Source organism: Saccopteryx bilineata, chromosome 4 (assembly GCF_036850765.1).
Source record: "Saccopteryx bilineata isolate mSacBil1 chromosome 4, mSacBil1_pri_phased_curated, whole genome shotgun sequence".
In the NCBI taxonomy this organism is placed as follows: Eukaryota; Metazoa; Chordata; class Mammalia; order Chiroptera; family Emballonuridae; genus Saccopteryx; species Saccopteryx bilineata.
In genome coordinates this window covers 287471697-287540688 of record NC_089493.1, presented here as the reverse complement: position 1 = coordinate 287540688, position 68992 = coordinate 287471697, and the positions used below count along the sequence as shown (strand labels likewise).

Sequence of the window (68992 nt, the reverse complement as noted above, 5' to 3'; positions counted from 1 at the left end):
TATGTGGCGTTCATGGCTCTCTCAGCCAAAAAGGTTCCTGACCCCTGATATATAGGTTTGCTCGCTTATAGTTTGCACTGGATGTGGGGGACAAGCTGTAAGCAGGCAGGGTTGTTATACCCTAAGGCTTAGTTTTAAGACTAAACCTTTCCCACTCTAAGTGATTTTGTATCAGAGACTTCCTTGTTTGTATATTGCATTAAAGGTTTTGATTTCTACACTATAAAATGGGGCAGAGGAGCCCATGCTGGAGGAGAGCAGAGAAAGGCCATGTGGAAGAGAGGAGAAGCAGCCAAGATGGCAGAGTGCTGAAGGAGAAGCCCATTTGTGCAGACAGAAGGAGATGGGAACAGGGGTGAATAAGGCTGATGACGTAGAGACCTTTGATTCTAGGACATTCAGATAAGTCAGTGGCTTTGGGAGCCCTGAATGGAAAGAAAAGTGTTTTCCCACTGTGAGTATTTCTTGCTGGGTGCAAGCTAGGATTAAAGCTAATGATCCACCAGTTCTTGGCTCCGTTTTTTCATTATAGTCTAATCAAATGTGAAACTGCATGGGCCAGGCGACTGTGATGGTGGCTGTGGCTACTAGCTTTGCATTTGACAGGATGCATTTGACAGTCTGTGGCAGGATTCAATACAGATCAGTATGGAGCCACCACCACCTTTGAGCAGTGGAGTAGAGGACTGGCTGCTGTTATGGTTCCCCATGGCTGTCCTTTTGGGGACTGTAGGCTGGCTGACTTTTACATCCATGCGTGAGGAAACCAAGAGCTCTGTGGAAGAGACTGCCCAGGACCTGCAAACTGAGCAGTGGAAGGAGCTGGAGCAAACGTGGGAGAAAGAGATGCTGACCCTGGAGCTGGAGCAATTACCAAAAGAGGCCGACAGTTTTGTGAGATTCGCTTGGAAATGGAGCAGCGGCTGGAGAAGGAATCACAGGTTCGTGAGTTGCATATTGTCCTGGACATTGTGGACAGCCAGCAGCAACAGGAGGCTGGGGCTAAGGCTGGGGCTGGGGCTACAAGGTCTGCGGAGCAGAAGGCGGCAGCAGCCCAAGGTTCAAGCCTGGCAGCAGGAGCTGGTGTTTTCAGTTCCTCTTTGGAGGATGAAGGGAATCGGGTTGGAGTTGCAATCTGCAGTCTCCAGAAGATGAGAGCCCAGCAGCAAGGAGTACCTGCTATGCCCCTGGTAGGTCTGCAATTTTGGGACATAGGGGTGAATGCCATCATGCTCTCCAGTGTAGAGATGGAAATGCTGATTGTCATTGCCACATGCTTCTCTTTGGGACAGTGTAAGGCCTTCCAGGATGGCAGGGATGAGGGGGTGGCTGAGGCCCCATGTGCATGGACTGATTCCTGGACTATGACCTGAGTGAGCAGTGGCTCCTTTGTTGGATGGACTTACAAATTTTGGACAATCTGAAATACCCTGATGGGGGGGAGGGGTGGACGGCTTTGCTGGAAGCACTCCCCTGCCCCAGGAAGCTTTTCCCATGGCTAGAAAGTAGTCTGAGGACATTTTGTGCTTTTGGCAAAGTGCTCAAGAGACTGGTGAAATGTACCTTTGTAATTATTGAAACTGTATGATTTGTGCTGTTGTCATTTGTGTAATGTGCCTAATTTCCTTGTGCAGGTATACCTGTGCTTTAGATTGTGAAGCGAGCAAAATGGGGGGGAATGTTGGTCAAATAAGTTTGTAAATATGATATATAGGTTTGCTTGCTTATAGTTTTCATTGGGTGTGGGGGACAGGCTGTAAGCAGGCAGGGTTGTTATACCCTAAGGCTTAGTTTTAAGACTAAGGCCACCCTAAGTGACTTTGTATCAGAGACTTCTTTGTTTGTATATTGGATTGAAGATTTTCATTTCTACACTATAAAATGGGAAAGACCAGGAGCTTGCTCTCTCTCAGTTCCTGAGATTAGCATTAGAGGAGAGAGCAAAGAAAGGAGAGCAGGGAAAGGCCATGTGGAGGAGAGGAGAAGTAGCCAAAATGGCTGAGTGCTGAAGGAGAAGCCCGTTAGTGCAGAGTTTGTGCAGACAGAAGGAGATGGGGAACAGGGGTGAATAAGGCTGGTGAGGTAGAGACCTTTGATTCTAGGAAACTCAGATAAGTCAGTGGCTTTGGGAGCCCTGAATGGAAAGAAAAGTGTTTTCTCACTGTGTGTATTTCTTGCCCGCTGGGTGCAAGCTAGGATTAAAGCTAATGGTCCACCAGTTCTTGGATCCGTTATTTCATTACTGTCTGTCTGAATCAAATGCGAACCTGCAAGGGCCAGGTGGCTGTGATGGTGGCCGTGGCTAATGGTCATACAACCTCCATACTGGAGATGTCTGTGCAGCAACAGAGAGAGAAACGGAAGCCAAAGTAGCAAGTTGCAGAATATGAACTGGCGTCTTCACCTTTTTTTTTAATTAGAGCATATTACACCAAAGCATGGTCATGTGTTGTAAGGTACAAAAAAGCTGCAAAATTAATATTGATATTCTAAGAGGAAAAGGTCAGGCTTTCCTATCCTTTTTTTGGAAAATGGAGGAAAAAGAATATAGAAGTCTCCTGACTTACAAGGACGACTAGGGTCATTTGGTTTTAAGTTCTCTGAAAGGATCAAGGTTATCTGAGGAACTCCCTTTTGCTTTCAATAAGAGGCAAAATTTACATACCACCCTACACTGATCTTGGCTCTCCCTCCCTTCCTGGAATCTTAGATTAACATCTACCCCTAGGCAAAGGAGGAGAGATAGATACTGAAAGGATTTGTGAATCTTTGATTGTATTACCTTAAAAGTTTTAACGTTTTTTATAAATCCCCTAGACCAGTGGTCCCCAACCTTTTCTGGGCCACGGACCGGTTTAATGTCAAAAAATATTTTCACGGGCCAGCCTTTAGGGTGGGACGGATAAATGTATCACGTGACTGAGACAAGCGTCAAGAGTGAGTCTTAGACGAATGTAACAGAAGGAATCTGGTCATTTTTTTATTTTTATTTTTTGCTTATTATCTTTTTGGTCCTCTTAATAGCCTTCTGAGGTAAATGCTATTACTGTATACTCATTTTTTTAAAGACTATTCATTTTAGAGAGGAGAGAGAGAGAGAAAGAGAAAGAGAAGGGGGGAGGAGCAGGGAGCATCAACTCCATATGTGCCTTGACCTAGCAAACACAGGGATTCAAACCAGTGACCTCAATGTTCCAGGTCAATGCTTTATCCACTGCGCCACCACAGGTCAGGCGGAATCTGGTCATTTTTAACAAATAAAACATCGTTCAGACTTAAATATAAATAAAACGGAAATAATGTAAGTTATTTATTCTTTCTCTGCGGACCGGTACCAAATGGCCCATGGACCGGTACCGGTCCGCAGCCCGGGGGTTGGGGACCACTGCCCTAGACCAATGTTAATCTTGTTAATGTAACGTAAAACTTGTTAATGTTAATCTTGTTAATGATTGTGTCATGCTGTCATGCCTCTCCAACCTGTATGTAGTCAAAGGGTATATAACCAGCCTCTGAAATATACTTGAGGCGCACGATTTGGGTCTGCTATGCCCTGTGTCAGCCATGTGCGGCCTGCATATTTAACAAATCTCCTCCTTCAATAAAACTCTTCAAAATTCATCTGAACTGGCCTGACCTGTGGTGGCGCAGTGGATAAAGCGTCGACCTGGAAATGCTGAGGTCGCTGGTTCGAAACCCTGGGCTTGCCTGGTCAAGGCACATATGGGAGTTGATGCTTTCCAGCTCCTCCCCACCTTCTCTCTCTGTCTCTCCTCTCTCTCTCTCTGTCTCTCCCTCTCCTTTCTAAAAAAAAAAAAAAAAATTCATCTGAACTGGGTGTCTCTATGTAAACCCGCTGAAGTGAGGTACGGTACTTTTCAGAATCTGGGGTACAGTACTTTACAACACACGTAGTCCTTGAGTAACTCAGTACAGGGAGGGGAGAAAAACACGGTGAATGCTAGAGCCCAGTGGAGCAGCAGGTGGAGCACATCCTTTCTCAGGCAGCCTCAGTTAAGGGGTGAGAGGAGATGGGGAGGCGGTGGTCTGAAGAGGGCAGCTGAGCAGGCAACAGGAGCAGGGCAGCGAGTGGCAGCTGAAAGAGGAAGGTAGGAGGGCTCTCAGTTCTTGAGACAGTTCTTGTGGGGTCTCAGTGGTAGCCAGTGTGCAGAGCCCAGGCCAGGCTGCTCCCCAATCCTGGCAAAGGGCAGGGTACCCCCTCTGTGGGTTGCCTCTGGCCGCTCTTCCCAGTGTTGTAAAGTACTGTACTGTGGGTTACATAGAGACACCAAGTCCAAATGAATTTTTGAGGAGTTTATTAATTAGACAGCTAGCTACATGGGGCACAATCCGAAATCATGTAGAAAGTCCCTACCATTCTGTGGCTGATTTTTTTTTTTTTTACAGGGACAGAGAGAAAGTCAAAGAAAGGGATAGATAGGGACAGACAGGAACGGAAAGAGATGAGAAGCATCAATCATCAGTTTTTCATTGCGACACCTTAGTTATTCATTGATTGCTTTCTCATATGTGCCCTGACCACGGTACTTCAGCAGACCAAGTAATCCCTTGCTTGAGCCAGCGACCTTGGGTCCAAGCTGGTGAGCATTTTGCTCAAGCCAGATGAGCCCGCGCTCAAGCTGGTGACCTTGGGGTCTCGAACCTGGGTCCTCTCCATCTCAGTCCAACATTCCATCCACTGCACCACTGCCTGGTTAAGCTCTGTGGCTGATTTTATAGACCAAATCACATACCGGTTGGGGCGAGTAAAGAGGGGCTTGTGATCCCTTTGTCTAGAGCAGTGGTAGTCAACCTGGCCTCTCTACTGCCCACTAGTGGGCGTTCCAGTTTTCATGATGGGTGGTAGCGGAGCAACCAAAGTATAAATAAAAAGATAAATTTAACTGCCTGACCAGGTGGTGGCGCAGTGAATAGAGCATCGGACTGGGATGCCAAGGACCCAGGTTTGAGACCCTGAGGTCACCAGCTTGAGCGCGGGCTCATCTGGTTTGAACAAAAGCTCACCAGCTTGGACCCAAGGTCGCTGGCTTGAGCAAGGGGTTACTCAGTCTGCTGGCGCGTGGTCAAGGCACATATGAGAAGGCAATCAATGAACAACTAAGGTGTCGCAATGCGCAATGAAAAAAAACTAATGATTGATGCTTCTCATCTCTCTCCCTTCCTGTCTTCTGTCCCTGTCTGTCCCTCTCTCTGACTCTCTCTCTGTCTTTGTAAAAAAAAAAAAAAAAAAAAGGATAACAGAATTAAAAAAAAAAGATAGATTTAACTATAGTAAGTTGTTTTGTAATTCATTTTTAGAGAGGAGAGAGAGAGAGACCGAGAGAGAGGAGAGAGAAGGGGGGAGGAGCTGGAAGCATCAACTCCCATATGTGCCTTGACCAGGCAAGCCCAGGGTTTTGAACCCGCGACCTCAGCATTTCCAGGTTGACGCTTTATCCACTGCGCCACCACAGGTCAGGCCTATAGTAAGTTGTTTTATAAAGATTTATTCTGCCAAACTTAGAGAAAATCCTAAGTGCTTGGTAAGTAATTATTATTATATGCTTGGTAAACATAAAGTGCTTGGTAAGTAATTATTATTATATGCTTTAACTTGCTGTATCTCTGCTTTATAAATTTTATAAAGTAAAGTTACTTCTCTACTTTATAAATCACCATTACTGTGGAACCGGTGGGCGGTTAGAAAATTTTACTACTAACAGAGATACAAAGGTGGGCGGTAGGTATAAAAAGGTTGACTACCCCTGGTCTAGAGGAATAAGTTACTCTTTTTTTTTTTTTTAAATATTTTATTTATTGATTTTGGGGAGCAGGGAGAGGGAGAGAGAGAGAGAGAGAGAGAGAGAGAGAGAGGGAGAGGAGCATGAAGCATCAACTCATGGTAGTTGCTTCTAGTACGTGCCTTGACCAAGCAAGCCCAGGGTTTCGAATTGGCAACCCTAGCATTCCAGATTGACACTTTTTTATCCACTGCGCCACCACAGGCCAGGCAAGTTACTCTTATGACTTTAGGATAGGAGGGTGAGTCAGAGTGTAGGAATTCTGAACTAAGGTACATAAACATTGTTTTCTAAGGTTTTTAGATAAAATCTATCTTCTTTGCTCTGTGTGTCAAGTGGCCCCACATACCCTTTCAGAGAATTCTAGGAATTAGCTGAACTATGACTAGGTGACCCAGTTGCCCTTGTAAGCCAGGAAACTCCTGAATTCTTTTTTTTTTTTTTTTTTTCAGAGACAGAGAGAGAGTCAGAGAGAGGGATAGATAGGGGGACAGACAGACAGGAGCGGAGAGAGATGAGAAGCATCAATCATTAGTTTTTCGTTGCGACACCTTAGTTGTTCCTTGATTGCTTTCTCATATGTGTCTTGACCGTGGGCCTTCAGCAGATTTTGTAACCCCTTGCTTGAGCCAGCAACCTTGGGTCCAAGTTGATGAGCTTTGCTCAAACCAGATGAGCCCGCGCTCAAGCTGGTGACCTCGGAGTCTTGAACCTGGGTCCTCCGCATCCCAGTCTGACGCTCTATCCACTGCGCCACCCCCTGGTCAGGCAGCTCCTGCATCCATTCTCTACAGAAAGGAGGGGGTAAGAAGCCTGACTTTTCCTCTTTAAAATGGCATTGCTAACAAACAAGAACAACAACAAAATAAAAATAAAAAAAATAAAATGGCATTGCTAACACTAAGTTTTACAGTTCCTTGGTACCTTATCACACCAGGACAGTAGGCAGGAAGGTGGACACATCTGGCCTACCAGAGTTCATTGGCATACTGGCTGGAGGAAGGGGAGGGACAGCCCCCAGCCTCTCTTTGTCCTTTCTGTACACAGAGCTTCTGTTCCTGGCAGAAAGGTGACCTCAGACCAAGAGTGCAATAGCTTGGCCTGACATTGTGAGGTCATGTTTCACCCAGGGAGGGGCAGGAGGGGATGGCCGTAACTATCCTGGGAGGGGGCTGCCTTGTGTATACGGTCTGTTTGGGGTGCACACTGCAAACCAGGCTCTGTGCTCGCACATTTCTCACTCATTCCCGTAACTCTTGTGGCGTAAGGGAAGAAATGGGGTCCAGAGTTGATGGAACTTGCCTAATGTCACACAGTCAGTGTATTAGTAATCTAGCACTGTGTAACAAGTGACCCTAAAACTTAAAGGCATAAAACAACAAACACTTATTTTCTCATGGTTTCTGAGGGGCAGGAATCCAGGAGCATCTTGGGTGGTTCTGGTACAGATTCTCTCATAATGTTCCAGTCAAGATGGGTGTTGGAGATGGTCTGAGTCATTTAGCATTTTCACTGGTGCTGTGTGTGTGTGTGTGTGTATGCACACATGCGTGCACGAGAGAGAGGAAGGGAGAGAGATGAGAAGCATCAACTCATAGTTGCGGCACTTTAGCTGTTCATTGATTGCTTCTCATAGGTGCCCTGATGGGGGGGAGGACACTCCAGCCAAGGCAGTGACCCCTTGCTCAAGCTAGTGACCATGGGATCATTTTGATGACCCCATGCTCAAGTCAGTGACCTTGGGGTTTCCAACGGGGGACCTCAGCCATTCACCCAGCTGTTGGTAGAGACCTTAGTTCAGGGGTTGGGAACCTTTTTGGCTGAGAGAGTCATGAACGCCACATATTTTAAAATGTAATTCCGTGAGAGCCATACAACAACCTGTGTACGTTAGGCATTAACCAATAAAAATTTGGTGTTGTCCCGGAGGACAGCTGTGATTGGCTCCAGCCACCCACAACCATGAACATGAGCGGTAGGAAATGAATGGGTTGTAATACATGAGAATGTCTTATATTTTTAACGTTATTTCTTTTTCTTTTTTTTTTTTGTATTTTTTTTTTTCTGAAGCTGGAAACGGGGAGAGACAGTCAGACAGACTCCCGCATGCGCCCGACCAGGATCCACCCGGCACGCCCACCAGGGGCGATGCTCTGCCCACCAGGGGGCGATGCTCTGCCCCTCCAGGGGGTTGCTCTGCCGCAACCAGAGCCACTCTAGCGCCTAGGGCAGAGGCCAAGGAGCCATCCCCAGCGCCCGGGCCATCTTTGCTCCAATGGAGCCTTGGCTGCGGGAGGGGAAGAGAGAGACAGAGAGGAAGGAGGGGGGTGTGGAGAAGCAAATGGGCGCTTCTCCTATGTGCCCTGGCCGGGAATTGAACCCGGGTCCCCTGCACGCCAGGCCGACGCTCTACCGCTGAGCCAACCGGCCAGGGCCTATTTCTTTTTTTATTAAAGATTTGTCTGTGAGCCAGATGCAGCCATCAAAAGAGCCACATCTGGCTCGCGAGCCATAGGTTCCTGACCCCTGCCTTAGTTCCTCACGGGGGTGGGCATGCTCTCCATAGGGCTACCTAGTATCTTCATACTCTGGCAGCTGACTTTCCCCAAAGTGAATGTTTTGAGAGAAAGAGCATTCAGGCAAGGTGGAAGCCACAGTGATGTTTATAACTTAATCTCAGAAGTCATACAGCATCACTTCTGCCACATACTATGCGTCACAGAGAACAGCATTAACATTAAAAAAATTTTTTGGCCTGACCAGGCAGTGGCACAGTGGATAGAGCGTCGGACTGGGATGTGGAGGACCCAGGTTCGAGACCTTGAGGTTGCCAGCTTGAGCATGGGCTCATCTGGTTTGAGCAAAAGCTCCCCAGCTTGAGCCCAAGGTTTCTGGCTCAAGCAAGGGGTTACTCAGTCTGCTGAAGGCCCGCGGTCAAGGCACATATGAGGAAGCAATCAATGAACAACTAAGGTGTTGCAACGCGCAACGAAAAACTCATGATTGATGCTTCTCATCTCTCTATTCCTGTCTGTCTGTCCCTATTATCCCTCTCTCTGACTCTTTCTCTGTCTCTGGAAAAAATAAATAAATAAATAAGTAAAATTAAATAAAATAAAATAAATTTTTTTGCCTGACCAGGCGGTGGCGCAGTGGATAGAGCATCGGACTGGGATGTGGAAGGACCCAGATGCAAGACCCTGAGGTCGCCAGCTTGAGCACAGGCTCATCTGGTTTGAGCAAAGCTCACCAGCTTGGACCCAAGGTCGCTGGCTCAAGCAAGGGGTTACTCAGTCTGCTGAAGGTCCACAGTCAAGGCACAAATGAGAAAGCAATCAATGAACAACTAAAGTGTCACAACAAAAAAGTGATGAATGATGTTTCTCATCTCTCTGCGTTCCTGTCTGCCTGTCCCTATCTTCCCTCTCTCTGTCTCTGTAAAAAAAAAACAAACTTAAAAAAAAATTTTTTTTTTAATGATTTAGAGAGAGAAAGGGAGAGAGTAAGAGAAAGACAAGAACATCTATCTGTTCCTGTGTGTGTCCTGACCGGGGATCGAACCTGGCAAACTCTGTGCTTCAGGACAGTGCTCTACCCAACCAAGCTATCTGGTCAGGGCAGCATTAACATTTTTTTTTTTATTATTCAGTGAGAGGAGAGAAGGCAGAGATAGACTTCTGCGTGCACCCCTATCAAGGTCCACCTGGCAGGCCCACTAGGAGGTGATGCTCTGCCCATCTAAGGTACTGCTCTGTTGCTCAGCAACCGAGCTCTTCCTAGTGCTAGAGGGGTGCCATCCTAAGCTTCTGGGGCCAACTCGCTCTAATTGAGCCATGACTGCAGGAGGGGGTTGTGGAGGGGTGTAGAAGCAGATAGGCACCTCTCTTGTGTGCCCTGACTGGGAATTGAACCCAGGACATCCACACGCCCAGGCCAACACTCCACCACTGAGTTAACCAACCAGGGCCAGCATTAACATTTTTTAACATGCCATTTTCAACCTGGGCACAGCTACTTCTGCTTATCCTAGCTTCCTGTGCTTTGGCTTTTTTCTTTATTCTCCTCTAAGGCGTACAGTGCTGGGCTTAAAACAGGGCCTGCCCTACTGCTGAGTGCCTTGAGGGTGGTCACTGTACACTTGTTGGGGTCCTTCCTACAGGAAAGAGGGTAGAGTCTATAAGGATAGATCAGGAACTCTCAAATGGGGAGGAGCAGGAAGCATCAATTTTCATATGTGCCTTGACCAGGCAAGCCTGGGGTTTTTTTTTTTTATTTTTTTATTTTATTTATTAATTTTTAGAGAGAGAGGAGAGAGAGAGAGAGAAGGGGAGGGAGGAGCAGGAAGCATCAACTCCCATATGTGCCTTGACCGGGCAAGCCCAAGGTTTCGAACCGGCAACCTCAGTGTTCCAGGTCGACGCTTTATCCCACTGCGCCACCACAGGTCAAAGCCTGGGGTTTTGAACAGGCGACCTCAGTGTTCCAGATTGAAGCTTTACGCACTGTGCCACCACAGGTCAGGCTACCTGTTGCCTATTCTCAAGCTCACACTGTTCATTGACTGGACACATGACCTTTTGTAGCACATCTGGTCAGACCAGGTGTTCCTGGGTCTAGGCTGCTGCAGCATCAACCTTTGAATCCCCTACATCCAAACATGTGGACATGAATTGTCATACCGAACATTTAAAAATTTTTTTTATTCAATAATATTTAAAATTATTTATTTATTTATTTAATTTTTAAAAATTTATTCACTTTAGAGAAGAGAGGGAGAGACAGAGAGAGAGAGAGAGGAGAGACAGAGAGAGAGAAGGAGGGAGGAGCTGGAAGCATCAACTCCCATATGTGCCATGACCAGGCAAGCCCAGGGTTTCGAACCGGCGACCTCAGCATTTCCAGGTCGACGCTTTATCCACTGCGCCACCACGGGTCAGGCTATTTGTTTATTTTTTTACAGAGACAGAGAGTAAGTCAGAGAGAGGGATAGACAGGGACAGACAGACAGGAACGGAGAGAGATGAGAAGCATCAATCGGTTTTTCGTTGCACATTGCGACACCTTAGTTGTTCACTGATTGCTTTCTCATATGTGCCTTGACCATGGACCTTCAGCAGACCGAGTAACCCCTTGCTGGAGCCAGCGACCTTGAGTTCAAGCTGGTGGGCTTTTTGCTCTAACCAGATGAGCCCGCGCTCAAGCTGGCGACCTTGGGGTCTCTAACCTGGGTCCTCTGCATCTCAGTCCGACGCTCTATCCACTGTGCCACCGCCTGGTCAGGCTATTCAATAATATTTAGAGAGAGAGGAAGGGAGAGAGAGAGAGAGAGAGAGAGAGAGAGAGGGAGGGAGAGAAACATCGATACATTGTTCCACTCATCCGTACACTCATTGGTTGACCCTCGTCAACCAATGTTCTGACAGGGTTTTGAACCTGCAACCTTGACGTAGCAGGATGATGCTCCACTCGGTTAGGGCCACAGCCCTGACACCCTGACATTTAAATTCTTCAGAGAGAAGGGTAACTTTGCAGTGCCATCTCTGTGCCTTCAAGTCCAGACCACCCATATTTGATTTCATTCTTAATTTCTCTACTTTTTGGAGTCCATTAATTCTAAAGGGCAACATGCACAAGAAGTTTTTCTAGGTATCATGCTTAGTGCCACGTGACTATGCCAAAGATTATGGCTGAATTGTTTGGAAGAAGGTCTCCTACCCTCCTCGGATACCCTAAACCCCCCTCCCTTGGCCAGTCCATAGACCGCGGGTGCTCACTGTCCAGGCAGCAGAGGTTGGAGCCTCTGGAAGTTTGGTGACGGTACTGTTCTTGGACATGTTGCCATACGTGTTTTTTTCCGTATTGTTTCTTTTCACATCCGAACCTGACCTGAACCAATACTGACTCGAGTGGGTGTGGCCCCGGCCTCTTGGGGAGCCTACCTGGCAAGTGCTTTAGATCAGGGCAAGAGTCAGTCCCAGAGTCTGAGGGGCGCAGGCTCCTGGCAGGGCTGTAAAGCAGGCTGCCTCGGAGAACTGGTATCGGCCGAGGCTGTTCCAGCAAAGAGCAGTTCTCTCCCTGGCTCAGACGGCTGTGATGTGCCCCTGAACCAGCCTGCACGTAGACCTGGATTTTCCCCGTAACTCATCTCTCCAATATGAGAGAGAACATTTTACAAAAGGCAAACCTTTTTTTTTTTTTTTTTAACAAGATAGAGACAGACAAAAAGGGAGAAAGAGATCAGAAGCTCAACTCACAGTTGTGGCACTCTAGTTGCTAATTGATTGCTTTCTCATATGTGCCTTGACTGGAGGGCTCTAGTCATGCTAATGATCTCTTGCTCACACCAGTGACCTTGGCTCAAGCCGGTGACCCCTGCACTCAAGCCAGCAAGTTTAGGGTTTCAAACCTAGGTCCTTAGTGTCCCAGGTCAACGCTCTTTTCACTGCACCACTGACTGGTCAGGTGAAAAGGCAATCCTTTTTAGGTTGCATATCCACCTACCTAGTCTAACCCACCTGGCTGAGTGACTACAAATAGGGGTAGTTTTGCAGGTGAAAAGCCTCTATCACCACCATAAGTTTGATTAAACGTTGACAAAGTTAAATGCCGCAGTATATAGAGCTGCTGCATTTGTTCCTTAACACAAAATTGGGTGAGTCAATAGCATGTTATCTGTTTTTCAGGTTGGTGGCAGTCAGTTAGAACATGTGTGATACTCTCTACCTGGTATGTATAGCTGTAACTGTAATGTACAGGCAAAGCAAACATTAAGAAAAAAAACCCTGCCTGACCAGGTGGTGGCGCAGTGAATAGAGCATCAGACTGGGACGCAGAGGACCAGGTTCCAAACCCCGAGGTCGCTGGCTTGAGCACAGGCTCATCTGGCTTGAGCACGGGCTCACCAGCTTGAGCACGGGATCGCTGGCTTGAGCATGGGATCATAGACATGACCCCTTGGTCACTGGCTTGAGCCCAAAGGATGCTGGCTTGAAGCCCAAGGTCACTGGCTTGAGCAAGGGGTCACTTGCTGTGCTATAGCCCCCCACCCCTGGCTCAAGGCATATATGAGAAAGCAATCAATGAACAACTAAAGTAGCTGCAACAGCCTGACCTGTGGTGGCGCAGTTGATTTAAAGCGTCAACCTGGAAACGCTGAGGTTGCCGGTTCAAAACCCTGGGCTTGCCTGACCAAGGCACATATGGGAGTTGATGCTTCCAGTTCCTCCCCCCTTCTCTCTCTCTCTCTCTCTCTCTTTCCTCTCTATAATGAATAAATAAAAAAAAAATCTTTAAAGTAGCCACAAGAATTGATGCTTCTCATCTCTCTCCATTCCTGTCTGTCTGTCCCTATCTGTCCCTCTCTCTGACTATCTCTGTCACAAATAAAAAAGAAAAAAAATCTTATGAAAAAACAAATAATGGCCAGACCAGACGGTGGCGCAGTGGATAGAGTGTCGGGCTGGGATGTGGAAGACCCAGGTTCAAGACCCTGAGGTCGACAGCTTGAGCACGGGCTCATCTGGTCTGAGCAAAACTCACCAGCTTGAGCCCAAGGTTGTTGGCTCAAGCAAGAGGTTACTCGGTCTGCTGAAGGCCCGTGGTCAAGGCACATATGAGAAAGCAATCAATGAACAACTAAGATGTTGCAACGCACAACGAAAAACTAATGATTGATGCTTCTCATCTCTCCGCTCCTGTCTGTCTGTCCCTCTCTCTGTCTCTGTAAAGAAAAAAACAAAAAACAAAAAAAAAAACAAATAATGCAATATTAGGATTTGTATTTTTATTTTTTAATTTTTAAATTTTATTTAGAAAATTAACTTTAACAGGGGACATTGATCAGTATTTTTATTCTTATATAAGGTTATTTGCTGGCTATTGTTGGCCTCCAATTCAGTCTGTGTTATTTAAAATTAATATATGAATTACTTGGATTGATAAAAAAGCAAAACAAAATATCCTTGGCTGGATAGCTCTGTTGGTTAAAGAATTGTCTGGAAGTAAAGAGGTTGCCAGTTTGATCCCTGGTCAGGGCACATACAGGAACTGATTGATGTTCCTGTCCCTCTTTCCTTTTATCTCTCTATAAAAATCAATCAGAAAAGTTTTTAAGAGAATTATTTGGATTGAATTCATGTTCGGGGCCAGGTTGTTGTATGTACTTGTTACTGGAATAAGCCTGGGTTTGAATTGCCCATCAGTGCCAGTCAATCACAGAGATGGATCTAAGTGATATAGGAGTGTTTTTTATTCAGATTGCCAGCAATCCAAGAAGGCAGGGGTCTCATGTCTAAAAGAATTGCCTCCTCACTCTCCTGGTGCTGTTTTTATAGGGTTCAAGGGCCATTAGTAATGGTGCGAGGGGCAAAGTCCATGAAGTTAGTCACATAGTAGTGTGTGGGAGTTGGGAGTCAGATTTGCTGAGGTGTCTCCCTGGAATGTTCTTCTGACACTGACACAGGTCTATCTGATGGCCTTGACGTTGCTCCAGAACAGCCCTGGTCTGGCGCCTCTAGGAGCCATCTGTGCCTTTGGGTGCTTTCTGCAAGACAGCTCCCTGTATAGACAAAATAAAGATTAAGGTTTGTGAACTATGCTTCTGGTTATCTATAGTGCCTTAATCCCTTACAGTAAATTCTGTGACTGAACCCTTACAGGAAATTACTATAATTTACATAATCTATTGATTACAACTAAAAGCTACTACGTATTTCTGAAGCCAAATTTCTAATTTTGAGTTCCCCTATCAACTGATGTGAATAATTACTCCAAAGTACATTTTACAACTTTTTCTGGCTTTATTATATAAACTTTCTATTTGGTCAATGATTTTATTTCAAATCATAATTTAATGAATCTGTTTCTCTTTTCTTTTTTTTTTTTTTTTTACCGCGACGCTTTCCAAGGCACGGGCCCCTCTCTCGGGGCGAACCCATTCCAGGGCTGTTTCTCTTTTTTTTCAAATATTTCTGCTTTAGTTGTAATTTGCCAGAAGATGAATTTTACACGTATGCACAGTAGTCTTGTGATTAAGAAAGCGCGAAGAGTGTAGACGCTGGCTGGCGGAGCTCTTCCCTTGGCCAGGATACGTCTTGGTTGCGACCTGAATTTCGGCCAGAGCCAGGGGAGGCCAGCAAGATCCTGTCGATCCCTACACGCGGCCACCCCGGACCACGCCGCACCTGACTTCGGCCGGAAGGGGGCACGATCGCCCGCTTTTTCGGACCTGAATTTCCGCGTACCGCGCGTGACGCTCCGGAGGGCGCTTTATTAGGGCGGACCCGTGGGCGGGACAGATCTCGGAGGAAGGTATTAAAGGCCGGACGCTTCCGGTGGAGGGGAGCTGTGGCGGGGCTTGCTGGGATCATGGCGGAGAATCATTGCGAGCTTCTACAGCCGGCCCCAGGCGGTTTCGGGGCGGGGTTGGGGGGCGGCTTGTGCCACCGCTGCAGCGTGGGGCTCGGCGCCCTGGTCCAGCGCCCCAGCAGCGTGTCTAAATGGGTTCGGCTCAACGTCGGCGGCACGTACTTTCTCACCACCCGGCAGACGCTGTGTCGGGATCCGAAATCTTTCCTGTATCGTTTGTGCCAGGCCGACCCCGACCTGGACTCGGACAAGGTGAGGGCTACGCAGGCCGCCCAGGAGGGGTCGGGTCGCCCTGGCCTGCGGCCCGCCGCACACCCCCTGCCCCATGCTGAGGGGATCCGTTCCGGCCTCCGAGACCTGCACTCCCCTCATCACCAGCTCGACCAGAGCCCCTAAACTCCCTGGCCTGGGCTGGGGGAAGAGAGGATGGTGCACTAGCACCTACTACTCTCGAGGGTCATCAGCCACTCCACCTCGCATCCCTCTTTCTAGCCCTTACTGCTGGTCGGTGGAGGATGTTTCCCACATTCCGGACTTTGCTGTGGATCTTCTTTCTTTTCCTCCCTAGATTCTCTTGCCTCTAGTATGTGAACACCTCTCTTCTCTGTCCCACTGTACTTACTGGGTTTGGAATCACAACGCCTGCATTCTTTTTTCACATTCCAAACGTTTGACTTGATGTTGGGGGGGGGGGGTTGTTTGACACGGTGGCCTGTCTTTGCCAGTGACTTGCATTTAGAGAATTGGTGCTCCATCGTTTTCAGCCACGACTCGCACCCCATGCATCACTCTAAGAAGGAGCTGTCCATAGAATGGTATTTCGAAGAGAATGTTGCTCATCGTAAGGGGTATATTGGGGGTGTCAAGGAAGGGCCAGGTAGGACATCTTTTTCAGTCTGCTTTATAATTATTCTAGTTTTTCCACTGCCCTTGCAAAAGGATAGACATACCTAGGTTGGTTTGCTGCTTGTCTTTCATCAAATATAATGCTCACACTGTTGTTTCCGATAGTAATAGAAATTATTTTGTTGATGACCATTACAAGACTTGTGTGGCTGAGAAAGAGTATCTGGAAGCTGTACAAGCTGTACAGGATTGAAACTCAGAAAAGGCTCTCTTAGAAAAATAGTTATTATCTATATTTATTTTAGGGAATTCACAAGCCTTACTCTTCCTGGAACTTTTAAGTTGGGCTACATGATAGCACTTGCCTTTGTTCCTTGAGAACCCAACATTTGCCAGGTATAAGGCTTCCGTGAAAAATTTATATCCTTTAAGTTTGAGAAGCATGATGGAAACCATCCTCATGGTGGCATGACCTATGATCAGGAAATGAGAACTCTTGAATTATTGCAAAACTACCCATCATGGATAGAGATGCCAGCCCTCTGGTCCTCTCCCCGCCCCATCCTACCCCTCATCCCTCAGCTATTTCCATTGCTCATTTGACTAAGCTCTATGAGAATTGACCTCCCAGAAAATGGCAGTCATCTCTAGGATAGAAATAGGCTTTTGTGAGCTATGATTTTCCTTTTGTAGAGTGGGTGTATATTTACTGTTTTTCTTTTCAAACAGTGGGTCTTCTCGGTCATTCACTACCATTTCTGTTCCAGAGTTCCTGTTCTGTATACCGAATCAGATGTTAAATTGCTTTTGTCCATTGGGCTGTTTTCAGGCAATGGCTAGTTATTCAATACTGAAACAGTTGATGGAGAGCCAATTAACTATAGTTTGCACAGTTACATCAATTAATTTATTTTACTGTTTCAAGATTACTTAAAAAAATTATGCCTTACTGTAATAGGAGTCCTCTGGGGGAGGGCAATGAATTTATCAGAATATATTTATTCTGTTGATTCTTCAGTTACCATGCATGTTACTATATTTGTTTTCTAAACTAGAACAGAAATTTAGAACATGAAGGTAAAGTAGCAGTTATAGTTTCTGTCTCAGGAAACATATAGTTGATAGTAAGTAAGGTGTGAATTTGCCAGGAAGAGTAATGCTAATTTGCATTAGTCAGGATTTATTTTTTTTCTTCAGATGAGAAGGTGTTTAAGATACTTTGTCTTTCCAGGTTTTTTCCACTTGGTTCTCATGAAAGAATGTCCTAAAAATTCACTTAGATGATTAAACCCTGAATGAGGAATCTGAGGATTAGGGAGGAGGGGAAGGAGTGTTTGGAGGAGTGGGGTGCTAGTAATTACAAAATGGAAAAGAAACAGGATGTTGATTCACACATAAAAATCTCAAACCCTGACTCCTAGGTAAGATCAATTAATGCATACCTGGCAGATAATCCTAGCTAGGGTTGAGGCTGAGCTGGGCCTGGTGGAAGATTTCCTGCTGGGCATTTGACTGACAGGTGTTTATTGAGCACTAGGCTTACAGGAGTGGTGCTTGGATAGGGGTTGGGTGGGGAGATTTGAGCAGGAGGAGTTCCAAGAAACAGAAGACCTGGATTTGAGGAGCCTGGCGGGTTTGGAGTGCGCTAGGACGATGCCTGTGGCTGGCTGTACACAGTCTAGTGGGGAGCTAGGTCGGGGAAGCCCTGGGGCAGAGGTGGAGTTCCAGGACATTTTTCTGGAGGAGTGCTTCTTCAGAGGTCAACAGGGTGTTAGGGAGGGTGGGGAGCTGGGCTGCGACTGGTCTCCCCTCCCCCTAAGTCTTCACATTCCCTGCCTCAGAACTGAGCCCGGACCACTGCCACCACCCCCCCAAACCCCGAAACCCTTAACCTTCTGTCTCACACTCTAACTCTGGAGCCACTGCTACCATGAAGCTCTCTACAGACAGCACTGGTGTGAACTCTCTTTTCCTCCATCTGGGCTGAGCCTGCGTTATTCATGTCAGCTGTCCTGGGTGATATTTTCTCCCATGCTCCCTCGGGCAGGCCAAGGTGTAACACTCCTTCCCGGAAGTGTTTTGTAAATACTTGATGTGTCTCTTTGAATTCTGTGGTACCTGGCCCGTAAGTATTGTTTGTTAAACAGGTTAGACTTTGTTTAGAGCTGAATCAGGCCTGACCTGTGGTGGCGCAATGGATAAAGCATCGACCTGGAAATGCTGAGGTCGCCAGTTCGAAACCCTGGGCTTGCCTGGTCAAGGCACATATGGGAGTTGATGCTTCCAGCTCCTCCCCCCTTCTCTCTCTCTGTCTCTCCTCTCTATAATGAATAAATAAAAAATTAAAAAAAAAAAAAAAAAAGAGCTGAATCAACCTGTTTCAGTGTGGAGATGCTTTAGGAGTTTGAGGGCAGTGGGAAATACGACATGCGAACGAAGTAGGATTGGAGAGGGTTTGGTCTCTGGTAGCTAAGCAAGGCCTGGAGAAAACTGTGGGTTGCCCATTTGCTTTTGTCCTCTGACGGGACATTGTCTGGCTTTGGGGTTGCGGATTATGTGTCATCAGACGGGCCTTTGAGGGGTGGGGCCATCACGGTGCTCCTGACGCCCCGTGCAGTTCTTTGTGCTCACTCCAGCTGTACTTACTGTCGGCAAGAGTCTCAGGGTTGAAAAGAACCTGAAGGGAATTTTATAGACGGGGTAAGGTAGGGTGGGGTGGGGTGGTGAAAGTAAGATATATAAATATATATATATATATTTTTAATTTTTTTTGTATTTTTTTATTTTAATTTTTTTATATTTTTCTGAAGTTGGAAACAGGGAGGCAGGCAGACAAACTCCCGCATGTGCCCAACTGGGATCCACCTGGCATGCCCACCAGGGGGCGATGCTCTGCCCATCTGGGGCGTTGCTCTGTTGCAACCAGAGCCATTCTAGCGCCTGAGGCAGAGGCCATGGAGCCATCCTCAGCGCCTGGGCCAACTTTACTCCAGTGGAGCCTTGACTGCGGGAGGGGAAGAGAGAGACAGAGAAGAAGGAGAGGGGGAGGGGTGGAGAAGCAGATGGGCGCTTCTCCTGTGTGCCCTGGCCGGGAATTGAACCCGAGACTCCTGCACGCCAGGCCGACGCATTACCACTGAGCCAACCGGCCAGGGCCAGTAAGATATATTTTTTAAAGATTTTATTAATTTTAGAGAGAGAGAGGGAGAGAGAGAGAGAAGGGAGAGAGGAGCAGGAGGCATCTTCTCATATGTGCCTTGACCAGGCGAGCCTGGAGCTTCGAACCGGCAACCTCAGCATTCCAGGTCGATGCTCCATCCACTGCGTCACCGCAGATCACACAGGAAGGAAGAAATTTTAAGCCACCTGGCAAGAGAAGTGGGGATTATTCTGAGTGGAAACTGTAACTGATCAGTGGTGAAGGGCCAGCGTGCTGAAGTCCTGCGAGTGTCTTGTGTACCGATGAGAACTATGCCAGCCTGTCTGAGGCCAGGAGCGGTGCCCTGAGACCCTGGGGCTTGTCAGATAACACTGTGCTGAAGCTGTGGCTCTGGCTATGTCTTAGCCCTGACCACGCATCGTGGTGGTTCAAGACCTGAAGGAATGGACGGACCCCTTGCGTGCGGGGAGCAGCCCCTCCGGTGCTTGCTCCCAGTGAGTGCTGGGGTCACCTCTTCACAAGGTGCCTAACTTGAAGGCTCCTTTGACCTGAGCCAGCACAAGAGGCAACTTGCTGGAAAGTCCTAAATCCTAAGAAAGCGTGAGAAGAGCTTTGTTCAGGACATGGGCCCCAGGCCCTCAGCTGTCCCACCCTCAGTCATCTGAGCAAGTGGGGGGTGGCGGGAGGAGGAAGTGGTGTCAGCCACAGCAGTTCCTCTTTCTGCCCACTGCACACGCCCCTCCAGCTCTCCTCGGGCAGGACAGTGACTGGTCCTGGTTCAGAGCAGCGGTCAGAACACGTGGTGCAGCTGCTTTTGCACGTAGAGTTGTAGGGGTACAGAGATGCCCGCCTGTGGCCAGGCTGTCAGTGGCTGCTTCCACCTGCGAGTAGGTGCTCACGGTTCCTTTCCAGGGTCTCTCCAGGTCAGCGGGGACGGGCCAGCAGGCTTTCGGGTCCTCTCAAGGAGCTGACCGCCTGGCACCAAGGGAGGGGTCTGTGTGACCAGGGTGCCAGCAGGCCACCTCGAGCACCGGTGCTCTCAGCAGGCCCTAACTGGGCAGCTCTCCTCACAGGACAGAGCACTCGGAACCCTGCAGTCTGGAGTCGGTGGGATGTGGGTGTTGGGTGGGATGGTGCCTTTTCCCTGACTTGGACTCTGCGCACAGCTTAACCGGCAGCGTGGCTGGGGGGGAGTTAATGTCCCTCTCTACGTCATGGAGGCGTGTGAGCATTAAGGAAGATGATGAATGGACCACCTGGCCCGCCCAGTGCTTGGTGCCGGGTTATTGCAGTCGGTAGAGTCTGCTCTCAGTGTCTTGACTTTTGTACTTTATTTTTAGAAAGAATGTACCGAGAATGGCTTTTTCCTCCCCCTCATGAAGTTTGTTGTTTGTCTCTTACACACACAGTCACCCAAAATGCATGGTGCCCCCGCCCCCCACCACACCGTCCCCCTGTCTCTCTTGCTTCCCAGCTGCCTCTTCATGCTCCACTCAGAGCCCCTGGCTGGTCTTAGGACAGCCCCTTAAGACAGCAGGGCCAGTTCCTGCTGCGGGCTCTGGAGCCCATGCCCTGCGGGAGGGGCACAGCTTCCTGGGCAGCCGCTGGGGTTTCTTGTAAGAAATGGGATCCCTTCGGGCCAAGGGAACACTGCTCCAGAGTGTACCTGTCATCGTCATGTGTGTTGGGATGGGCTCGATGCACCTGGCCGGCATCTAAGTGGGGGACACACCGACTGTCTCTCCTGCAGTTCTGTTCCGGTGGTTCTGGTTTCCTCAGCACTGGGCTTCAGGATCTTGTCCTGCTCTTGGGTGGCTGAGGATGGTCTGGAAGGATGAGCTGGGCCAGCCACTCATTTCTAGTAGATAGGACAAGGTAGGTTTTTCCAAACAGATGCAGGGGCGCTGAGCTCCAGACAGGCCTTGGGGAGGAGGGGATTGGGAGCAGCCACAGGCCTGCCCTTTGGTCCCAGAGCAGAGCGAGCGGAGGAGGGTGGACTCTGCCCTGGATGGGCCAGCAGGAGCGGAGCGGAGGACGGGTGGACTCTGTCCCGAATGGGGCAGCAGGGTTGAGTGCAGGCCGAGAGCAGAGGCCGCCTGGGAGGCGGCAGGGCGGTGGCCATGGAGACAGCGGGTGGGGAGGGCTCGGGGGCCCTGAGCCAGCAGTGGGCCGGGTCTGAACCCCAGGCCAGTGTCCTGCCCGCAGTGTGCTGCCTTCCTGCTCTGTGGCTGGTGCCCAGGGGACTGGAGACTCTGGCCTGGAGGAGGCCTCACTGCCGGGCTGACAGAGCCGCCGCAGGGTGTCCGCAGCCAGGGGCCCTGCTTTTTCCAGCTGGTGCTTCCACCCAGGGGGCACTGCTCTCACCTGCTGCCATCTCTAGTTGTTTTTCTAATGCCAGCACTTTTTATAAAAAAGATTTTATTCATTTTAGAGAAGGGGGGAGAGAGAGAGAGAAGGGGAGAGGAGCAGGAAGCATCAACTCCCGTATGTGCCTTAACCAGGCAAGCCCAGGGTCTCGAACTGGCAACCTCAGCATTCCAGGTCGGTGCTTTATCCACTGCGCCACCACAGGTCAGGTCTAATGCCAGCACTTTTAAAAAAGATTTTATTTGATTTTAGGGAGAGGAGAGGGAGAGAAAGGCAGAGGTTGGGGGGGGGGGGAGGAACAGGAAGCATCAGCCCTTAGTTGCTTCTCTCATGGGCCTTGACCAGGCAAGCCCGGGTTTCAAACCAGCGACCTCAGCGCCCCTGTTGACACTCTGTCCACTGTGCCACTGCTGGTCAGGCATAATGCCAGCGGTTTTACACTCACTCACATCACCGGGACAAGTAATGTGACATCTGTAGGAGATTTAAGTGCAGGTGGTCTGTATCTGAGATGTCTCTAGGGAGGGAGAAAACTGGGCAGATGGACGTCCCCTTGCCTTGTGACGGCAGTGTTCATAGCAGCTGTGACCTGGGCAGGGGCACGAGCCGGCAGGTCCACCACAGCCTTCTGCTCAGGACGGCCCTGCCCCTCAGCCAGCCTTCTCTAGGTGTGTCCAGTTCCGCCGAACTGAAGGGGCCTGTGAGCCATCTCCAGTACTGTCCCACCTTTGCTCCTGGTGCCCCTCATTTGAGTCATGTGTCACCCTAAATTCTGTTTCTAAGCTACACGGAATGGTGTCTGTCTGGGCTGGGGTGGCAGCAGGGGGGTCAGGGCGCTAATGTCCGAGGGAGTTTGTTCCCATGGGAGGTGGCCAGGGGCAGTGCTGAAGGTCGGAATCACCTGGGCCCCGACTATGCGCGGATCCCTAGTTTTTCCATGACTCCCGAGGGTGCCTGAGGGTGTCAGCTCTCTGGGTGCACACAGGGCACCGTGGGGTCTCCTGTAGGGAAAAGTAAGTCAGAACCCGCTCGCATCCGGCACGTGTGCAGCACGGTTGCTGTGTGAGGTCCCAGCCCCGCTCTGCGCATCTGGTGCCTGGAACAAGCCTCTGGTCTCTGGGCCTCTGTTTCCTCATTTGTTGTCAGTGATAGCTACCACTTCTGCTCAGGTATTTGAGAAACTGTAGAAAACAAAGCAGAAGAGAGGCCAGAGGTGAAGGTTTTATGTGCAAATTTGAGATAGATAATTTCAGAATAAAAACGAGGTGTTTCTAATTAGGTTGATCGCACATATTTGTGCACACAAAATCCTATGCTTTTGCGTTTAGATTTCAACGGGAGGATTTTTTTTTTTTTTTTTTTTGTATTTTTCTGAAGCTGGAAATGGGGAGAGACAGTCAGACAGACTCCTGCACGGGCCAGACCGGGATCCACCCGGCACGCCCACCATGGGGCGTCGCTCTGCCCGACCAGAGCCACTCTAGTGCCTGGGGCAGAGGCCAAGGAGCCATCCCCAGCACCTGGGCCATCTTTGCTCCAATGGAGCCTTGGCTGCGGGAGGGGAAGAGAGAGACAGAGAGGAAGGGGGGGTGGTGGTGGAGAAGCAAATGGGCGCTTCTCCTATGTGCCCTGGCCGGGAATCGAACCTGGGTCCCCCGCACGCCAGGCTGACGCTCTACCACTGAGCCAACCGGCCAGGGCCTCAACGGGAGGAATTTGACAGAAACTATATCTCGCATTTAACATAGGACACCCAGCCCTCTCAATTTTAAGTCTCTAATGCCCGTCCCTTTTCTCTTGCAACAAAGCAGTGGTCGTGTCCATTTGCTAGTGTTTTTGTGGACACCTGGAAGTGACTGAAGGGACCAAGTGCAGATGCTCTATTAAGTGCTCTCGCAGAGCGGGAGTGTGACATGTGAACAGTTATTTTCTGGTTAGAATCTTGTAGGAGAGCCTGACATTCTTGGCCCTTTTCCTTGCCATTTTCAAGACAAGCTTGTGGTTGTGTCACCGAGCGGCAGCCCTTAGGGCCAAGTGGCCTCCAGTTTACCCCAGAGCCTTATCTCGGCAGTGCATTCAGTTCTGTTAAGGGCCAAGTTTACGGCTGGGCTTGGTCTCAGGCTGTGTGAGTGGCCTGGTGCCTTACTGATCGCAGAGCATCGCTGGGCAGGCTCAGAGGAGTGCTGGGTGGGTCTCACTCAGTGCATCCCAGTCAGGTTGTCTTCTCTGCTTCCCCCAGGTCAGGGGTCCTGACTTTGCCCACCTGCCTCTCTCCTTTTTGTTTTTCTTTTTAAAAACTTTTTATTAATTTTAGAGAGAAAGGAAGAGAGAAGAGAGAGAGAAACATCAGTCCAATTCTGCATGTACCCTGGCCAGATATTGAACTGCTCTTTGGGATGAAGTTCTAACCAACTGAGCTATCTGGCCAGGGCAGCCCGTCTCCTCTTGAGACATATCTGCAGACACTGTGCTGCAGGTGGTGGCTCAGGCCTCATCTCTGTGTCCTGGTATCCATCCTGCTCAGGCCCAATGGCCCTATGACCTGGGCTCACAGATAGAGGCAGGGTTCAAACTTCTTCTGGAGGCCAGCGGCTTAGCTCAATCACATCTGGGTTCCCACAAACACACTAGCAAATGGACACAAACACTACTCTGTTGCAACAGAAAAGCCATGGTCACTGGAGACTTGAAATTAAGAGGGCTGGGTGTCCAGAGCTAAATGAGGGTTATAGCCCCTGCCCCATTGAAATCGAAGTGCAAAAGCATAGGATTTTCTGTGCGCAAATGTTTTCAATCAGCACCCCCTTGGCCCCCTGGGAGTGGGATTCAGGGATTGAGCCAACCTGGCATCAGTGAGCCACCCCCACTCCTCAGTGTCTGGATTAGAGGGGGGCATATGCTGGCTGCCATTAAATATTCAAGAGCCAAGTCCAGCAGTTCTATTTTTTTTGCCTTTACGGTAGATGTTCGTTTATTTATTTATCTATTTACTTATTTATCTAGAATGGGCCAGAGAGTGGAAGGGGTGGGGCTCCAGGAGGGGAGGGGCAGGGCGGGGTTTGGTTGGAGGGCCTTAGGGGATGAGGTGCCAAAGTAGAAGTGTTTTTTTTCCATTTGTGTGTTTGTTTTCAGAGAGAGAGGGAGGGGCAGATAGACACACAGAAAGGGAGAGAAATGAGAAGCATCAACTCATAATCATGTCACTTTAGTTGTTCTTGATTGCGTTCTCATACATGCCTTGACCAGGAGGCCCCAGCAGAGCCAGTGACCCTTTTGCTCTAGCCAGCTACCTTGGGCATCAAGCCAGTGACTATGGGGTTATATCTATTATCCCATGTTCAAGCTGGTGAGCCTCCCCTGCACTCAAGCTGGTGAGCCCTTGCTCAAGCTGGGGTTTTCAAACCTGAGACCTCAGTGTCCCAGATCAACGGTCTGTCTACTGCGCCACCACCTGGTCAGGCTGGGTAGAAATATGTTTTTAAAGCCAGCACATTCCAAGTAGGTCAAATGCTAATCCAGCAAACAGTGGGGAAAGTCAGTCATGGGAAATGATTTGAAGAGAATACAGTCTTATTAATTCTCGCTATCCCCCCCCCCCAATGAGAAACCCAACCTAGCCACTTTCAAGTAGCTTGTGCTTGTGATGTAAATCAAGGAAAGAACAAAGAGGGAGAAAGAAGACAACCAGGAGTCTTGCCACCAAGCCAGTGTTGAGTCTGGGTCAGGTCCTGGCTCTGTGAGTGTGGCCACCCCACGTGTTCATCATCAGGCTCTCCTTCCGGGGCTGGTGCAGCCGTGCGGAGTGACGGAGTGACATTAATACAGCGTGCTGACAGCTGGGCCGCAGTCACGCCCCAGTTGCTAGTGCAGATATCCCTGTGGTGGTTCTCTCTGTGATCGTGCACACGTAAGCCAAAGACGTCTGCATTTGGCGTGACTTATATTTCGTGTTCTATAATTTATTTTTACTTCCACATTGACAGCACATCCACATGAGGTTTTGAGGGGCTGAGGCCTGGCATATGTGTCAGTTGCGGTCTGGTCAGCTCACCCAGCAGCGATGTCTGAGGGTGTCCATGGCCCACTCTTGTCAGCGCTCCTCGACTCTGGAGCAAGCTGCTCATGCTCAGGTTCTTGGAGATGTGGCTTTTACAGAGGCTGCTCTTGTGCTTCTAAGTAACAGTCATTCTGTTCTCATCTGGCTGCAGCTGGAGATCAGGGCCTCTGGGGTTTCTGGGTCACGGTGTAGGTGCTCTGGCACTTATCACAGAGGTTGAAATCTCTCTTTTGGGCCATGGCTGGTTGGCTCATTGGTAGAGCATCAGCCTGGCATGTGGCTGTCCCAGGTTCAATTCCTGGTCAGAGCACACAGGAGAAGTGCACATCTGCTTCTCCCCCCTCCTCCCTTCATCTTCTCTCCCTCCCTCTCTCTCTTCCTCTCCTGCAGCCATAGCTCAATTGATTCGAACACATCAGCCCTGGGTGCTGAGGATGGCTCCATGGAGCCTCTGCCTCAGGTGCTAAAAATAGTTTGGTTGTGAGCATAGTCCCAGATGGGGGTTGCTGGGTAGATCCCAGTCAGGGTGCATGTGGGAGTCTGTCTATCTCCCTTCCTCTCACTTGCAAAAGAAGAAGAAGAAAAAAATGAAATCTCTCTTCTGGTGAGCCCAGTGTTGAGAGTACAGCTCCCATATGCTGCTGCCTATCCCATTCTAACCCTGCCATCTGGGCCCTGTTTCGTAATGAAGCCCATTTGATCAAAATGAGTTCACAGAAGAAATTAGTCCAGAGAGCACTGACATGACTCCCATGGAGGAAGCTGCTCTGAGTCTCCTTATGTGCTGCTCATCAGTGGCAAAGCTAGACAGGCGGGCTTGTCACCGGTAGAGAGGAGGTGCAGCCTATCAAGGCCGCTTGCTCCTCAACATCTCGGGGCTCCCTTGTGAACCCCCAGGTCCAGGCCCAGGGGGGTGGGCCTTGAGGCAGCCTGGCACGTGGGCTTTGTGGCCTCCCTCCTGGGAGCGAGTGCTGGGGCCACATTGCTAGGACCAGTATGAAGGGAACCACTGGGCTAAGTGTCCTGCCCTCGGTCTGGTGATGCCTGGGCAGACCTGGAGCTCAGAGTGGTGTCATGTGGGAGAAACACAGCGTGAGGAGGGTCCCTTTAGAAGCCCGCTCAGGTTGTGCCGCTCAGGTTGTGCATGTCTTTGTGGAGGGCAGCCCAGCAGCAGGCGTGTCTGGAGTGACAGCAGGCTCAGGATGACCCAAGAGCCGGTATGTTCCGGCAGTGTGGCGTGCACCCCACGCTGGGCGGTCAGGGTTCTGTGTGAGTGTGTATGCCCGGCCCCGGGCACCTCTCTCTCTAGAGCAGGGGTTGGGAACCTTTTTGGCTGAGAGAGCCACGAACACCACATATTTTAAAATGTAATTCCGTGAGAGCCATACAACGACCCATGTATGTTAGGCATTATCCAATAAAAATTTGGTGTTGTCCTGGAGGACAGCTGTGATTGGCTCCAGCCACCCGCAACTATGAACATGAGCAGTAGGAAATGAATGGATTGTAATACATGAGAATGCTTTATATTTTTAACATTATTTAAAATTTTTTATTTATTTATTTTAGAAAGGAGAGAGGGGGGGGAGAGAGAGGAGAGAGAGATAGGGGGAGGAGCAGGAAGCATCAACTCCCATATGTGCCTTGACCAGGCAAGCCTGGGGTTTCGAACCAGTGACCTCAGCATTTCCAGGTTGACGCTTTATCCACTGCGCCACCACAGGTCAGGCTATTATTATTTTTATTAAAGATTTGTCTGTGAGCCAGATGCAGCCATCAAAAGAGCCACATCTGCTCGCGACCCCTGCTCTAGAGGGGCTCCTGGCCCAAGCTTTCTAAATCAGTGCGTTTGATCGAGCATCTCAGGGCAGTGTCTGCAAGGTTTTTGGAAAAACAGTTTGTATTAAAAAATAGAACAAGGTTTCAAGTATAAATCCACATGGATTTTTTTTGTGTGTGTGATGGAGACAGAGAGAGGGACAGAGAGGGACAGACAGACAGGAAGGGAGAGAGATGAGAAGCATTAATTCTTCGTTGTGACACCTTAGTTGTTCATAGATTGCTTTCTCATGTGTGCCCTGACAGGAGGGCTATAGCAGACTGAGTGACCCCTTGCTCAAACCAGATGAGCCTGCGCTCGAACCTGGCCCCTCCACGTTCTAGTCCGATGCTTGATCCACTGTGCCACCACCGGTGAGGTCACATAGATTTTTAAGGTGAGCCACACAAGGTGCTGCTTAACTGACTCAGAGCTGCTTAGATCAGAAAGAGACATGCAGCGTGTCCCTTGAAGCCCTCCTCACCCATGCCTCTTTCCGGATAAGCCTCAGATTTTGACGCTAAGCCCCAGTGCCAGCTCCTCCATGCCCGGTGCAGGCTCCCCCTTCGGTTCTGTCCTTGCCCAGGCTGCTGTCCCTACCCTGGCCCCCAGTCTGCTGTATGCTGCAGTTCCGCTGGCTCTCCTGCTTTTCCCTCCTCTGTCCCACCCTGTCCCTCCAAGATTATTAGGCCTGTGTCACCTTTGTGTATTATCTCGTGCTGCTTAGCCGTTGGCACTCAAATGTCCTTTTCTTCTTCTGCCAGGTCCCAGCTACAAGTGCAGGGGTTTTGGCTTTTGTAGCCTTGAGTCTGGAGTCTGACCACACTGAGGCTGGCCCTGAGGCCCAGGTGCCTTGTGACAGGGAGGCTCCCTGGGGTGTCCTGACGGTGGAGATGAGCCTCATCCCCTCTGATCTTTTCTACTTGACCTTCTGCCAACTGTCTGTGAGGTAGCAGAGGGCTGATGAATAATTCCTGAGCTTGGTGATGTGCAGATGTCATGGTGCTGCTCTTTCATATAGGGGCTGGGGGTGGGGGAGCGCCCCTCGAGTCCATGTTTCTGCAGCTTCGTCTCTCTTTCCAGACGTTGGCCCCATTGTAGGAAGTGGTGTCTGTTTTCACCAGTAGGGAGGCATCTGAAGCACCATTTTCCCCATAGGTGGTCTGTGGGCCCTTTAGCCTTGCTTGGAGCACAGCAGAGGTCCAGAGGGCTGGGAGTCAGGGCTCCATAGGACAGTGTGTGACCAGTGCTTCCTTGGATGGGGGATGGGTGGAGTCACAAGATGAATTTGGGAAGTCTGTGTGGTTGGGACACTGCCTTGGGAGACTAGAAGTCCACAGTGGGGGGAGGGGAGCAGGCAGTGGCTTGAAAATGGGCTGAGTGCCGGGCCTGCAGGAGAGAAGGGCCCAGGTGCTCTGGGCTGAGCGAGCAGGCCTGCACACAGACCAGCAAGGCCCAGGCCCAAGTGTCTCCATGTTTGGAGCCCTAACTGATCTTATCTAAGAACAACTTTCTGAAGGTGAACTTAGAGAAGAAATCCCTAAAACTATTGGTTTTATCACACAAATCCCACAATTTAATGTTCATGAATGAAAAATAGGGTCCTAACATGGAGTATTGCTTTGTGGTCACGCCTCTTGCCTCCTCGTGTTCTCTGCGGCCTGTGGGCATGTCATAGCTAAGAGGTTTAGGTGTTTCCATGGTGCCACCGCCCCTGCAGAGATGCCTGATGCTGTCCTGGGTCTGTGGCCAGCAAACTGCTCTCGTGTTCTTTGTGGCCCTCGACTGCTGCGGACCTCTTGTGAGCCCTGAGAGCCGCTTTCTGGACAGGGAGGCCACATCAACTCTCAGTTTGGTTTTCGGAGTCATAGCCTCATCATGTAGACCTCAGCACTCTGACCTCCTTGGGGCTGTTGGGAGGAGCAGGGTTCTCATTGGCCTGGATGAGCTGGAAGAATCGAAGGAGAAGCTCTTCGATTCTTCATCCACCCACTAGCCCCACTGTAAGCTGCCTGGCTGGGTCATTCATCAACCCAAATTGGGTATGCAGCCAACACATCTGTGGCGTCCTGGCAGCATCGGATCCGTTGCCTCAGGAGAATCCCAGTCCCTGCCATGCCAGTGTGGCTTGTTCACCATAGACTCCTTCACACCTGTTACTCCGCGCCGCCTCCATGAGGTCTGCTTTGGTGGTGTCATTGTTTGGGGACTGCCCCACCATAATGTCTACTTGCCTTGGCCACAGCTGCAGCCTCAGAAAGGCCCCTAGTCCCGGGGGTGGAACCAGGGCTGGCCCAGGTATAGGAAGAGCACCCTCTAATGATCTGTTTTGTAGACAGCTTGGAATCTAGGACCGTTGCCCAAAGGGTGAGGCTCCTTTGGTGGTCAGGGTCACTGGGAAAGTGGGGAAAACGAGGTTCTGTTCCATGTGCCTCTGATCTGAGCCGTCGTTCCTGACAACCATTCCTGCACACTTGCCCAGGGAGGAGCCCCAAAATGAGAAGGGCAGGCCCTGGCCACAGAGGCCCATGTCTTGGTGTCCTTCAGAAATGCACCTGTCAGTGTCAACCCTGCCTTCAAGAGCTATCCATGAAGGAGAATCTGTTAGTCACTCTTGTGGGGTGGCTTCTAAAATGAAGAAGGATCAACTCTTAGACGTCTTTGGAGCTGTGAGGAAAGAGGCTTCATACATGGTCACCTTACCTCACAGTGAATAAAGGAAGGGTACCTTGTTACAAAATAGAACTTAAACTTGGCTGAGACCTGAAATGGTGACAAATTAGAGTTGGAGGTTGGAGATGTAGGAGGCATGCAACACCACTTAGGAGTTCCCTAAGGTGCCATGGATGTTGAACTGGCTGTGGGTTAGACACAACCCAAATGCTTCTAAAACACCTTTTAAATGTGGCCTGGCCTGGGTTAGCTGTGCGATGACTGCTTTCTTGTCCAGGATTCATGTTGGTGCTTTGTTCTTTGCAGGATGAAACAGGTGCCTATTTAATCGACAGAGATCCCACCTATTTTGGGCCCGTGCTGAATTACCTGAGACACGGAAAGCTGGTCATTAACAAAGACCTCGCAGAGGAAGGTGAGCTGAGGGCCGGATCCAGTGAAGGTGCTGACTGGACCCCTCTAGGCCTAAGCGGCCCTCAAGATGCAGGCCCTGTGCATCGGGGGCCAGGCTGGCACCCGAGCATCCCTGTCTCTGGCAGAAGTCCTAGATGCCCAGGTCCCCTCACTCCCCTGGCCTTCTCATAGATGTGTTCCATGAGGCAGCAGACACTAGTGGCAGGGAGGTGATGCGGCCTCTTCCCCTTCTCTCCTTCAAGAAGCGGATGCTCATTAGAGCTGGCTGGCCCATCAGGACAGCTGTTGCAGAAGGGCGTGGGGACTTTGATCCAGGCCCTTGCAGCCCCACTCCCTGGCTGCAGGGCCCCCTGGCTGTGGGTGGAGCCGTGGGCTCCCTCTTTCAGGTGTCTAGTTAGGGATGTGTGAGGGTGGGGGCTCCTCCCTTGGGAGACCGCCCATTCTCACAGCACTCTGGCTAAAACAGTCTGAGGGTCATGTGTTAGGAACGTGCCCATCATGCCGGTCGCCCAGGTGTCCCTCAAAAGCTCAATCACCCCAAGTCGGCTCTCCTTCCAGGGCACCACTGTGCCAGCACCTCTTAGTTCTGTCTGCATTTAAAATGCTGCTCTGCATTCTGACTCTGGTCACAGGGAGCAGGGATGCCAGGTGCAGCCATGTGGGCACCAGGTCTGAGGCTGGTGTCTGCATGCTCTGGTGTGGGCTGGGCTCCAAGCACCAGAGAGGTCTGGAGAGGTTCAGGACCCTGACTCAGAGTGGGCCCTGGCTCCTCTGCTCTGCTCGCATCCTGGAGGGACAGCCAGTGCTGAGCTGTGTCCTCCTTCAGCTCTCGTCATGTCTTGTTCCATGTCCTTTCTGGGCTCCGGGCCCCGTTTTCCTTGCTCACTTGCTTGCATGCTTTGGGACACCCTTCCTTTGTGTTGTGTGTGGGCAGCTCGAGGCCGAACAATTTGAGGCTGAACTTCGCAGCCTCTTCTCAGTGCAATTTGCTTAGAAATGGGTACTTGATGTGACCACGCCCTGCCACTTAGCCTAACCTGCCTTCCTACTGGCCCGGGAAACACTGTTTTCAGGAGAAATGCCCATGTGAACATCATTTCCTGGTTCTACCCACCTTCACCCTCTGTCGCCTCACCTGAGGACCTAGATAGCAGCCTGAGCGGGTCCAGCAGCTGGAGTTCATGGCTCTAAGCTCTTGGTGCTGCCAGTGGAGGGACCGTACCATGTGGAGTGAGGTCTGGCCAGGATGACCAGGCGTGGCAGCCAAAGGCACACTCTGAACCTTCTGGAATATCCACGAGGAGTGCTTGAAGCAGAGCCCCTCCAATTTTTTCTTTAGAATTCCTGGAGATTTCAAATTTTCCTAAATAGGGTACATTGTAAATGGCCGTCTTTGGGAAGAAAGGAGTTCCTAAATTGGCAAGAGTCCTGGAGCAAAGGGCCACCCTTCATCCAGCCAGAGTCTCTTGCTTGAATAGGGAAACCCATGTGCCAAGTGACTCAGAGACTACGAGGCTGCCTGACCAGGCCTGAGCCTCTCGTGGAGGGGAGGGGAGAGCTGACCGGCTGGAGCCGACAGCTGTAAGAGAAAATGCCTGTGTTCCGTCCACCACGCCCATTGTGTGGCTCCAGTCCGTCCTCACAGACCTGACTGTGAGCCAGATGTCCTGTGGGTGAGTTCTGCACCCAGCAGGTCACTTGGAGGGATTCGTGCAGGAGTGCGTTCAATAAACACGTTGCTTTCCATCTGAGCCCTCTGCCCCCAGTCCTGAGCAGCCCCCCTGAGAGCCAACAGTGTCTGCATGGAGACTGTTAGGGGGTTGGGATGGGGGCTGAGGAACCTTTAGTGGGCCCGGCACAGGCCACAGGTCCACGGTGGGGCTGAAATGAAATGTTTATTCTTTGATCTGGTGAAAATTACAGTTATCTTCCTCTATTCCAGGAGTGTTGGAGGAAGCGGAGTTTTATAACATCACCTCATTAATAAAACTTGTAAAGGACAAGATTAGAGAACGAGACAGTAAAACGTCCCAGGTGAGTGCAGTGACGACTGTGTGGAAGCTGCCACGGCGAGCGCGCGTGCGCCTCTCTCCGCTCCCGCTTCGCTGACAGGGCAGCTGGTCAGCCTTCTCATGAGGCCTTGCGATCTGGCTGTCTGGCTGTCCTTTCTTCTTCTTTTCTTTTTTTTTTCCCTTATATTTTTCTATAGCGAGAGAGAGAGAGACAGGAAGGTTGAGAGATGAGAAGCATCAACTTATAATTGAGTCACTTTTAGTTGTTCATCGATTGTTTCTCATATGTGCCTTGACAGGGGGGGCAGGGGGGCTCCAGCCAAGCCAGTGACCCCTTGCTCAAGGCAGTGACCTTGGGCTTAAGCCAGAGACCATGGGATCATGTCGATCATCCCATGCTCTAGCCAGCGACCCTGTGCTCAAGCTGGATGAGCCTGTGCTCAAGCCGGCAACCTCGGGATTTTTTTTTTTTTTGTATTTTTCTGAAGCTGGAAACAGGGAGAGACAGTCAGACAGACTCCCGCATGCGCCCAACCGGGATCCACCCGGCACGCCCACCAGGGGCGATGCTCTGCCCACCAGGGGGCGATGCTCTGCCCTTCCGGGATGTCGCTCTGCCACGACCAGAGCCACTCTAGCGCCTGGGGCAGAGGCCAAGGAGCCATCCCCAGCGCCCGGGCCATCTTTGCTCCAATGGAGCCTTGGCTGCAGGAGGGGAAGAGAGAGACAGAGAGGAAGGAGGGGGTGGGGGTGGAGAAGCAAATGGGCGCTTCTCCTATGTGCCTTGGCCGGGAATCGAACCCGAGTCCCCCGCACGCCAGGCCGACGCTCTACCGCTGAGCCAACCGGCCAGGGCCTAACCTCGGGATTTTGAACTGGGTCCTCAGTATCCCAGGTTGACACTCTATCCACTGTGCCACCACCAGTCAGGTCTGGCTGCCCTATCTTGATGGCCATCTTCCTCTCTAATCGTACTAGTGCCTAATGGCACAGTGGCAGGCATGAAGGGTGAATGTATCTAGCTCTGTCCAGCCTATTCTTAGGACGCCCCAGCCCAGTGAGATGGGACAGACAGGAAAGGAAAATCCAGTGGGGTGAGGACATGGTGGGGAAGAGGGAAGCCCCTGAGGGGCAGTGAATGTGGATGTTGCAGGTAGGGCACTCAGGTACAAAGGGCCTGCAGGCTGTGTGCCGGCCCGTTCAGAGAGCCAGTGTGTGTGTGAGGTGGAGAGCAAGGGGGAAGCTGGCTTGAGCTGGGGCAGGCAGTGGGGGCAGGGGCCCTAGGACTGTGTCCCTGTGATGAGGACTCAGCTCTGCTGGGAAACAAGTGCTTGTCGGTTCTCTTTGTGTTACTTGTGTGCCTATCCACTGCGCCACCGCCTGGTCAGGCTATTTATTTATTTTTAATAAAGTTTATTTTGCCTGACCAGGCAGAGGACCCAGGTTAAAAACCATAAGGTCGCCTGACCAGGCTATGGCGCAGTGGATAGAGCATCGGACTGGGATGCTGATGACCCAGGTTTGAGATCCCGAGGTCACCAGCTTGAGCGCAGGCTCATTTGGATTGAGCAAAGCTCACCAGCTTGAGCCCAAGGTTGCTGGCTTGAGCAAGGGGTCACTCGGTCTGCTGTAGCCCCCCCGGTCAAGGCACATATGAGAAAGCAATCAATGAATAACTAAGGTGTCGCAATGAAAACTGATGATTGATGCTTCTCATCTCTCTCCATTCCTGTCTGTCCCTATCTATCCCTCTCTCTGACTCTGTCTCTGAAAACAACAACAACAAAAATAAAACCACGAGGTTGTCGACTTGAGTGCAGGCTCATCTGGCTTGAGCAAGGGATCAATGGCTCAGCTGTAGCCCCCCGGTCAAGGCACATATGAGAACGCAATCAATGAACAACTAAGGTGCTGCAATGAAGAATTGATGCTTCTCATCTCTCTCTCTTCCTGCCTGTCTGTCCCTGTCTGTTCCTCTCTCTGTCTCAGTCACTAAAAAAAAAAAGTTTATTTAGAAAGTCACAGAGGTAGTAGTAAGCTGTAGAAGAAATGGGCTCAGGAAATAAGTTACAGAGGCAAAAGAAGGGCCCTGGGAGCTTGGGAGAAGTAGAGAGGCAAGGGAACTGCGCCTGGGGAGGCAGGTGGGGAAAGGCGCCCCAGCTCCAGGGCGAGCGCCTCCAGGGCTGCTGTTATAGCTGGAGAGTCTTGGTCCACTTAAAACCCTTTTGGCTGTGGCCAGAGAGCTCGGGTGGTTAGAGCGTCATCCCAAAGTGCAGGGGTTGCCAATTTGATTCCCAGTCAGGGCACATTCGATCTCTCTCTTCCCCTTCCTTTCTCACTGAAATCAACAACACAATCTTTCACACTCCCCTTGCCCCTGACTGTAGGCACCTGAAACCCTGAGTCAGAGCTCTCGGTCTTTGTGAAGAGGCTCACTGATAGCCTGGCCACTGAGTGGCTGGTCAGGGGCCGGGCCTGGGGAGGGCCCACTGCGGTGATAGCCTGGGAGGCTGGGGTCACCCCCTGCGCAGCCCCCAGCCCTGCTGTGGGAGCCACTCAAGTGCCAGGACAGTTGAGAGCAGACATGTCCGTGAGCTCCCTGGTCGTCTCCAGCCCGTTGGCCTCCTCTGCCCAGCAGCCCCACAGAACGGGCTGTTACCGCGTAGACGTGTGCCTACGTCTTCCCTTGCGCCGTGGAGGTAGAGGAGCCCCTTGTCACAGGGCCAGTGAGGATTAGAGGGCTTAGGTCAGGTAGTATGCCATCATCACTCCCTGTCTCTCAAATAAGAGCACTGTACTGTAGGCTGTGACCCTACCGTGTCACTTGAGTGTTACTGGTATGTATCACTGCCTTAATGTCAGAGAACAGCCTGGCGCTCCTGTGGCCCCTTTCCCTGGTTACACATGTGTTACTTGGGGTGGCTGCCTCCTTCTGCTGGAGTAATAGCTCCATGGGGGCCGACCTGCCCCGGGCTCCCAGCACCAGATGCCCTGCCTGGAATGGAGCCCGGAGAAGGTCGGGTGGTGACTGAGTCAAAAGATACATCAATTTGCCTGACCAGGCAGTGGTGCAGTGGATAGAGCGTTGGACTGGGATGCAGAGGACCCAGGTTCGAGACCCCGAGGTCGCCAGCTTGAGCACAGGCTCATCTGGTTTGAGCAAGGCTCACCAGCTTCAGTCCAAGGTCACTGGATCCAGCAAGGGGTTACTCGGTCTGCTGAAGGCCCGTGGTCAAGGCACATATGAGAAAGCAATCAGTGAACAACTAAGGTGTCGCAACGAAAAACTGATGATTGATGCTTCTCATCTCTCTCCGTTCCTGTCTGTCTGTCCGTCCGTCCCTATCTGTCCCTCTCTCTGACTCTGTCCCTGTAAAAAAAAAGATACATCCATTTTTTGGAAGCCAGTTCAGTTCAAGGGAGGGCTCGTGTCTGAACTGCTGTGCACATCTGAAAGCGTGGCTGGGAGCAGGGGTTGGGTGGGTCCTGCATTGCTCTCAGGCCTCCCTGTCCGTCCCTCCCAGCTGGTGGATTCAGGGCCTTGGTGTGGTTCCCCTGTGGAACAGAGATGGATAGTCATGTGCAGGCACGTTTAGACACAGGTGCTCTGAGCACTTCCAGGACATGACTCATTTTATTTTGAAATTTAGAAATAGAAATATATTTGGAGGCAGACGAGGAAGCAGGAAATGGCAGCGGCCCCAGCATCTTTGTTTTGTTTTGGTGTATGTGTTTGGGGATGCTTGTAGGCATCGTGACTGGAGCCTGAGAGGTGGAAGGAAACGTCAGCATCATCAGTTCTCCTGCTGCACTCTCCCCAGGATCGGCAGCCCAGGCAAGGTTGCCGGCCCAGGGCGGGAGCAGCGGAGCGTGTGGGCTGTCTCACCTGTGGCCCTTGTTCTTGCAGGTGCCTGTGAAGCACGTGTACCGTGTGCTTCAGTGTCAGGAGGAAGAGCTCACACAGATGGTGTCCACCATGTCCGATGGCTGGAAGTTTGAGCAGGTAACCCCCCACCCCCATGCTGTGTTGATGTGAGCCTGTTAATTACAGTGGTTCCACCTGGCTCCTCAGGGCTGCTGGCCCCCGGGACCTGTAAGTAAGGAGGCACTGGGTGCCTGTGGACCCTGGAAACATGGTTTACTGGCACCTCTCACAAACTTCTTCCGTGTTTGGCTGAGGGGGGTGGACTTGTTCTTAGATCGCCTCCCCTCCTCTTTCTTCCTCCCCATTCGTTCTGCAGTTATTCTTCTTGCTCTAGCCCTTTCTTTTGAGGGCAGCTATTCTCTGAGTTTCCATCTGGTGTCTAGTTTGTGTGTGGTCGACATCCTACCTACGTCCTGGCCTGGCTCCACCTCCCTGTCCCACCTCATGTCCATCCGCCCCTCCTGTGTGGCTGAGCAGATGGTGCCATGGCTGTCCTTCCCGATGGGGCTGCCTGTGGCCCTCCAGCCCCTTCTGGAAAGATGCTGCTGATGCTGGCTGGCTGTGCCCCTCCACGTCCCTCAGCTCTGCTCTGCCCGAGACCCGGTCTGATGGGACAGTGTGTGAATGCTGGGTCTTCTTCCCTTTCTCCTGGCAGCTCCACATGCTGCTCTGTCCTGAGCAGCTGCGCCCGGTCCCTCTGGCCTGGGAACACAGAAGGGTGTTCTCTGAGTGGCTAGCACCTTTCCTACCAACCTGTCGTTGCTCTTTCACTTTTTCAGGCAGTAACTCTGAGGTTTGGGCTAGTGACCCTATTAGGCCCCCAGCCCAGGGTACTGGGTCCGTGATGCCAGCCCCATGTAGTGACTGTCCCGCTCACTGGGCCCCTCTAGCCACTGGGAGTTTCCTCCGTTGCTAGCTTTCATCCGGGGCGGGTTCTGCCCACAGTGAGTGGTGCTCCCCAGGGAGAGTATGGGGAATTACACGGTCACCTGAGCGTCCCTTCTGCTGAAGTCTATCCCTGTTCTTTGGGTCTTTTGAAATAATGAATTGCATTGTAGGCTGCTCTGCGTGTCCTTGCTCTGACGGTATTGCAGCTTGCCCTGCCCTGCCTTGCAGTGGGGAGTCCAGGCGGGGTCCTGTGGTTTACATGTGTGTTTCTCATGCTCTCACCTCATCGGAATTCCGCCAGAGACTCCTGCAGGAAGAGAGGTCTCTAGCTGCTCTCCTGCTGCCCCTTGGTGTGCTGGCTGGGCAAGGACTGGGAGATGGGAGCTGAAGTCACCAGTTAGGATCTGTGAACTAGGTCACCTTCCAGTGGAGCTCAGCACCTCTGTGGCTCCTGCTGGGAGGAGAGAGCACCGCCTGCCTTTTGCATGGGCACTGCCCCTGCCCAGCTCAGGGACCTCTTCCTTAGCTCCTCTGAGTGGATCCTAAATCCATTGAAAAGAGCAGGGTCCTGCCTGACCAGGCAGTGGCGCAGTGGATAGAGCGTCCGACTGGGATGCAGAGGACCCAGGTTTGAGACCCCGAGGTCGCCAGCTTGAGCACTGGCTCATCTGGTTTGAGCAAAAAGCTCACCAGCTTGAACCCAAGTCGCTGGCTCCAGTAAAGGGTTACTTGGTCTGCTGAAGGCCCGCGGTCAAGGCACATATGAGAAAGCAATCAATGAACAACTAAGTTGTTGCAAAGTTCAATGAAAAACTAATGTTTTTTTGTTTTGTTTTTTTTTTGTTTTTTGCATTTTTCTGAAGCTGGAAACAGGGAGAGACAGACAGACTCCCGCATGCGCCCGACCGGGATCCACCCGGCACGCCCACCAGGGGGCGATGCTCTGCCCATCCTGGGCGTCGCCATGTTGCAACCAGAGCCACTCTAGCGCCTGAGGCAGAGGCCACAGAGCTATCCCCAGCGCCCGGGCCATCTTTGCTCCAATGGAGCCTTGGCTGCGGGAGGGGAAGAGAGAGACAGAGAGGAAGGCGCCGCGGAGGGGTGGAGAAGCAAATGGGCGCTTCTCCTGTGTGCCCTGGCTGGGAACCGAACGAAAAACTAATGTTTGATGCTTCTCATCTCTCCGTTCCTGTCTGTCCGTTCCTGTCTGTCCCTGTCTATCCCTCTCTCTGACTCTCTGTCTCTGTAAAAAAAAAAAAAAAAAAAAAAAAAAAAAAAAATTAAAAAATTAAAGAAAAGAAAAGAGCAGGGTCCTCCCTTCTCAAGTCTTATGCCCTTTGCCTGGTTTGTCCCTTGGGGACGTTGTTCATGCCAGTGAAGCCCAGAACCAGAGTCTTGTTTCTTTAATGAGAAACATTGTACTTTCAGAAGCAGGAGCTGGACCTGCTGCAGGGGATGTGGGGCAGAAATTCGGGCCCAGTGAGGTGGCAGGACTGAACCCAGGGTCACCCAGTGGTCAGTGACAAGGCCGAGACAAGGTTCTGAGTGAGGTGTGGAAGAGATTTGCATGCCGTATGGGAACCTGGGCTCTGGGCAGACCCAGTTATAAGTGACTGCACATTCAGCCCTGGGCACCACTGTGGTCCCAGTGTGGCAGGGTCCCTCTCCTGAGGGGTGACTGTGAACCTAGAACAACATTCCAGAGACGCAGGGAAAGCCTCCCCACCCCTTTGCCATGGGCCCTATGCTCCCCCTCCTGGCCCCGCTGACCTCAGCACACTGAGCACCCCTCACTGGGCTGCGCCCGCCACCCCTCATGTCCTTCCCACGTCCTTGCGTTCGGGGCTCCCTCCCGCCTCCTGGCCCCCTGGCCTCAGCACACTGAGCACCCCTCACTGGGCTGCGCCCGCCACCCCCTCATGTCCTTCCCACGTCCTTGCACTCAGAGCTCCCTCCCGCCTCTGGCCTCTCCGAGTAGAGATTCAGACCTAGGGAGGCCAGAGATGGAGGGGCCTTCCGGGTGTTTGCTGCCTCAACAATTATCCCATTGATGTTCTCACAACAATTTTAGTGGTTTTCTTTTGATTGACTTTGCATTTAAAAGTACAAAAGGCCCTCACTGGGTAGCTCAGTTGTTTATAGCATTGTCCTGACACGCTGAGGTTGTGGGTTCGATCCCTGGTCAGGGCACATACAAGAGTCAACTAATGACAGCCTAGCCTAGTGGAACAACACATTGATGTTTTTCATTGTCTCTCTCCCTAAAAAAATAAATTAAAAAGCACAGAAGGCCTTGGTGGCCCTGGGGTAGGCTGGAGCAGGCAGGTCGGCCTCGGCCCCTGCGTCGCTTTAGTCACAGACAGAGAATTGCGGAAGCCACAGCTTCCTAGCATCTGTCTCTGAGATTCAGGCGGCTGCGCTCTGTGACGCTGCTCGGTCAGCCTTCTCTCCGGCCAGCAGAGTAGGCCTTCTCGGTGAGGAGCCCCAGGGGAGGAGGTTCATCCTAGCTTCTCCTGGGAAGGCCACAGTGAGAAGAAGCAGAATGCCTGGGAACTTGTCCTTGTCTGTGCGTGAGTGTGCTCACACATGTGCTCTGGGCCTGTGTGAAGGGAGCGGCTGGTGTGCTAAATGCCCCCCCCCCCCAGTGCTGCTGCCTGCTCCGAGGGGACCAGCCAGCTCCTGGTGTGCCGCCCCGCCCTGCTGCCCTCTGCACCCTGCTCAGCGCCCCCTTCTCCCTGGGGTCAGTAGCGTCCCCTGTGGGCCTGGAAGCCCTGAAAAGAGCTAACTGTGTTGCAGAGGCCTGTCCCGCACGAAGCATATGCATGTGGAGGAGTGCAGCTATGGGGGACTATGGCATGAGTTCATTAAAAATTGCTAGAGGCCCTGGCCAGCTAGCTCAGTTGGTTAGAGTGTTCCAAAACACTGATTGTGGGTTCAATTCCCCTGTCAGGGTGCATACGGAAAGAGACCAGTAAATGCTTCTCTCCCTCCCTCCCCCTCTCTTGACCACCCCTTCCTCATTCTGTCTCTCTATAATCAATCAATTAAAAGATAAAATAAATATCTTTTGGCTGAAACCTGTCCCTTCTCCCTGTGTTGGCTGTCTTTGCCGTGGGTTTTCACAGGTTGGAGCCTCCTTCCCGGTGGGTGGGCTGGTCTGGAGCCAGGCTCTGCCCACGTCATACCTGCCTTCTCTCCTCCCAGCTGGTCAGCATCGGCTCCTCTTACAACTACGGGAGTGAAGACCAGGCCGAATTCCTCTGCGTTGTCTCCAAGGAGCTGCACAACTCTCCCTACGGCACGACCAGCGAGCCCAGCGAGAAGGCCAAGGTGAGTGGCTGGGGGCCGGCAGGCAGGCGGCAGCCATGGGAGGGGGCTGCTAAGGGCGGAAGACCCCTCTGTAGGGTTGGGTTTTTCCTCAGAGCTTGAGTATTTCTTCCTGTTCCCATCTCACTTCTGGCTGTGCAGGCTTCCTGGCGATTTGCTCACCTGGGCTGCTTGTTCATCATCACATAATTCTCACATGAGTGTGAGGAGCAGAGTCCTGTAACGAAGGACAGATAGGTCCTGTGGATCAGGGGGTCTCTGGGCCCAGGCACCCTCGCAGGGTGAGCCCCTGTGGCTTCCTCAGCCCACATCCTCCGGCTATTCTCTTTTCTGATGAGCAGAGCTACTTCTGGGAGTGTGGTGGCTGTGCTTTTAAGAGATGCCACCATGACGGGCTGTTTCCCTGGGAACTTGGGACAAGGAGCCTTCCAGGTGGGGCCCGTGAGTGGCACCTGCCTGGGCCCCACCGGTTCCGAGTCAGGAGCGGAGTTTGATTGTGAAAGGAGTGGATCCTGCAGGCTCTGTTGTTTCAGAGTCTGCGGGGTGTGGCCTCTCCAGCACTGGCGGCCCTGTGGATGCTGGCATCGCCTTCTGTCGTCTCGTGGGGAGGGCAGTGCAGCCAGGGGAAAGTGGTACTGCCATGCCATTTGCTTCCAGGTTAGCCTGGGACTGAGCAGCCGCTGGCCTTTCTGGAGATGGGAGGTTTTCGGGCCTCTCCTCTGGGCTCGTTTCTGAGGTCAGGGGTTCCAGGGCAGACAGAACCCAGCATTGGTCAGAGCTGGCTCTGCCTAGTGAGACTTTCAGACCTTTGAGCCAGTGGTGGCTGGACAGCCCTGCAGCCAGTTCTGACGGGGACTCGGGGGCTCCCAGGGGTCTGAGCAGCTGTGGCAGAGCCCAGGAGGTGGGAGCAGGGCTCTGGTGAAGGCTCAGGGCGTTGCCAGCCAAAGGATGTTTGAGGGAGTTCGGGAAAAGTCCAGAGCCAGAAAGATTTTAACTGACACAAAACGGGCCCCCAGGACTTTTTCAGACTTAGCCAGGGTGGCCTCTGGCTGGCTACCACCAGCTCAGAACCATCTCTGAACTTTTTAGGGTCTTTCGTGGAAATGTGGCACTAACAGAGTTACTGTGCCTGCTGGCCTGCCTGAGGGGGCCGCCCTCCACCTGCGCCAGGCGCTTTTTCACCGTAGTGGGAAGTCTTGTGTCTTTACATCTGGGTGATGATCATGCCCAGGAGCCTCCAGAGTCCTCCTGGCCTGGCCCCGCCCCACCCTCCTGCAGGCCTTGCAGCTAAGTGTTTGGGTCTGGGCTGTCCAGGGCAGCACATGGGTTGGTGCAGGTCCCTGTGGAGTTGGGCAGGCGCAACAGGGGTGAAGGAGTCCTGGTGCTGGGCCTGGGGACAATCTTCCTGTCGATTCTGGGACAGAGGTGACCCCACCTCCCTGCAGTGTCCCGCCTCATGAGGAGGCACATCTCTGAGCAATTGAGGACTTTTATTTTATTTTTTTTAAAGTATTGATTGATTTGAGAGGGGGGGGGGAGAGAAACAAACATCAGTTTGTTCCACTTATCTATGCATTCTTTGGTTGATTTCTTTTTTCTTTATATTTTTAGAGAGAGAAATAGAGACAGGAACGAAGACAGGAAAGGAGAGAGATGAGAAGCATCAGCTCCTAGTTGCTTTTAGTTGTTCATTGATTGCTTCTTATACAGGCCTTGACTGGGGGGCTCCAATTGAGCCAGTGACCCCTTGCTTAAGCCATCGACCTTGGGCTTCAAGCCAGCAACCTCTGGGCTCAGCCAGCAACCATGGGATCATGTCTATGATCCCACACTCAAGTCAGTGACCTTGGGGTTTTGAAGCTGGGAACTCAGTGTCTCAGGTTGACCCTCTGTCCACTGAGCCACCACCTGCCAGGCTCGTTGGTAGATTCTTGTATGTGCCCTGACTATGGATCAAACCCTCAACCATGGCATACTGGGATGACATTAACCAATTGAGCTACCCGGCCAGGATGCAGGACCATTTTGTAAGCTGTTTATTTGTATTTATTTATTTATTTTTAAATTTTTATTTATTCATTTTACAGAAGAGAGAGAGAGAGAGAGAGAGAGAGAAGAGGGGAGGAGCAGGAAGCATCAACTCCCACACGTGCCTTGGCCAGGCAAGCCCAGGGTTTTGAACCAGCAACCTCAGTGTTCCAGGTCGACGCTTGATCCATTGCGCCACCACAGGCCAGGCATAAGCTGTTTATTTTTAGAAACTTTTATATTTGAACTTGAAAAGTTGTTATAGCTGAGCTCTCCAAGGCAGCTGCCTGAGCTTATATCCCTCAGGTGACTTTTCAGCTGCAGAAAGAATGTGTCTGTGCGATGAGGGAGCTCCAGGTGTGACCCCAAATGCCTGTGCTGTTGAAAACATGGCCCTGTTTCTCTATCTAAAAATATCTGGCTCTGCAGTGTGGCAGCCACGGTCACTTCTAAATGAGGGCAGTGGCGGGAGCTCCCCAGGATGGTAGCAGCCCCATTGGTTTTTCCATGTCCTCCGGAAAGCCAGGGAAGACCCCTGGGGCTGGCCTGGGGCGCTGCTTTGGGGACGCCCCCGTGTAGCCTGGTTGCAGTGATGTGGCAGGTTCTGAGGGCAGTGACTGTCACTTCCGTGGACCTGCTCACCGGGTGTCACCAGGTGATAGCCTGCAGTAGTGCAGCACCTGCTCGCTTCCCAGAAGGTTTGGTGGATCAGCTGCTCTTGTCAAGATGGAAGTGGCCGGACAGAGCGGGTGGGGGTGCGGCAACTCAGCAAGGGGGACGGTCCGTCTCCACCACAAGCCGCGGGCTCTGAGACTCCCAAACTAGTCTTCAGTTCCCTGGCTTGCCAGAGGACTCAGGGAACTGACCACTGCTAAGCTCAGGGATATGGTCTATTACAGGCGGTATAGAGGGAGGGTTCAGATGCACCAGGGAAGGCACATGGGGTGGGGACAGGGAACCGCCAGGCCAGGCGCAGGGCTTGTTTGTTTCTACATAAAGTTAATGTTCTTTTGCAAGGTAAAAGGCACCATAAACAAATGAAAAGAAAAAGTGAGGGAAAATGTTTGCAATTAAAACAAAAGAAAGTAATATATTAAGAAACTGAGATTCCTACAAATTAATAAAGAAAAGACCACACAGTAGTAAAATGAGCAGTGTTATGAAAAGGCAGCTCGTAGAAGAAGAATTAGGAAAGGTGCCGAGTCTCCCTGGGAGTCAGATAGTACAGTGAACTCTGAGTATTTGAGCGGTTGCCCAGGGAGAGCGTCTCTGAATGCTCCTCACGGAGCCAGGACGTGTGGCAACATGAACAGAGCGTTGCCCACCAGTATGCCCCCTTGCCCTCAGTCCAGAGATTTTACTGGGTTCAGTCACACAGACGTGATTGATTGATGATTAGTCACCCACCTACCTGATTGCAGTCTCCAGCTTCCCTGGCCAGTTGATCCTGCCCCCTTCTCATTGTTAGTCCAGTGTGGCCTGGAGGTCATGGTTTCCCTGGAGCCGAGGGGAAAGTCCAGGCCTTGGTTTGGGCAAGGTTTCAACCTTCACTGCGAAGGGGGAAGGCTAATTCTGGTGCTTTGGGACAAGGGGAGAAGGGAGATACCTGAGCCCCGTGTAGCTCCATGGTATGATCTTGGCGTGTACGTTTGGGGCCCAGGCCGCCCAAAGGGAGATACCTGAGCCCCGTGTAGCTCCATGGTATGATCTTGGCGTGTACGTTTGGTGCCCAGGCCGCCCAAATGAGGCTGGCCTGTGCTGTGCTGCGCAGCTGCGGGAGTTCCTGCCCTGGGCTCCCGTGGTCCCTGAGCCTCCCTCGGGCTGGCTTCCCTCTGCTGCCTCCCTGCCTTGCCCTGTGCTGACAGTGTGCTCTTTTCTCCTCCCTTGCCGCATGCTGTGTGCCGAGCCAGAGTGATGACAAGGAGACGGGTCACGATGGGAATGACTCAGATTAAGTGTAAATGTCCTGGTGAGCTCTGCCGCCCTTGCAGTGCACCCCGTACCTTAGTCTCTTTCCCAGCCCCTCCTTCGCTGTATCTGTCCCATGCCTGTAGTTGACAGAGAACTTTCCACACTAGATGCTAACTGTGTAGATCTGTAGTAGAGCCAGCCTGTCTGGGAGTGGGGCTATCTGTCTGTCTGTCTGTCCCCTGTAGGACACCTGTCTGGGTGGGATTGGGACTTTGGCTGGGATACCTGAGAATGCTGTGTGTCAGGTCTCATCGCTGTGGATGTCAGTGGGCAAGGACATGGGCTTGTACTTCCTGAGGGTGGGGCCACCCCCTGCCTGCCAGCCTGTTAGTCTTCTCGCCTTCCCACCTCCCATCCTGTTGCTGGGCCGTAAGCTCAGGGCCTAGGAGTCGGGGCTGTGCTGCAGAGAGTGGACTCCAATCCTGGAACCAAAGCCTGCAGTGCCCCCGTTCCCCAATGCCTTAGGCAAGGGATGTTGGTACAGAGTCTGTCTGGATCCTCCTGTCTGCCTCCTTAGCTCCTAGCTGCTCCTCACTTCCCTGCCACCTCCCAGCCTCTTCTCATTGCCTGAGATTCGCAGGCTCAGCTAGTTCAAAAACCCGACCATGCCCTGGCCAGATAGCTTGGTTGGTTAAAGCATCGTCCTGAAGCACAGAGGTTGCCAGTTCCATCCCCGGTCAGGGCACATCCAGGAACAGATCAATGTTCCTGTCTCTCTCCCTTCTCTCTAAAATCAATAAAATAAACAATGAAAAGAAAAACCAAACACCTGACCACATTCTCTGCTAGCCTGGCTTGTTCCCTTGTCTTGCACACAGGAGTGAAGGCCCGGAGAGCAGGTTGCAGGTGGGTGAGCCAGGCACCATCCTGGGGTTCCCTGCTCCCCTGCTCCCCCCAGGCCCCCCTCATTGGCCGAGCCCTGCAGGTTGGGATCCTCAGCCTCTGCCCTGGGAGGAGCTTGGAAAGGCATGAAGCACTATTAGGCCGGCCCTCTGGCCATGAGACATCTAGACTGGGGGCTTTTTTTTTTTTTAATAAACTTATTTATTGATTTTTAGAGAGAGAAAAGGAGAGAAACATAGATTTGTTGTTTCACTTATTTATTTGTTCATTGGTTGATTCTTATATGTGCTCTGACCCGGGATCAAACCCACAACCCTAACGAACTGAGCTATCTGGCCAGGGCAACTGAGGGCTTTTTTTTTTATACTTTTAGTGGTTGGGGTTTTTTTTTTTAGTTTTTGTGGGTTTTTTGGGGGGGAGGGGATGATAAAAATACATAATATTCTCAGTTTTGCCCTTTGAGCCACAAATCCTAAATTTTTACTATCTGACCCTGTAAGAAAATGTTTGCTGAGCATGAGTCTGGACCGGCTTAGGGCCCAAGGATGTGCAGCATGAGCTCCACCTGTCCTTTTAAACTGTCTAGTAGCCACATAAAGTAAGAAGAAATGTGAAATTTCTGCCAATGCTCTTAATCCACCACATGCAAAAAAGATGATCAATTCAACCTTAAAAATCATTGACGTCCTTTGCACTCTCACTTCGAAGTCTGAAATCAGGCGTGCAGTTTGCATGTGTGACCCTGCTCAGTTTGGGGTGTTGGGGTGGCCACATCTTAGTTGGCTCAGGCGCGTATGAGCAGCAGGCCTGCCCTGATAGTTAGTGGCAGGAGGTGTGACACTGGTGGGCCATTAGGGGAGCCTGAGCTTGGAGGAGCCCTGGGACGAGGGGGCTTCTTTAAGGCCCCCTCCTCAGTAATAATTTTGCATGTGCAGGCCGGAGCTGCTGTGGTGCCCTCACTCGGGCATGGGCTGTGGGAGGGGTGGGTGTGGGCAGACAACAGAGCAGCCTGGAGCTGCCCTGGCCTCCACATCTGCCTAGGCCAGCCCGTGGGGGTGCTGTTTGTGATGCCTGGCCGCCCCCAGTCCCTGAGGGCGGTGGCCCAGGTGAGAGCTCTGTACAGGGCTGTGACTGATGCACGTCTTGGGAGGGAGGGGTCTGTCCTCACTGGGAGAGGGTTGTTGGGGCTCCCGCTCTGGCGTGGCAGCCCTCCTGTGTTGTCCTTTTGCTCCCAGGCCACCTTCTAGTTGTGTGGGCCTCACCGTGTATACTCACTGTTTTCAGCGCTTAGTCCGAGGAACTCAGGTACGCCCTGTGCGCTGCTGGGCTACCACAAAGTGACGGCAGCTCTGTGCTTTGTGAACCCCTGCAGGCCCTAGCTTTCCCTGTAAACAGCAAAGATAAGGGACCAGCAGCCTCTCCTGGGGCTGAGACTAGTGCCTTGGGGGCAGGAGGGACCTACAGAGGCTGGTGGCGCCTACTGGGCTTTCCCAGTGAGCGGGCGAATCCTACTGAGTCTTGGGGCTTGCCTTGGTCTGGCCTGAGGAGGGGCATGCAGTCCCGGCCTCTGCTCCCCCAGCGCAGTGGGAGGAACGCCTTCCAGGGACTGGAGAAAGGGCTGTCTGAGCAGCCCCAGAACTCTCAGAGACTCGGGGCCCAGGTCTGGGGACCAGCAGGGGGTGTAGGGTATCTGGGAACAGCTGGAACCACTCCCAAGAACTTATACCTTCTCCTGAGCTACTCGGATGAGCCCTCGGTGCCTGTGAGGGACTGGTTGCCCTGCTGTGGGCAGCCGCCCTGGCTGGTGAATTGGGGACCAGCAGGACACTTGTGGGCCTGAGAACTTTGCCCACTTCCTACAGGGCCTTGCTGGGAGGCAGTAAACGTCAGTCTGGCCAGAACATCCATGTGGGTGTTATGGCATATCCCCATGAGCGCCTGGACCCCGTGGCTCAGAAGCAAGTGCAGAATGCCCCTGGACAGCTCACTCTTCCACTGCTGATGGGATCCCAGGGGGCATCTTTTCACAGCATTGGCCTTGCCTAGGGTGGGCAAGGCTGGAGCTCGGGGGCCTTTCTGTCCTGGTTACTTGGTGCTTAGTAGCCGTATTTGATGTATTGAAACAGCAGTATTTGCCAGCTCTGAAGCTCTCACGTGGGGACACAGGGTAGCCCCACCTGCTCTACCTGAGCTCTGTGAGGTTTGACTCCTTAGGCATTTGCCTGCACAGGCCTTGAGGACCTCCCCAGTCCGGTTTGGAGGTGGATGGGATGCACAAATGAATCCAGTGTTGAGAGAAGGGGGTGGGGTGGAGGGCTGCCCTGGCCCTGAGATGCCGAGGAAGAATGGCAGGGAGGGGGCAGCAGGCTTTTCTAGGATGGCAGTGGGGTAACATACATATTCCACAGGGTCCTGCCTAGCTCTAGCAAGGAGGAAGCTGGCACTTTCAAGGTGGGCAGTTCAGTTACTGGGGGGCCGAGCACTATGTAGCGTGACATGAGCCCAGCCAGGCAGCATGCAGGGCAGCTGGTGGGCATGGGTGTGGTGGGGATGGGACAGTCCTGGGGGCCCAGGCTTCTGGGTGGTGGGACTGGATACAAGGTAGAGGTCGCATGCTTTGCAATGGGACATGAAAGAAGTAAGAGAGGCAGCCCTGGCTGGTTGGCTCAGTGGTAGAGCATTGGCCCAATGTGTGGATGTCCAGGGTTTGATTCCCTGTCAGGGCACACAGGAGAAGCAACCATCTGCTTCTCTACCCTTACCCCTCTCCCTTCTCCCTTTCCTTCTCCCTCTCTCTCTTTCTCTTCCTCTCCCACATCCATGGCTCAATTGATTTGAGCACATCAGCCATGGGCACTGAGGATGGCTCTGTGGAGCCTCCACCTCAGGTGCTAAAAATAGCTCAGTTGCGAGCATGGCCCCAGAAGGGGTTGCCAGGTGAATCCCAGTTGGGGTCTATGCAGGAGTCTTCCTTTCTATCTCCCCTCCTCTCACTTGGAGAAGAAGGAAAAAAAAAAGAAGAGGGGCAGATTGGGGTGGAGACCTCTGCAATCTTTGGATCCCCAGAAGTGCACATGTGTCTGTGGCCTAGGATCAATCCAGGCTGGAGCGGAACTTGGGAGTCGGTGCCGTCAGGTGGGCAGTTAAGCCCCCATGGGGGATCTGGCACCCTTGGGAGTGTTGCAGAAGGCACCATGGGGGAGATGCTGCTGATAGTCCCTGGGGCCTGACCAGGAGCTATTGCCCTCCCTGTGGCCATGCCTGCATGTATCTGGCCTCCTGAAGGGAGTCCAGGGAGGCACCTGGTGGAGTTGGGTGTGTGCCTTTCAGATGTCAGGTTGGGGCAGAGAGTGGGGAGAGCTGGAGGGGCCAGCCTCCTGTGTAGGCCAGGAGGTTGCAAGCCAGGGCCCCACAACAAGGGTCCAAGCCTGTCCTCAGACCCTGGCTGGGCTGCTGGCTTTCAGGCCCCTGAGCCGAGCCATCTGTAGGGTGCCGGGTCTGTGGGCTCCACTCCCTGAAGAAGGGCACTTGGTTCCAGGGCTGCATAGTTCCTGCTTCCCGGTGCAAGGTCCACATCCTCATTCTCTGCATTTGGCATTTTCAGATTTTGCAAGAACGGGGTTCAAGGATGTAAGGATCACGGTGTTGATGGCTGAAGAAACATTTTACTCTTCCCAAGATGCAACAAACCGCCATGTCGAAGAAGCTTGGCTATGAGAAGAAACCTGCTTTTGACAATTTCTATGGAGATCTGGGTGTGACTCCTTTTTTGCCTCTGAGGTGGGTGGTGAGAGACATGACCAGCTGTCTGCGCCTGGCGCCCCCCACGAGGAGGAGGTGTGCTGGCCGGGTGTTCCTGCGGGGGCCTTCCCTCGGGCTTTCCATGTGCTGCACAGGCCCGAGGCAGGATGTGCCTGACCAACCCCTTTCCACCGAAGATCATTTACAAGGACAGAGTTCTTGGTGCTACATAAACAGTCTGTAATGGAACCTATGCCTCACTGGTAGGAAGTGGCCGCAGAGCGGTGGCCCCGGGCCGTGGGTGTCTTATGGTCACCCACACGGCACCAGGCCCTGGTTCTGGGGTCAGCGAGTCACGCTGGTTGGTGGTTTCTTACAGCCTCGGGCAGCTTTTGACAGAGGTGGCCTCCATGTGTTCACCACTCTCCAGACCCCCACCCCAAGGCCGAGCCTTTTTTGGAGCTGTGCCCCCTGGCTGACCTGGCTGGGAATGGTCAAGGCTTCCCCATTTGTACGTCCCAGGCGAGAGACCTTTGCATCTCTTTTTCCCACTGTGGGTAGACTTCCCAGTGTTCTTACTTGTTAGACACGCCTCAAGGTGTTGCTGCAGTTCGGATCGCTTTAAGTCACTTAAAGGGAGGTAGAGCTCTTTTGTCTGGTTCATCCCCCGTGGGCTTGTGTGGGAGCTGGCGCTCATCGGTGCCTTGGTCTTGCCCAGGGTGGGGGTCCGGGTGGGAGGCCTGTCCGCCGGGCTTCTGGGGCTGAAACTCTGGGTCATGGTGAACACTGGATGTTTACAGCGCATCACAATATTTCTTTCTTGCCGGCTCTTTCATTTTCTTTGTATAACTATGCAGTTCTCTCGGACATTTCTGGGATGTTTGAAACTTCACACGCAGGCTCTACCCACCTGACATGAATGGGAACTACTAGAATTCCTTTCAAACCGGCTGTCCACAGGCTTTGAGAACAGACCTTTTGGAGCTGGTTGTGGGGACTGTTAGAGTCTGAGGGGCCCGGCTCTGACAAGCAGCTCTCCTTCCCGAGCTCGGGCTTCCCAGGGCAGTTGTGCACTGACCCAGGGACTGCTGACACATTGGGCAGAGGCTCTGACTCGTCTAGTTTCAAATGCTTCCGGAGGCATCTCACCCGTGCCCTCTTCTCCTTTGCCAGTAAATAACCCGATTAACCAAGTTCTCCAGCACCTAGGACTTACCCACTCCTGTTTGTAAGGTCTGTTGTATGTTGTTAAATGTTTGGCTTCACCCATTTATAGCAACCTTTCTATAGGGCATATTGAGCCCCAGGGACTCGTTCTCCTCATGGAGCCTTGGGAGGAGGCGGCCTCTGCTGGCCTCAGGGTGTACCTGTGGGCGCTGCTGGCCGCTTATTGTCATTTAATTTGTGACCTTGACATTATAGATAGGCTTTTTTTTTTTTTAATTTAAAGATGTTAAGACTTAATTCACTAAACTTTATTCTAAGGGGATATTTATACTTTTATACTTTTTTAGGTATTCGTATTTTATCAGCTTACAGTTTAATGCCTAAGTTTCCCCTGAAAATAGCAAATAAAATTGTGTATTTATGAATGAGCAGAGCAACGGTTAGTGTCTTTAAGAATGCATGGAAAAGCTCTGGGTGACACTGGGCATGGTCAACAGGAGGCTGGAGCTGGCTGGTGGAACCAGGCCATCCACCTGTCTGTTGCCATCCAGCCCGAGGGCTGGCTGGAGATTAGCACAGCACACACCTGGGGACAAGGAGGTCATCTTTGAATGACTTCTTTAAAGTATTGGTGCGTCATCAAACCGGCGCCCCTGTCTCATCTCTCTTGCCAGAAGCACCAGCTTCAAATTCCTTTGCGTCCTTGGGCATTCCGAGCCCCCCAGTGCCCACCCCCAATGCCCTGCTGTCACTCTGGCTCCCACTGGCCGCTGCTGTGTGACAGCTTCTGGGATACTGTCCACACTGTAGAGAAATCCCTGTTCCAGTGTCCCCTGGGGAACTCTGGTTCTCTGAGGCTGGCTAGGATGTCCTTGGTCCCAAGATGCTAGAGTCTCGGGCTTTCCAGACTTCTAGCCTCTCAAAGTGTTGGTCCTGTTTCCAGGTGTGCAGCCAGCCGGGCCAGGGGCCCCAGGGTCCTGAGGGGACACCTGTTCTGCCTGCCTAGGCGGGAGGAGGAACTGTCTGCCTGGGGCTGGGCTCCAGCACTTGCTGTATGGCCCAGGACGTGTGAGGGAGGCCTCCAAGTTCTGCTCTGAGGAGTCTGCTTTCCTAACAGACAGCTTGGCATCACCCAGCTCTGATGCCAACAGCAAACCTGGACGTGGCTCTGGTTCCTCTTCCAGCTGGGTACTTGGGAGAGGTTCCAGAGTATCTCAGGTATCCCCGTCAAAGCCCCGAGCTTGTCTTCTGTTTGAGCAAAGGACTGGAAAAGAGACAGCTATCTGACCCAGGTCCCAAGGTTGAGGAGGGAGCACTGCCCCTCAGACCTCAAGCTCCAAGCATAACCTACCTGCCGTGGGGTTGTGGGGAGGGGCAAGTGACAGCATCTGGGGCAGCCTCAGCGCCACCAGCCCTGTAGCTCCGCGAAGCCAGAGGGCAGAATGGGAGGAAGGTGGGTGCTTGGTGTGTGCAGGCTCCCTGTGTGGGTCCCCAGCTGCTGGGCGTGCGCAGCCCACACCTGGAACCTTCCAGGGCTCTGCACAGGGGCAAGCGTGTCCCCTTGCCCCTTCTCTCCCCTGTGTTTACTTGTGTCTGCCCAGCAGGTGCTTTTGGCATCTTTTGTCCTTCCCCGAGCCGGTGGCAATGGCTGACTGGTGCCTCATTACTCATTTGTCCATGAGCCCAACTGAGGGGGTCGAGGGCTGAGCCTGCAGGGCAGCTGTTTGTTGGTCCCACAGAGCCCGTATGCTCAGGCCTGGGGGCGCGGAGGCCCCGGGGCCTTGGAGCCTGTGTGGTCTGCACCCTTCAGCAGGAGCAGCTCCCCTCCAGCACTTTTGGGGACGGGTGTGCTTCCCTGAGAAAAACTGAAAGTCTGGACACTGCTGCACAGCCCCCCGGTGGGGAGAAGTGGGTCTCTGGCTCTGGGGGCTTTGGTTTTGGTCACCTCCTCGCCTTCCCCTCCTCCGTGCCTCCTGAGCACCTGAGCTCTGGGTGGTAGTGTCCACCCTAGGGCTCAGCTCAGGGCACACAGCCAGTCCTGTGACATCACAGTCACGGCTGACCGGCTAGTTCTTGGGACTGGAAGGGGTCTGGGGTCCTGGCCCAGCAGTGTTCCTTCCTGGGGCGCCCATGGGCTGGTTATAACGCTTCTGTGCTCATGCCCCTGTGAGGGAGTGTGTGCGCGCGTGTGTGTGGATTTCCGGGCTTTGTTGCGGCCCGCAGCAGGGGAGTCTGACTCCCTCCAACTCTTGCGTCACCTGTCGGCTGCTGTCACTGCTCCACGGAGGGCCTTTCCTCGTGGGCCCTGCCCTGGGGTGGGCCTGCTCCCCTCTGCCCCCCTGCAAGGCAGCAGGCAGCTTCCGGGTCCCTCAAGCATCCTTCCTGCTGATGATCTTGCCCTGGTGCCACCACTTACCATCTGGCAGGTGGCTCTGAGGCACTGCTTGGCGACAGGGTGGAAAGTTGTGTCTGAGCTGCCCTCTTGCCGAGCGTGGGAAAGGGTACTAGTGACAGGGGCATGTCTCTCCTTAACCTTTCACAACACTAAGTGTGCCCAGAACTGTGAATGGTGTGAAATAAACTCTTTTTTTCGTTTGATGTCTTCACAAGTGTCTGCCCTTCCTCTCCACAGCCCTCTGGTCAAGCGTCCGTCCCGGAGCTGGGCAGGGACAGTGTTGGGGGGAGTCCAGGGCGGGGGGAGCTGTGTCCTAGGTCATGCACTGGCCACCACCTCAGATGGAGTAGCTTGTGGCTGCTTCAGGAGCCCCAGTCAGGACCCCAGACTCCCCCCCAGCCCCGCTGGGTGTGGTGCCACCAAGGACTAGGCTGCTCTGGCTTCTGTTCCCCTGCTCCCTGTGAGCCCCACAGGGCCTGACCAGACAGACCCCTGCCCTGTAGTGGGAGATCAGGGTGGGGGGTGATGGGATGTTGAGTTCTGAGCAAATACCTCAACCTTCAATTCTTGCAGACCCCAGGGCAGCCAGAAGGCAGGGCCACTAGGCAGAAGGAGGCAGAGGTGGGGTGGCAGGTCTTCCGAGGGGAGCCTGGTCCTCACCCTGTCCACGCTGTGGGGCTTCACTCGGGACTCCCCACGAAGTGCAGAGGGGCTTCCCCTCAGAGACCACCTAATCTCTAAGCAGCCCCCTCCCACAGGGCCTGGAGCTTTCTCATACCTTTGGGGACCAGGGAGGAGTTCGGCCTGACTTTTCTCCAAGGCTGCGAACCCAGGCCGGACCCTGGTCCCTGCTAGGATGATCAGAACTTGTCCCTAGGACACCCACAGCCTGGTTCCATACTCCCCCCCCACACACGCTTGCCTCGGCCCTAGTGTGTCTGCTGCCTCCTGAGGGACTTGGCACCCTTCTCTGGTCTAGAGAAGCACAGCAGACGGCCCAGGCCCCAGAGGGTCACAGAGCAGGCAGTAGGGCCACTGCGAGCCTAGGCCAGTTGCTGCACTTCCTGGCCCTTCCTGCCTGGAGGCAGGGATGCACCGCGCAGAGTGGATGGAGCACAGAGGGAATTATGTATGTGTTCCCACTCTGTCCCCGCACACAGTCCACAGCAGGTGCTTGCTGAGTGCTTATTGATTCATTCCATAAATACCCAGGCTTGCTTTCTTCCTGGCACCAGGCGGGCAAGCTGTGCCCGTGTGTGCACAAGCAGGTGTGTGCATGGGTGTGCACATGTACACTGGTATGTAGGTCTGCATGGGTGTATGGACATGTGTGAGTAGAAGCCTGGATATGCACACATGTCTGCATGAGTATGCACATGTGGTGTGTGGATATGTGTGTCAAGGCAGCAGTAGGTGCATCCCTGCCCTGCTAGGAGTCTCGTCCAGTGCATTATTGCTGAGCATGGCAGGTAAGCGCAGGCACCTTTTGAGAGTTGGTAGAGCTGACCATCTGGCCATAGAAGAGGCCTGCTGTGGACGCGCTTGGGCCACCTCGTGCACCAGAGGCTGCCCCGTGGGCAGACATCCATCACAGCAGAGCCAGGGCACGCTGGGGACCAGAGCTCTGGAGACCTGTTTGTGCTGGGTTCCTGGTGGTGACAGGCTACAACGGGGCACACTGGAAAGGAGGGGAAGGTCTCAGAAGACAGTGCCAGCAGATGACAAGAGAAGGCGGGAGAGGATGGGGCCACAGAGCTGGGCCCAGGTTGGGTGGCAGGCTTGGGGGAGGGGCTCTCCATGCAGGGTTCTGACTCCTTTTTGAATTGGGGGTAGTGTGTCCTTGCACAAACCATTAAAGACTCCAGTAGGTATGGCCTGAACCCCAAACCCTGGAAGGAGGAAGGAAGGGGTCCCAGCCCAGGGAGCCACTAAAGCCTCAGCCTCCATGGCCTTAAGTGACCTGGGCCTTGCCTCCTCTGTGTGACATTGTCACAGCTCTGACTGCCCAATACACTGTGGATTTGAGGCCACAGTGGTCCCTGCATCCCAGAGGTGTGGGGAGGGCCGCCTCCTGGGGCGTTGGGTCTGCAGGGCCCCAGGGAAGCTGTCCCCAGGCAGTTTCAAGGGGGGGGGCATATAGAGCCGTGGAAGGAAACAGGCAGGCACGAAGTCCAGGGCAGGACCCACATGGCTGTCTCCCTGCCACCTCTGGCGGGTTCCCCATCCACCCAGTCACCCCTGAGGCAGGTGGTGGTGCTGTCCAGATTACAGGAGAAAAACTGGCTCGGGGGCAGCAATTTCTTGTTCAAATGTCTCCCAGTAGATGTGAGCCCCAACTCCAGCCAGCACGCTGCTACAACTTTGGACACATTGGGGGGAGGTGGAGGCTGAGGGAAGAGTGGAGAAAGAGCTCAGGGTCAAGGGAGACCAGGGGAACAGGGAGCCCTTGGAGGGGCCCCTGTTTCCTCCCAGGGGGATAGGAAAGCATGGCTGTGGCGGCATCACCCCTGATGTTACTTGGAGAAGTTTTGGGGTAATTCAGACATAGGGGACTGTGAGTCCCCCACACCCCACAAAACCCTCCTCCAGGACCCTTTGCCAGGCCCCCATTTTTTCCACTGGTGCGGTTGCTGACCCCAGTGCCCGACCCGAGGTGCCCTGCGGCAACATGGTGAGGGTGGCATTGACAAGGACAATGAAACTGGCAGGGAAGCTGCCTACAAGGAAGGGGGTCTTGGGGGCAGGTGTCACAGCCACTGAGGACTGGACTCCAGTAACATTTAGCCTCCAGTGTGCCTGCTGCAGCTCCCACCTCACCGGGAGCCTTGCCCTCCCCCCCCACCGCCACCCGGTGTCCTGGACTCACAGCTCCTCAGCACATCCCCCAGCCATCAGGCGCCTCTCCACTCCCTTCTTGCCCGAGGGTCCATACCTGGGCAGCTGGCATTGAGGTTGGGTTTTTATTGGGGGGTGAACATAAAAATAACTGGGCATTTGAGAGAAGAGAGAATCAGAGAGCTATTTACAAATGTACACATGGGCTCCGGGGCTGCACTCACCACCTGCCTGAACGGGGCTCAGAAGCAGGTGAGCAGGGCCACAAGGACCAGGAGGATGGTGTGGGCCGCCAGGCAGGGTGCAAAGTTCCGATCGACGGGCTGCTGGACCCGGGGGCCCCTCTTCTGGCCGTCAGACCTGGCCTGCTGGAACTGCAGTTCTGGGATGATCTGATGGATCCAGTTGTGGTGGGAGGTAACCCGGATGTAGACACCTGGGCGGTTTCGGCGGGCACAACCTTCACCCCAGCTGATCACCCCAGCTTGCATCCACAGCTGGCCCACAAGGCACACCAGAGGGCCCCCCGAGTCACCCTGCAGGGGAAGCAGAGGCACCATCAGAGCCTACAAGGGCCCAAGAGCCAACAGGTACACATGCACGTGCACACACACCTGTATTTTACATTTGTCCCTCTCCTTAACTCCCCACCCTAGTAATGTCTGCCCAGCTCCCCTCACCCCAAGGGCTGTCTTTCCTCGTCTGATCTGGGGTGCCCATTTCTCTAGCATCCCCAGTCCACCTGCTCAGAGGGGTGTGCTGAAAATGTCTTTTCCTGGGTCCCACTGCAGACCTACTCACTGACATCCCCGGATGTGATCCCGGAATCTGCCTTTCCCAGCTGAATGAGTGCGTGTCTGGTCTGGACTGTGGACCCGCCTGGGACCTAATCAGGCTGGGCTGGCTCCCACCTTGACCTAGGCCTAGCAAGCAGGGCTCAGCCAATGGCCGTGCCCACCCCAGCCCTACCTTGCAGGCATCTTTCTTGCCCTCAGCGAAGCCAGCACACAACATGTCATCCTTGATGGTTTTGGGCTGAAAGCCGGACTCGGCATCTTTGCTGTAGAGTAAGTTGCACTTGGGCGTGTCGATGATGGGCACAGCGAGTTTCTGCAGGATTCGAGGATTGGGCAAGCGGTCTGGGGGGGGGGGGAGCAAAACAGCCTGCAGCTCAGCAGACAGGTCTTGAGAATTTCTCCCCATTTCCTGCTTGGATTTAGAGCAGCGGTTCTCAACCTGTGGGTCGCGACCCCGGCGGGGGTCGAACGACCAAAACACAGGGGTCGCCTAAAGCCATCGGAAAATACATATTTATTATACATTTTTTTATACAATGCATTTTTAAATAAAATATTTCCGATGGCTTTAGGCGACCCCTGTGTTTTGGTCGTTCGACCCCCGCCGGGGTCGCGACCCACAGGTTGAGAACCGCTGATTTAGAGCATGTCCCTGGGGCTTTGTGGGACAGAACTCCCTCTCTTCTCTGCCTCGGCATGGTCTCTTTCTGTCCTCTCTCCCCTTTCCCAGGGCTCCCTCTTCTGCATGTGCCGCCCCTTTCCCACACGCACTTCACCCATTTGAGGAGAAATCATGTGTATCAGTATCAACAGGAAAAGATGGTTGATTTAGGGTGGCCCCCAGCCTGCCTGGGACCCTCCCTAGGCATGTCCCCCCCCGTTTCTTCTGACCCTGCCCCATTACCTTGCTCACTGGGGCTGCCCCAGCCAGTGACCCAGCATTTCATGCCCGTCTTAAAGATGACCGAGTAGTCAGGTACACACACGGGGAGGATGTAATTGGTGAAGGTCACGGGTGTCTCCAGCTCTACCAGGGCCACGTCGGCACTGGAGGCCATGCCCTGGTACAGAGGGTTGCTCTCCACCCGCTTCACCTGTGCGTACTTGGCATGCGGCCCTGGCTGCACCAACTGCCGCGCCCCCAGCAGGACCTGGTACAGGGATGTCTCAGAGGTGCTGGTGGGAGAGAGCAGAGAGCTGGTGTGAGGCAGCCCCTCTGGGGCTTCCAAAGCGGGAGTTGCTGCAGGTTAGATGAAGAATGGAAGGAGCAAGGAGTTCGTGTTCTTTCTCTGCTGCCAGATACCTCCCTCCTGGCCTGCACGTTCAGTGCCCAACATTTCTTTGCACAATATCTTCAAAAAAGTAATCTCCAGGGGGACACACATCAGGATGAGGTGGTTAGGGATGTTAAGGTGTTAAGCTAAAGCAGCTTTAATTTCTGGTTTTAATCCCCAGATGCACGCCTGGCCAGCTGGGTGGCCTGGGGCAAGTCACCTGTCAAGTTCTCTGTGACTCAGTTTCCTTGGCTGAGAAGTGGGCATGTAAAAGGCTTGCTGTAAGGTGAAGAAGGTAAGTGCCCGCAAGAGTACAGCTGGGGGCCAGCCAGCTGGGAAGTGGACCCAGCCCTTCCCATGAGCCTTGGGCAAGTGGACTACACCCTCTGAACATGCATTGCTGAATTTAAGATGTGAGCTTTTAAAGGAATTGCAGAGCTGTGGGGAGGCAAGAGCTGAGGTCTTAGGACACCCTGAAGGTAGGGGCCAGGACAGTGTGGTAGCATGGACGGGTAGCTGGGCCCTTGGGTTAGGAGTGGCATGAATGACCTTAGACAGGGTGAAGAGGAGGAAGAGACAGTCCACTCCAGACTTTGGGCTCATCTGTAACCAGAATCCCAGCTGGAAAAGGGAGTATCCTGGATTTGCAGTGTGGGACAGGGGAATGCCACAGTGTGGAAGGAGCCTGCCAGCATTAAAGGGACAGGGCCCCAGGCCTGGCCAAGCACCTCACTGGCAGGACCAGCAATGACCTCTCAGCTGGGCTGCAGGGAGCAAAAGCTGCGAAGCAGCGATTGCAGCTGGAAGTTCGCCTGGAAGTTGGACCTAAGGGGAGCTCTGGCCAGGAAGGTGGGTCAGTACTGGACAGGTGGTGGGTGCTGTCCGAGGTGCTGAAGCCTGACTGGGCTCAGGGCTTTGTCAACGGTGCCCCTGGTGCAGAGAGAGGCGGGGCAGACAGAGGCAGTGCGCAGTGAGGGCGAGTGTGGGGCAGGGTACTCACTTGGAGAAGCAGTGCGCTGCAGTGAGGACCCACCGCTCTGTGATGAGGCTACCCCCGCAGAAGTGGCTTCCATTTCGCTGGATGCTGACCTGCCATGGCCACTCACCCTCCAAGGCATCCTGCCCACCCACCATCCGGTTCAGCAGCCTTGGGTGCCCGCAGACTAGGGGAACATAGTCAGGGCAGTAATCACTGGGGGTCAGTTCCATCAGCTGTGTCTCTACCCCAACCCCACATTCCAGCTTTCACTTTCTGCTCAATTTGGGGCCCTCCCTGTCCCAGACCTGCTTGGGGACCTTGGGTAAGTCATACCCTTCCCAGCTTTGGGTAAGGACCCCACCCCCATGGGCATCACACCCCTCACCCGTGAAATGGTAATATCATGAGGAGGATTGAGATAACACATGTACAGCCCTGGCCAGATAGCTGGGTCGGTTAGAGCAGTGGTCCCCAACCTTTTTTGGGCCACGGACCGGTTTAATGTCAGAAAATATTTTCACGGACCAGCCTTTAGGGTGGGACGGATAAATGTATCATGTGACTGAGACAAGTGTCAAGAGTGAGTCTTAGATGGATGTAACAGGGAATTTGGTCATTTTTTAAAAAATAAAACATCATTCAGACTTAAATATAAATAAAACGGAAATAATGTAAGTTATTTATTCTTTCTCTGCGGACCAGTACCAAATAGCCCACAGACCGGTACCGGTCCGCGGCCCAGGGGTTGAGGACCACTGGGTTAGAGCACATCCCAAGCTGCTGCGGTTACCCGTATGTTCTCCAGTCAGGGCACATACAGGAAGAGGCTGATGTTGCCTTTCTCTCTCTCCCTTCCTTTCTCTCTCCTTTAAATCAATTTTAAAAATGCCTGACCAGTGGTGGCACAGTGGATAGAGCGACGACCTGGGACACTGAAGTCCCAGGGGTTTTTTGTTTGTTGTTTTTTTTTTGAGGTCCCAGGTTTGAAACCCCAAGGTCACTGGCCTGAACACAGGCAATTCCAGCTGGAGCGCAGAGTCACCAGCTTGAGTGCAGGGTCCTCAGCTTGAGTGCAGGATCATCAACATGACCACATGGTTGCTGGCTTGAGCCCAAAGGTTGGTGGCTTGAGCAAGGGGTCACTGGTTCAGCTGTAGCCCCCTGGTCAAAGCACATATGAGAAGCAATCAACGAACAACTCAAGTGCTGCAACTAAGAGTTGATGCTTCTCATCTCTCTCCCTTCCAGTCTCTCTCTTTTTCTCCCTGTTTCTCAAAACAAACAAAACAAAACAAAAAACACATGTGGGGGGTCTTATTCCATGATCTTACAAAGAGGGGCTCTCAATAAGATAGAGGGTATTGTGAGGGTCACACATGGGGTGGGTGACCCTGAGGGAGTCTGCTATTGTTACAGGAGAATGGTCTTCAGATTCTATCCTTAGCTGCTTCTTTTTTCTTTTATCTTTTTCTTTTGTGACACGACAGAGAGAGTCAGAGAGAGGGACAGATAGGGACAGACAGAGAGATGAGAAGCATCAATTATTCGTTGTGGCACCTTAGTTGTTCATTGATTGCTTTCTCATATGTACCTTGACTGGGGGGCTACAGCAGACTGAGTGACCTCTTGCTCAAGCCAGCGACCTTGGGCTTCAAGCCAGCCACCTCTGGGCTCAAGCCAGCAACCATGGGGTCATGTCTATGATCCCATGCTCAAGCCAGCAACCCCGCACTCAAGCTGGCGACCTCGGGGTCTTGAACCTGGGTCCTTCTGCATCCCAGTCCAATGCTCTATCCACTGCGCCACTGCCTGGTCAGGCAATCGTTAGCTTCTTTCTTGTTACTTTTTCCTGCCCCTACTCCATGCTTCATGCCTCAATGGCTCTTCTGTGCCAGCTGCTATGTATATCAGACCTTTTTTCCTGTCTGAGCACTAATTCCATTGAGCCAGAACTTTCCCTTACTTTGGGACTCCCTGTGCACTGCCCATTGATTCAGGGTCTCTTTCTGGGTGAGTGTGAGAGCCTCTGGCCAGTCTTGCTGCTCTCAGACAAGCTTGCTCCTGCCCCCCCCCCCCCAGGGTCTGGGTGCTTACCGCTCAATGCTTTGCCCCTCTGAGTCCCTGGAAGGGAAAAAAGGACACGATCAGCCAACTTTGCCGAAGCCAGAGTCTGCTCCTCCCATCCTCACTGCTGGTCAGGGTCCCTCCTCCTCTTCATACGCAGCCCTTTGAGGACTCAGGACAGTCCACAAGGGGACCCAGCAGGAGAGGCCAGGGGCTTTCAGGTTTCCTGCAGGCCCTTGTTTTGAGGTCTACAGGCCCAGGCCTAGGGGCCAGAACTTATCTGCAAGGACAGACAGACTCCTTACCATGCGGGGACCTAATCATAAGATGCCAGTGAGGGGACCTCATCATGGCTTCTCTCTCCCACAGGGGACGAGAGGGTAAGATGGGTCCTCTCATCCTCACAGAGCTCTTATCCTCCACACCCCACAGCCCTCCTTGTGGGAAGCTCCGGAGAGGATCCAGCCTTAAGCCGCGGTGCTGGGGTCTGTCTGGTTTCCCACCTCAGCCAGGAGCGGGGAGAAAGGAAGGGTCCCTGGGAGGTGCTTTGCATTTCAGAGGTCTGGGCCTTCTCACACACTCTGTCCTGCGGAGCAAGCCTCCAATCTAACTTCAGTCCTGAGGTTACAGCCCAGCCCCACAGCTCTCTCTTATCTCAGGGGAGTAGAGAGAAGCTGGCCAGCAGGCATCGGGGGTCCAGTCTTTCCGAGGTTCCAGATTCCCAAGAGCTGACCCCTCTCTGGGGTTCATATTCCCAGGATCTATTGCCCCCCACATCTTCGGATACAGGCACAGGGCTTGCTGCTTGGTCTTTACAGGAACCTCAACCCCAGTTGAGATACCAGTCAGGGCGACAGCCTTGTCCCGTGCCAACAACAATCTGGAAATACCTGCCCCTTGAGTGAGGTACCCCCCACCAGAGTATGCGGTTCCCTGGGGCAGATCTGGCCAGCGCTGCAGCGGGGAGCCCAGGACAGCCTCTCCTCACCTCGGCCCTCAGCCTTTCTACTACATCTCAACTCCTTTCAAGGCCTGAGTGGCGGAGCAGCTGCTACTGAGCCTGTCTTCACTCTGACCTGAATGGTAACTAGCCCCACGGAGGCGAGGGACTCCTGGGGCGAGAAGCACAGGGCTGAGCCACGCATCTCCGTGGGGTGGCCACGGACCCTGGGTGGTTTTTTTTTTGTTTTTTTTTTTGTATTTTTCTGAAGCTGGAAACGGAGAGAGACAGTCAGACAGACTCCCGCATGCGCGCGACCGGGATCCACCCGGCACGCCCACCAGGGGGTGACGCTCTGCTCACCAGGGGGCGATGCTCTGCCCCTCCGGGGCATCCCTCTGTTGCGACCAGAGCCACTCTAGCGCCTGGGGCAGAGGCCAAGGAGCCATCCCCAGCGCCCGGGCCATCTTTGCTCCAATGGAGCCTCACTGCGGGAAGGGAAGAGAGAGACAGAGAGGAAGGAGAGGGGGAGGGGAGGAGAAGCAGATGGGCGCCTCTCCTGTGTGCCCTGGCCGGGAATCGAACCCAGGACTTCTGCTCGCCAGGCTGATGCTCTACCACTGAGCCAACCGGCCAGGGCCACCCTGGGTGTTTTTTGACAGGATCCCCATTCTTCCAGCCGGACTCCCAGTCCAAGGGGTGCACTCCCCAGTGCTGAGGTGTTGATGTTGGATGAGGCCAAGAGAGGGGGAGCGATGGATGTAGCAAGAGGAGGAGATGAACTCTGCAGGGGCTGGGGAAGCACAGGACTGGCTACTCCTCAAAGCAGGGATGCCCAGCAGCAGTGCCGGGACAAAGGGGGGATCAGCCTGGGCCAGTGAATGGAAGTCTGCCCTGGACTTTCTGTTCATGGATTTGTATTCACAAGGTGCTCTTTGAAAATGCAGATGTCCCCTGGGAGAGCTGCTCCCTCGTCCTAATACAATAGAATTTAGTTAGATCTATAACACCTGACCCCCTGCTCTTTCTGAGTTCTGATGCTTCTGCTTTGCACACGGTGCTCCTGTCTGCCCTGTCTGCTCACCAGCACTCTTGTTATACTTCCAGGCTCATTTCCTCCCTGCGGGAACCTTTCAGAGCCTGTTCTGCTTCTCTATAGCCATCCGCCTTCCCATCTGTGCAGATGGATCCAGGGCCCACCCCCAGGGCCAAGTACGTGTGCGTGCCTGCAGCCTGGCAGGGCCCCTTGGAGGCTTTGCAGGATTCCTCACCCCAACCCAGTGCAACTCTGCTGCTCATTACCCGAGTCCTCTGGCCTTTGAGGGTTTGCTCACAACACCCCTCTTCCTGGAGGCTCTTCACTTCCAGTCTCTAGATGTCCAAGTCCTACAGGTCCTAATCCAAATCGAGGCCTAATTGCAATGCCACTTCCTCCGGGCAGCCCTCTTGCTTGCACTGTTGTCTGGGAAGACTGGCTCCCTCTCCTGAGCTCTTCGTCCTCCCTCCAGGTGTCCTCCCTCCAGGTGTCCTCCCTCCAGGCCGTGTAGAGCTCTGCCCGCTTTACTCTCCCTGGAGGTAGGTGAGTGAACCTACCAAATGAGGGGGATTGGAATCCCCGCAGCACACAGGGCTGACGTCACCCCTTATCTCACCGATTGGCCCAGGAGCTCCTCGCAGGCAGAGCCCACATCCAGGGGCCTGAGCGCAGGGAATACAGAGGCACAGAGCAGAGTGGCTGCGGGCGCTAGGCTGACCGGGACAGGGTGAAGTGGAGACCTGGGCTCTGCCGGTGGGTGTCCTGTCTGTCAGGGGCTGTGTGAACCGGCCAGGGGGTCGGGCCCCTTGTCTGGGCCCAGGACCTCCATGCTCCTGTAGCTAGGGGGGGGGGGTTGGCTGCTAGGGTGGGAGAGGCCGAAGGCTCCAGGAAGGAAGAGCTAGATAGAGGTGGAGGTGAGGAGGGAGTTGAAGAAGTGAGGCCTCTGGTCATAGCTGTTGGTGAGTCAAATGCAGGCTTCTGTTTCCACTTTGGCAATGACCTTGATTACTCAACCCATCAGGAGGGGTCACTGTGTGTCAACTGTGTTACAACCCCTACAGAGATGGGCTCCCTCAATAAACAGTGTTATTCTTATGCCAAGAGACTAGGAGGGCAGGCTTGGGGGGCCCAGGGGCTGGCCCTGCACACCGAAGTGCCACCCTGGTGCCCTCCAAATTTTGGTAGGAAGCCTGGAGCCATGGCTGAGTTGCAGCCTGGGGTGACCCAGCCCAGCCCTGGGAGGTGACTTGAGGACAGGGAAGTGAGGTGGTGGCTAGGCTGGCCAGGCTAGGTCAGGAATGTGGGAAGGTTTCCCTGATAGAGCAGCCCGCCCCGTCACGAAGGGCCTAACAGATGGGGCTCCCTGGGTGACACCCGCTGAGCCTGACCCAGGACTGGAAGAGGGGACAGGGATGCGGGGCTTGCTCCTCCCCGTACCCTTGCTCTATCGTGGGAGCAGGAGCCTGCATCCCTGGCCTTCACTCTCCCCTGGCTCCCCACTGAGTCTCCACCAGCTTCCCGGGGCTCCCAGGCTCAGGTGGCAGTTTGGCCCGCTGGGGACCTAGCTGATGGCTGTTAAGGGATTTGGAACCCAGTGGCCCTGAGTTCAGGTCCTGTATTCATGAAAGATAGGGAGAGGCCAGATGAGACAAGCAGAGGCAACAAGCCCATAGCTTGGCCCCTTAGCGTGAAGGTAAGTGGGGGGAAGGGAGCAAAGCCCCCACCACGTTCCTGCCTCAGGGGTCCTCTTAGGCCTGTGCCCACACCCCCATCCTGCCTTCCCCCCTTCACTGCCCCAGGTGGGACGTCTGGACCTTCCTACCTGCCTGGGAGGCCCCACCATTAGGGCCGGGAAGAGAGGATTATGCTACAGCCGCAGGCCTAGCCAGGGAGTGGGGAATTTAGCTAGAGTTCCAGGCAGGACAGAGAAGGCCCCTCTGGGAGCGGAGGGATGACTTTCTGCAACATCCAGGACTCACCAAACCGCAGCAGCAGCAGCAGGAGCAGGTCCACAGCTGGCAGCCACCTCATGGTCTCAGGCCTGGCTGGGCGCGGGGTGGGGGACAGCAGTGGTGGGATCTCCTGGAGCACTAGAGTGAGGTGCCAGCCTCCATGAAGTGGGTTTTTATGCTGGATCGAGGTGAGTGTCAGCTCGGCTATGCTGCCCAACCTGTCCGCCCGGCCTGCCCAGCTCCTGCTGGCAGGAAGGAGGCACCCTAGAACCCCGACTCCTCCATGACCTGGCCCTGAACCCCCTGAATCCAAAAGAGCCAAACCCCTCACCCTAATACAACTTAGGGTCTTGGAGCAAGGGTGCACCTGCCCCATTTGAGCACTTGTGGCCTGGGGTTTTCTGCCTGCCACCATAAACTGACCACAGACACCTGCTGATTAAGACAGGCCTCACATAAGCAAGCTGACTGCAGTAACCCGGTGGAACTTCTTTGTTTCATTTATTTGCTCATTTATATTTATTGAGAACCTACTATGTACCAGGCATCAGTGAGCCAGAGTCCAGGCTGGGACTTATATTAACGTGTCTGTGTTGGGGGGACGCGGGGGAAAGTCCAGATCACCTGTACTCATGGAACAGGGAACAGGGAACTGGGACGTGGTGGGGGTGTCCCCAGCTGATCCCAGTGCCCTTCACGGACCCCAGAAGCGTCCACCCAAACGTGTCGTCCCAGGACCCAACCCGGAGTGGCCCCAACACCCCGTCGCCTGGGCTGCACCCTCCTCCCCGACCGGGGGCGGAGTGGGGGAGGGGGCTTCCCGGAACCCGCGGGTCCGGGCCGGCTAGCCGGGCGGGGCGGAAGCTGGTTCTGGGAAGGCTGAGCCTAGATGACCGTCCCCTGCGTCCCTGCCCTGGGTGCGGCCAGTCCAGCTCCGAGGACGTGTGGCCGCGGCGGCGGAAGCAGCTCGGGGAGGAAGTTATTTGGCACACGGGGCTGACGTCAGACCCGGGGTCGCGGCTCGGGTGGCCCTCCCCACCGGGCCGTGGGGTCAGGGTGGGGCTGAAGCCCTGGGCAAGGTCCGGCGCTGCCCGCTAGGCCTGGAGTAGGGGGGGAGGCTGGATGGCAGGCAGAGCCCTGCCTCAGTTTCCCCACCTGCGCAATATATACGTGCGGGGATTGGGTGTGTTGTGCTGCACCACAGCAAGTAGTAGGGACCGGGGTCCCTGGCCCTGGGCGGGGCTCCGTAGCCACCCCCACACCCCTGGCCTCGAGCTTGGCATTAGCGGGTGCTTCTGATCAGCGCGGCCCAGAATGCACGCCAGTAGTAGTGCCAGGCAGGTGCGCAGACCGGGCAGGATACGTGGCGCGGGGGTATACACTTCACCCCTTCGATGGGGAGGGGAACCCTCAATTAGGGACTGCCATCCAGGTTCCGCCTTCTACTGCTCCCTGCCTCCACTGCCCCTCCTCCACACCCCACTCGCATTGTCCCTGGAGTTCGTGGGTGGGGTGTCTAGGCGAGCTTGTCCACCGAGGGGACTGCAGGGAATGAGGGAGCACAGAGTGTGGGAAGACGGGTTCGACGCATTCGTTCGTTTATTCATTCGTTCCTTCTATAAGTATTTTCTGAGCACATTTGGTACTCAACATTATTCCAGTTACAGGGAATAGTGAGGTGAACTGCACACCTTAAGCTAAGGACTGGAGAAGATGGCAACGCATAATTTATGAGGAAAAATGTCTAATCACAAACTGGAAAGTGTTTCCAAACGCCCAGGACTACATTTTCCCAGGCACCCGATTGATGATCAATTACCCCATCTCAGAAATGTTCAGTCTCCAGCCCCTGCTTCCTTTCAGGCACCTTTAGTAGTTTTCTCTGCCTTTTTCTTTCTTTTCTTTCTTTCTTAATTTTTTTTGGTTTTATTTTTTTATTTTTATTGATTTTAATTTATTGTGTTTACATAGATTCTAGTGTTGCCCCGAATGCATCCCCCTCCCCCGTATTCTCAACATTTCCCTTGCCCCTTCTTTCTCTTTCTCTTTCTCTTTCTCTTTCTTCCTTTCTCTCTTTCTCTTTCTTTCTTTCTTTCTTTCTTTCTTTCTTTCTTTCTTTCTTTCTTTCTTTCTTTCTTTCTTTCTTTCTTTCTTTCTTTCTTTCCCTTCCCTCCCTCCCTCCTTCCTTCCTTCCTTCCTTCCTCCCTCCCTTCCTTCCCTCCCTCCCTCCCTCCGTCCCTCCCTCTTTTTCTTTCTTTCTTCCTTTCTTTCTTTCTTTTTCTTTTCTTTTCTTTTTTGGCAGTTATTCTAAGGACAGCTGTGCCTTAAAATTAAGCAAGCAACAAAAGTTAAGATGTGACCAGAAGGTGAGGATGCCAGAGAAAGTTGGACTCAGAGAACTTAGAGTCCCCAGGTATCCCTCCAGTGACTAGAGAACAGTGGGCCATAGTTAACCCAGCACCCTTGGGCCTGATTCCTGGAGCCGCAAGGCTGAGCAGGGAGCTGGGCTGGGGTGCAGTGTGGGCAGGAAGCCAGGTCTCCTTCTGCTGTCCACCAAGCATATGAGGGGGATTGGAATCCAGAGGGATCCAAAGACTTAGATATGTTTTTAAGAAGTCAATCCATTCTCCAAAAAAAATAAAAAATAAAAATAAATGTATATGTATATGTATATGTATATGTATATGTATATGTATATGTATATGTATATGTATGTATCTATGGACATTTATCAACTCTGAAAGGGAAAGCAATTTCTAACATTGGGAGTCATAGGGGGCATCACAAAAGTGATGTGGGTGGCCCTTAAACTAAAAAAAATAAAAGGAATATTGGTTACAAAATCAAAGGGCAAACAATAGGAAAAATATTTACAGGAAATATAACAAAGTTCTCAAGAAATTGATTGGAAAGACACTAACACCCTAATGGTGAAGTGAAGGAAGGACAGAGGTCACCAAAGAGGAAACCAATTTGGTTAATAGACTTACTAAGAAATGTTTGGCCTCAGCAGTTAAATGAATGCAAATCAAAACCATGGCAAAGACATGCCGATTCTCTGTGGAGATAGCATGGCAGTGCAGGAATGCTATTAGTCAAGCGTGTGGGAAAATGGGCCAGCTGGTGGGCATGTAACTGGCACAGCCCTATTATAAATCAGTTTGCCAGTCTGTGGCTTCGGCTTTTCAAAATAGTTACTCCCTTTAACTTAATGACTTCACTCCTAGCAGTCTAGCCAAAGAGGAATAATATGAAAAAATTATTGTGGCCAAAGATGGTAATGGATAGATTATTTATAGTTGCAAAACAAACCAAAAAAACTTCCCAAAAGAATAAAAAAGTAGAACATTAGTGATGGGTGATGGGAAATAAAAAGTGCTCTGAAAAGAATTTATTAGAATGACATTTTCATGAAGATTGGGTAAATATGGGAAATGGTCATGCTATAAAGGCAAATTTAAAAAGCACAGGTATGAAGATTTGTAGAAAGAGTAACTATGAAAAAATTTTGGCCCCAGATGGGCAGAGCATCAGCTTCAGATGAGGGTTACCAGGTGGATCCCGGTCAGGGCACATGCAGGAGTCTGCCTCTCTATTTTCCCTCTTCTCAAACTTGGAAAAGAAAAAAAATTAATTTCAAGGGATCAGCAGCAACATCCAAAAGAAAAGTGGCAGAATGTTCAGCAACAGCCAGCCAGGAGTGGTTCTGTTGTCATGTGGCTTTTTTAAAAAAAATTTTATTTATTCATTTTTTTTTAGAGAGGAGAGGGAGAGACAGAGAGAGAGAAGGGGGGGGAGGAGCTGGAAGCATCAACTCCCATATGTGCCTTGACCAGGCAAGCCCAGGGTTTTGAACCGGCGACCTCAGCATTTCCAGGTCGACGTTTTATCCACTGCGCCACCACAGGTCAGGCATGTGGCTTTCTTTCAAAAGTGGTGACAATAACTTAGAATCATGGAACACGGTGGGTGTTCATGGGACCTTTGGTCCTGGTTGGTGGGACCCAGTTCCTGGGACTGTCCTGGAATGTACTAGTTGAAGGAAGAACTGCAGGACTTGGGTGGTTTTGACAGTCTCCCTTCTAACCCCCAGGGTGTTTTGCCTCTCTGGTGGTGACTACACTCTATAATCCCAAGATAACTCCCCAAGCTGGAAACAAGGCCATTAGCTCAAATCTATTCCTTAAGGCAGGGGTCCCCAAATTTTTTACACAGGGGGCCAGTTCACTGTCCCTCAGACTGTTGGAGGGTTAGACTATATAAAAAAAACAACTATGAACAAATCCCTATGCACACTGCACATATCTTATTTTAA

General features: G+C 52.7%; 2 protein-coding genes across 3 annotated transcripts; one reads left to right on the top strand and one right to left on the bottom strand.

Moving 5' to 3' along the window:
• The first annotated feature begins 15142 nt into the window (after positions 1 to 15142).
• Positions 15143 to 50833, top strand: KCTD5 (potassium channel tetramerization domain containing 5). Its single transcript, XM_066275186.1, has 6 exons — positions 15143 to 15419; positions 30396 to 30504; positions 32446 to 32537; positions 36423 to 36518; positions 40533 to 40658; positions 49102 to 50833. The coding sequence occupies exons 1-6, from the start codon at positions 15168 to 15170 to the stop codon at positions 49129 to 49131; spliced, it is 705 nt and encodes a 234-aa protein (XP_066131283.1). The 5' UTR covers positions 15143 to 15167; the 3' UTR covers positions 49132 to 50833.
• Positions 50834 to 55746: 4913 nt separating this feature from the next.
• PRSS27 (serine protease 27) lies at positions 55747 to 64891 on the bottom strand. 2 transcript variants are annotated; one of them, XM_066275191.1, is made up of 6 exons: positions 64705 to 64891; positions 60780 to 60806; positions 58707 to 58869; positions 57337 to 57608; positions 56605 to 56774; positions 55747 to 56171 (listed from the first exon to the last, which is right to left on the bottom strand). In XM_066275191.1, exons 1-6 carry the CDS (start codon positions 64754 to 64756, stop codon positions 55878 to 55880), a joined length of 978 nt encoding a protein of 325 aa, XP_066131288.1. In that variant the 5' UTR covers positions 64757 to 64891; the 3' UTR covers positions 55747 to 55877. The 2 variants fall into 2 exon arrangements, with proteins under 2 accessions (XP_066131288.1, XP_066131289.1); XM_066275192.1 differs by lacking the exons at positions 60780 to 60806; positions 64705 to 64891 and adding an exon at positions 59476 to 59592.
• Positions 64892 to 68992: the final 4101 nt, after the last annotated feature.

Excerpts from the sequence above, each read along its gene's own strand:
- KCTD5 (XM_066275186.1), top strand. The coding sequence starts at position 15,168 with ATGGCGGAGAATCATTGCGAGCTTCTACAGCCGGCCCCAGGCGGTTTC. Across the intron at positions 15,420-30,395 it reads CCGACCTGGACTCGGACAAG|GATGAAACAGGTGCCTATTT; the intron begins GTGAGGGCTACG and ends TGTTCTTTGCAG. Across the intron at positions 32,538-36,422 it reads GAGACAGTAAAACGTCCCAG|GTGCCTGTGAAGCACGTGTA; the intron begins GTGAGTGCAGTG and ends TTGTTCTTGCAG.
- PRSS27 (XM_066275191.1), bottom strand. The coding sequence starts at position 64,756 with ATGAGGTGGCTGCCAGCTGTGGACCTGCTCCTGCTGCTGCTGCTGCGG. Across the intron at positions 60,807-64,704 it reads GCTGCTGCTGCTGCGGTTTG|GGACTCAGAGGGGCAAAGCA; the intron begins GTGAGTCCTGGA and ends TTTCCCTTCCAG. Across the intron at positions 56,172-56,604 it reads GCAAGAAAGATGCCTGCAAG|GGTGACTCGGGGGGCCCTCT; the intron begins GTAGGGCTGGGG and ends CTTCCCCTGCAG.